The sequence below is a fragment of the Ovis aries genome, chromosome 14 (assembly GCF_016772045.2).
Source record: "Ovis aries strain OAR_USU_Benz2616 breed Rambouillet chromosome 14, ARS-UI_Ramb_v3.0, whole genome shotgun sequence".
NCBI classification, from domain to species: domain Eukaryota; kingdom Metazoa; phylum Chordata; class Mammalia; order Artiodactyla; family Bovidae; genus Ovis; species Ovis aries.
In genome coordinates this window covers 58,778,250-58,850,338 of record NC_056067.1, presented here as the reverse complement: position 1 = coordinate 58,850,338, position 72,089 = coordinate 58,778,250, and the positions used below count along the sequence as shown (strand labels likewise).

General features: G+C 42.7%; 1 protein-coding gene and 1 pseudogene across 1 annotated transcript; one reads left to right on the top strand and one right to left on the bottom strand.

Moving 5' to 3' along the window:
* Positions 1-22,826: 22,826 nt before the first annotated feature.
* Positions 22,827-61,984, bottom strand: LOC114118024 (zinc finger protein 665-like). The gene is given in 7 exon segments (XM_060398875.1): positions 22,827-26,053; positions 35,419-35,545; positions 40,740-40,822; positions 42,112-53,700; positions 55,833-60,636; positions 61,170-61,291; positions 61,932-61,984. Coding segments are annotated over 3 exon segments (2,925 nt in total). The 5' UTR covers positions 40,755-40,822; positions 42,112-53,700; positions 55,833-60,636; positions 61,170-61,291; positions 61,932-61,984; the 3' UTR covers positions 22,827-23,270.
* Positions 36,487-36,839, top strand: LOC121816402 (ATP synthase F(0) complex subunit C1, mitochondrial-like; annotated as a pseudogene).
* Positions 61,985-72,089: the final 10,105 nt, after the last annotated feature.

Genomic DNA, 72,089 nt, shown 5'->3' with positions numbered 1-72,089 from the left:
CAGGCGAGCCTTGCTAGAGGCTCCTGTCCTTGCCCTCCCTGATCCATCTAAGCCTTTCCAATTATTTGTAGATGAAAAGCGGGGGATAGGAAAAGGGGTACTAACACAGAGATGGGGACCATGGAAGCGACCTGTAGCTTACCTTTCCAAGAGACTGGACCCAGTGGCAGCCGGATGGCCACCTTGCCTCCGTATCATCGCGGCCACCGCGCTCTTAGTCCACGATGCTGATAAACTGACTTATGGACAGAGACTCTTGGTCTACACTCCTCATGCCATAGAGAGAGTTTTAAAGCAACCCCCAGGTAAATGGATTTCTAATGCCCACTTGACGCACTACCAGGCCTTGCTACTTGACACCCCACGGATTCATTTCCAAACGCCCTGCACTCTAAATCCGGCCACTCTTTTGCCCAATCCGGGGGAAAATAGCCCCCTCCATGATTGTGATGAGATACTGGCCGGGGTAACAGCAATGCGAAAGGACTTAACCGATACTCCACTGGATAACAGTGAGCTAAGATGATTCACAGATGGCAGCAATTATGTAAAAGATGGACAGAGACGGAAGGGAGCCGCAGTAGTAGATGACTCTGGACGGACGATATGGGCAGAGGCCCTTCCCCCGGATACCTCAGCACAAAAGGCAGAGTTAATTGCCCTGATTCAAGCATTAGAGAGAGCCAAAGGAAAAAGAATAACTATTTTCACTGACAGTCGCTATGCTTTTGGCACGGTACACATCCAGGGCCCGATATATCAGGAACGGGGGTTTTTGACAGCTGAAGGAAAAGAAATTAAAAACTTGCCTGAAATCCGTAGACTTTTAGAGGCTGTACAGATGCCTTGGGCTGTGTCAATAGTACACGTACCTGGACATCAGAAGGGTGACAGCCCCACGGCACAAGGGAATCGTGCCGCAGACCTGGCAGCTCGAAAAGTAGCTGATAAAGATTTCATCACCCCTGTGTTGGCGATCGGACTTCCACCTCCAAGTATGGGAACTCTGCCCCCAACCCCTGAGTATTCATCCACAGACTTTGCTTGGATCCAAAAACACACCAACCTTCAAAAAGATAAAGATGGATGGTACCGAGACTCAGACGGCTACTTGATACTCCCTGCTCAGTTGGGACAGCAACTATGTGAGCATTTGCACTTGTCTACTCATCTGGGAGAAAAGAAGACTCTGATGCTCTTTCAAACTGCGCGCCTGCGATTTCCCCGGCACCAGACGACTGTAAAGAATATAGTGCATGCTTGTAAGGCGTGTCAACAGATGAGGCCAGGAAAAGGACAACATGCAGGACTGAGGTATCGGGGAGAAGGACCAGGGCAACACTGGGAAATAGATTTCACCGAGGTTGATGGTATCGGGCCTTGGGTGCATTGCAACCACGTACGCCCAGCTGCTTCAGCAGAGCAAGAAGACGCTAAGAAAGAATGGGAAGCATCTCTGCTCCCGTCCAACCTCTTGAGGCTAAAGCTTCGAAGGCGCCAACAGGACCAGGACAACTCGGCTGGGCTCTCTTGTGGATGACCCAGTTACTCTGCTCCGGAGTTGCCAGCGTGAACCCACATCAACCCGTCAAAATCACCTGGAAGCTGCAAAATGGACTAACACGAGAGGTGCTAAACTCCACTACCGCAATACATCCATCAAACACATGGTGGCCAGACTTGTACTTTGACCTTAAGCTGATGGTAAATGTGCCTTGGGCTAGGGGTTATCTCTGAGAACAACAGTTCTGGGCATGCCCAGGTGCACCCAGGCATGACTGGAAGACCTGTAGGGGGGGCACAAGACTCTTATTGTAAAACTTGGGATTGTGTTACTTCTAATGATGGACCTCGGCGCTGGGAAGTAGGAAATCGAGATTTACTTAATTTTTCATTCGCCAAGCCCCTCCCTAGGGCCCTTGGAGATCCAACTTTTAGCTGTGAAAGTTGCAATTATGCACAAGTCAGAATAAGGTTCAATCCAGAAAAAAGCAAAAAAGAGGGGACCTGGATCTCTGGCCTATCTTGGGGACTACAGACGAGGGAATCAGGAGGGTTTGGGGTTGATGGAAAAGGGATTATAGTAGTGAGCCAGGTCTTAGAGCCAATTCTTGTACACAGTATCAGGCCCAACAAAGTAGAAAAGCTGGCTATAACCCCCCGCCTAACGACTTCCATGCCAACATCTTTGGCAGTGAGTCCTGAAGCAGAAGCGCTCGCTGAAATAGATCCCCTATGGAAGCTGATTAGGGCAGCTTATGCCACCCTGAATCAGACCCATCCTGAGGCAACTAAATCTTGTTGGTTATGTTACAACTTAATTCCCCCTTAGTACGAAGCAGTAGGCCTCAATGCCTCTTATGACTTGGCCAACAGCACCGATCCTCCTCAATGTCATTGGGGGGACCGAAAGGTGGGTCTGATGATGAAAGAGGTATGGGGAAAGGGCTTATGCATGGGCACGGTGTTACCAGCAAAGTCTCCACTTTGTGTGCATGTTGTCGAGCCTGATGATTTGCCTGTAGCTAAATGGTTAATACCTCAAATGGGGGGATGGTGGGTCTGTTCACACACGGGGCTAACTCCATGCCTGCATAGCTCAATCTTTGACCCCAAAGAAGAATTCTGTGTTATGGTGGCTGTCATGCCAAAGATTCTGTACCGACCAGAGAAAGCAATATATGATTATTGGGCCCATAAATTAACTCTAAATCCTCCAAAAAGAACTTATAAAGTTAAGAGGGAACCTCTTACCATCATAACCATAGCAACTATGTTCGGTCTTGGAATAGTTGGGGCTGGAACTGGAATAACAGCTCTGTCCCTGCAAGGCCAAGGATTTAACTCCCTGAGAGCGGCCATAGATGAAGACATTACCCGTATAGAGCAATCTATTAGTCATTTAGAATCATCTCTAACTTCTCTATCTGAAGTAGTTCTGCAAAACAGGAGGGGATTAGATCTGCTCTTTCTGCAACAAGGGGGACTCTGTGCTGCCCTAGGAGAAGAGTGCTGTTTCTATGCGGATCATACAGGAATAGTTAGAGAATCTATGGCCAAAGTGAGAGAAGGACTAGCCCAATGTAAATGAGAACGTGAGGCTCAACAGGGATGGTTTGAATCTTGGTTTCAACAATCCCCTTGGCTGACTACCTTAATCTCCACCTTGCTAGGACCCCTGCTAGTACTTTTACTAATGCTTACCTTTGGCCCATGCATTATCAATAGACTTGTAGCCTTTGTAAAGGAACGCATAAATACAGTACAGCTGTTTGTGCTTCGACAACAATATCAAACTGTGTCTCAGGACAAAGAAGAAGATGCCTCTATATGATCTAAGGACAGGGGGGAATGTTAGGGACCAAAGACGGTCTCTAGGACCTGAGTCATGTTTACCAGAAAGAGACGGGATATGCGCTCATCCTGCCTGGCCAATCATGTAACGCCAGCTACTCCTGTAACTGAGACAAAGAACTGCCTGTATATAAGCTGCCATACTCCTTTGTTCACGGCTCTTGTCAGATTCCCTTGTGTGGGATGAGACTTGGGCCCTAGCGTGCTAGGAATAAACAAACTCCCTTCTTGCGTTTGCAATACTGTGGTGGACTTGCTCTCTCGGTCGGTTCGGAGATACGGGCTCGGAGCATAACAATATACTTCTCAACTAGCTGTTGAGAACAATAAAAAGAATACCTCAAAGTTGTAAGAGGTCTAATTAGGCCATTTCCCAAGACATACATGCTAAGATAACTTTGGTACAAGATTAGCCAGGGAGAACAGGTTCCAGACAATGTCTCTATGCAAGATATACTGTTGCTGTGTAACCAGGGGTACAAGTCTTGAGATATAGGTTCCCAGGCAAGATTTGTTACAATTATAATCATTACCATAGAGCCTAAGAAAAGCGTTTCCATGAGTAAGACATTCGGCTGTCTAATCATTAGTTCTGGACCTAAAGAAAGGTCAGTTCTCCAGCAAGATACATTGTTGCACAAGGCTTAAGGAAAGCATGAGTGAGAATGTTTGCCTCCTCCTTAGAGGGCCTTGGACTGCCTGCCTAAGCATTAACTCTTTCATTTCCTCCTGCTTTTAGGAGAATACTGTTGCCAGGGAAAGGGGTGGAGAAATTGTTCTGTAACTTCTTCCCGCTGGGAAGGGGCATAGACCCTAAATTGTTGAGGCAACATATTCTCCTTATCCTCATATTGAGGGTCTCTGATCCAGGGGCCCTGAGTAATAGCTAGAGGAGGCAGCAGAAACGGCAGGAGCATGAACAATCACTTGTAACTTAAATGCCTAAGCCACTTAGATACAAAGTTCATTATATAGTTACAGATAGAAAAGCAACCAGCAAGAACCAGATGACTACAGTTATTACAGTCAGGATAATTTTGCACCAAGCAGGACTTTGTATTTGAGCTTCTATAGCATCACATTGCCCTGTACGGGTTAATATTTCAAAAGTAAGTTGGTTTTGGGGAGTACCAGCTCGAGCATTAGAATTGGCACGATCTCGGGCCACACCCTGAAGCCATATGGTCCACTGAAGATATTCTCCTGGTTTAAGATGAGCCCTTATCAAAAGTCGCCAATTAAAAAGTTACAAAATTTCCAGTGGAAGATGCCATAGCGTTTAAAAGTTCCGTAGTAAAAGGCAAATGAGGGCGTACGTAGTTACAGCTTTTTTCATTTGTTGCATGTGAGAAAAATCAATGCCTTGCTATTGAGGTATTATTTGCCCTTGGGTGTTAATATTTCTCAAAAACAGGAAAAGCAGAGAAACCATCAGCCTCAGTGATTTGAGACTGCAAAGCTGGTAACTCAGAAAGCCTCCATCGTGATGGAGAATGAGTGGATAGTTTTTTTTTTTTTTTTTTTCATAAATACGAGTGTGTGCCAAAGGCTTATCATTGTCATCAAGAAAAGTACTGTCAGCCTTAGTGTCAAAAAGAGCCTCAGAAGAATTATGTTCAGGGTTATCCTGTTCTTGAATTGAGGGGACTTTCGGTTTTGTGCCCATTGCAAGAGGAGGAAGAGGAGCACTTGGGGCAGGGCTGGTGGGAAAACTCTGAAATATTTTATGTTGTTCTAACTGAGCCTTTTGTAAAGTTTCATCATCTAATTCATATTCATGTAACAAGTGTTTTGCCTATTGTCAAATATTGGGGAGAAGTGGGGCTAGAGTTACCTTGAAATGGCAGAATCACAGCTTTATTAATAAGAGCCCAAAAGGGCCAGAAATATTCTGGAATAGTTTTTCCCCATCTTGAGGCTTGTTTAAGATTCTCTTTAATCTGGTTCCAAATTTCTAAATTGAAACTGCCCTCATCGGGGAACCAGGGATTATGTTCAACCACCGTTTGGAGATAAGCTTCTATTCGCTGACACGAAACTGAAAGTCCTTGAACTTACACAAAGTAAGAAAATGCAACATATTGGATCCCTTAAAGTTGAACGTCCCCTGACACTTATCCAGAGCAGATTCCTGTCAGGGAATCTTTAACAGGAGGATTCCTATGTGCTGTTTCTCATAAATCCTCTGTTCCTTATCAATTTCTGTTGTCAGAAACGAGTGGAACAGCACTCCGCTCCCAGGGCTGAGGTCATAAGATGCGAGAGGCTTGAATCTCCTTCAGTAAACATTCTCCTTATGACAAAACTGCTTAGTTTCGACCCTCTTTCTTAAGATATGGATTGTCTTCTGACCTTGTGCCCATTATTAATCCCTTGTTCCCTTGGTAACGGTTGCTGTATGTTTGGTTTTCTGATCTTTATCATTATCGAAAGAAATTTCTTGTACAACAGTCTATATATACTCACAGAAATATTAAAGCACCTTTGCACCATCAGAGCTTGGTTCTCCGTGCCTTTCTTTCTTTCTCTCTCTCTTTTACTCTCTTCCACTTTCTTATCATCGACTCCGGACAGCCAGGTTCTGATCCATTAAAGGACCCAAAGTGGCGTCCGAACAGGGACTCTGGTATACGTGGCATTTCGGACAGAGGGACTCAGGACCTATTGAGGTTGGTAAGTACTAAGACACGGGTCAAATGCCTGGAAAGCCCCATCTTTTCTCTACTTTATTTTACCATTTGTTTAAAGCTCAGGGACATTTGGTTTCATGCCAATGAATAGAGGCTTGCTTTCAAACAGTGGTTAAATGAAATCCTTGGTCCCCTAATATAGGTCATTTTGATTTAGAAATTTGGCACCAGGTCAAAGAAATTGTTGAATGAGTCACCAGGCAGGGAAAAAATATTCCAGTTGATTTCTGACCCCTATAGGCTCCCATTAAAGCTGTAATTCTGCCATTTCAAGGTAAATTCTAGCCCTCCCAGTACTCAACAACAGACAGAACACTTATTGCATGAATATCAAGTAGATGATAAAACTTTCCAAAAGGCCCAAATAGAACATAAAATATGTCAAATTTTTCCTACTAGCCCTGCCCAGTTGCTTCAAATGCTCCTCCTCTGCCAGCAGGCACAAATCCAGAAGTCTCTCCTTTGTAAGAACCTAATGATTCTGACAACGACTCTCCTAAGATGTTTTTTAAAGGTTCTTCAGACTGCCCTCCTGCAAGCTCCCGCTTTGAGCTTGCCCACAGGGTCAGAATTTAATTTGTTTGTCACTGAAAGAAAATGTGTGGCCTTGGGAGTTTTGACACAACCCCGAGGGCCTCACCAGCAACCTGTTGCTTATCTAAGTATAGAATTGGATGTAACTTCACGTGGGTGGCCCCACTCCCTAAGAATAATTGGGACAGCAGCTTTATTAGCACCTGAAGCTTTAAAAATAATCAATCGATGAAATCTTACTGTCCTGACTTCTCATGATGTGAATGGAATCTTAAATTCTAAGGTTAATATTTGGATGACAGACAGTAGGCTTCTTAAAATCAGTCTTTGTTGTTAGAAGGACCAGTACCTAAGCTTAAAGTGTGTGGACATTTAAATCCTGCCACTTTCCTTCCTGAGAAGGAAAATGAAACACCTGATCACAATTGTTCCCAATTTCTAACTTTAAACTACGCAGCTTGGGAGGATCTAATGGATACCCCATTACACAATCCTGACATGGAAATATTTACAGATGGCAGTTCCTTTGTTCAGGATGGAAAGCATGAAGCAGGTTACACCTTGGTGACTGCTGAACAGGTTTTAGAAGCAAAATCTCTCCCCCAGGAAACCAGTGCTCAGTTAGCGGAGTTGTGGCTCTGACCCGAGCGCTACAGTTAAGCAAAGGGCAGCGTGTAAATATCTACATGGATTCTAAGTATGCCTTTTTGACTTTACATGCTCATGCTGCAATATGGAAAGACGGTTTAAAACAGCAACAGGAGAACTTATTAACCATTTCAGAGAGATTGAGAGACTTTTAACTGCTATATATTGTCCTAAAGAAGTAGCTACTATGCATTGCAAAGGGCACAGCAGGGATGGGAGTAAAGCAGCTGAAGGTAATCAGCTGGCTGACTGTCAAGCCAGAAAAGAGGCACTTTAAGAAACCCCTTCACTACAGACACCCTTGATCTGGACAGGTCCTGTAGAACATGAAAAACCACAATATACTGAGCCAGAATTAGAAAGATATAAGAGGAACTAAGATTACAGATAAAGGATGGTTATAGTCTGAGGATGGACGACTAATAATTCCTGAAAATGCTCAATGGAAAATTCTTAAGGGTTTACAGCAGAGTTTTCATTTGGGTGCAGACAGTACTTACCAGATGGCATCTCATTTGTTTGAAGGTAAAAATGTAATGAAAACCTTAAAGAACATTATTGAAAGGTGTGAGGTTTGTTAGAAAAATAAGCCAAAGACTGAAAAGCTAGCAAAATCTGGATTACAATGAAGTGGAAAGTATCCTGGAGAGGATGGAGAACTTGATTTTACTTATATGCCAAAAGCTAATGGGTATTCTTGCTTACAAGTTTGGGTGGATACTTTTACTGGATGGATCTTTGCGTGGTTCAGCAACAAACTTTTATGCTCTTCTGAACAAAAAGTCCTTGGCACAGACTCATATTTACAAAAAATCAGCACTTACTTGTTATGCCCAAGTCGCGAAATCTCCCAGTGACCACCAGCGAGCCGATATCCGATGCAAAAGCAAGAGAGTTTTTATTACCAAGCTCCAGCTGGCAGTTCCCTGGTGGTCACTGGGAGATTTCGCGACTTGGGCATAACATTTGGGGGCTCGTCCGGGATGGGTAGCAAAGTGGCAGGGTTCAGAAAACAAGGTGTTTGAAAGTGTATCCGGGGAGCATCCAGCAGCAGGCCTGGTAATGGGTTAAGTGAGCATTAGAAATCCACTTACCAGGTGGCTGTTTGAGGATTCCCTCTATGGCATGAGGAGTGTAGACCAGGAGACGCTGTCCATAAGTCAGCTTGTCAGCATCATGGACAAGGAGAGCAGTGGCCACGATGATACGGAGACAGGGTGGCCATCCTGCAGCTACTGGATCCAGTCGTTTATAGAGAGATATGCCACAGGCCATCTCCAAGGTCCCCATTGCTGCGTCAGGACTCCCTTCCCTACTCCCTGCTTTTCATCCACAAACAGTTGAAATGGCTTAGCTGGGTCCGCAAAAGCAAGGGCTGGGGCTTCCAGTAATGCCTGTCGAAGTTCCTGAAATGCCCGCCTCATTGGCTCAGTCCAAGTCCAGTCTCTATTTTCTCTGCTTCCTTCATATAGAGGTCGGGCCTTTTCAGCAAACCCCATAATCCATAGACTGCAGTACCCAACCGTCCCTAAAATCTCCCTCACCTGCCGGGGAGTTGTTGGCTCAGGGATCTGTAGAATAGTCTCTTTCATAGCCTGAGTCAACCAGCTCTGCCCCTGTTTTATTTTATATCCCAAATAAATAACTTCCTGTCTAGCAATTTGGGCCTTCTTCGCACTTGCCTGGTTCCCCAATGTCCCCAAAGTCTGGAGGAGATCGCCTGTGGCCTTCAGGCATACCTCCTTAGTCGTAGCGGCCAGCATTAGGTCATCTACATACTGCAACAGAACAACTTCAGGGTGGCTGGTTCGATACTCACAGAGATCCTCGCCTAGAGCCTCATTGAACAACATCAGTGAGTTTTTGAATCCCTGTGGGAGGCGAGTCCAGGCCAGCTGCCCCACAGTTTGGCTGTCCTCATCAGCCCATTCAAATGCGAAGATTTCCTGGCTCTGGGGGGCCAAAGGCAAGCTGAGAAAGGCATCTTTCGTCTAAAATTGTATACCAGACATAGTCTGGTGGCAAGCTGCTCAGGAGGGTGTAAGGGTTAGGGACAGTGGGGTGAATGTCATTCACCTGTTTGTTGACTTCATGAAGATCTTGGACTGGTCTAAAGTCTGCTCTCCCGGGCTTTTTCACAGGCAACAGGGGAGTATTCCATGGGGACCGGCACTTTTTTGAGAATTCCTGCCTTTAGGAGGCGCTGAATGTGTGGCATAATTCCTTGCTGGGCCTCCTGGCTCATGGGATACTGTTTCACCCTCATAGGAATAGCATTTGCTTTTAATTCAACAACAATGGGAGGTCTTTGTTTAGCCAGTCCTGTTCCCACTATCTCTGCCCAGGCCAGAGGGTATTTCTGAATCCACTGTTGCATAGCAGGATCCACCGCTGCATAGCAGGATCCACCGCTGCAGGGGGTTTTGGTGAATACAGTCTGTATTCATCTCTCAGTGCCAGGGATAAAACATGAATTGGTTGTCCAAGCCCGTCTGTGACTGATATCCCCCCAGAGTCAAAGTGAATTTGCACACTGACTTTGGCCAATAGGTCTCTTCTTAATAAAGGGGCTGGACATTCCGGGATCACCAGAAATGAGTGGGACACCCGTTGGGCTCCCAAGTCCACTTTTCGTTTAGTAGTCCAGTTATATCTCTTTGTCCCGGTGGCTCCCTGGACCAAGCTAGTCTTTTTGGACATCGGCCCAAATTTTTGGTTGAGAACTGAGTATTGGGCTCCCGTATCCACCATGAAGCCAACCGGTTTCCCCTCCACATTAATAGTTACCCAGGACTCGGGGAGAGGTCCCGGGCCCTGACCCCCCTAATCACTATCTTCCCCTGCATATAAGATGTGGGTCCCCGAGGAATATTCTTCCTTTCTTACAGTCTTCTTCTTCAGATCTCTCTTGGGGCACTCATTTTTCCAGTGTCCCTTCTCTTTGCAGTAAGCGCATTGGTCTCTCTTTAGGGCAGGTCTAGCTGGTTTTTCCTTTCCTCCCGACCAGGTGTCTTTAGTTCTCGGGGCTTTGGGCCCCTTACTCATCCCCGCAAAAAGGATCTGAGCCAGCTCTTTCTGATTTCTCCGGTTTTCTTCAGCCCTACATTCCCCTTCCTCCTGTCTAATCCGTTCCTCATATTCTTTTTCTTCCCATCTAATCCGTTCCTCCCTCACCTCAGGGGTCTCTCTGTTATTAAACACTTTCTCAGCTGCCCTTACCATATCCTGTGTTGACAGTTCCCCCAGCCCTTCTATCTTCTGTAACTTTCTCCTGATATCTGGAGCTGCCTGGTTCACGAAAGCTAACAGAACTGCTGTGCGTGACTCATCAGCCTGGGGGTCCATGGGCGTATACTGCCTAAAGGCTTCCATTAACCTCTCTAAGAAGGCTGCTGGGCTCTCATTTGGCTCCTGTCTTATCAGATTCACCTTAGATAAATTCCTCGGTTTCCTGGCGGCTGCCCGGAGGCCGGCCATTAGAGTCTGGCGGTAGACCCGAAGACGCTCCCTACCTTCCGCACACTCAAAGTCCCAGTTCGGCCGCATGGAAGGGAACCCTTCCTCCACTAAGTGGGGCTGCATGGTCGGCCTCCCATCCACTCCGGGAACGTGTTTCTGCGCTTCCGACAGAATTCGCTCCCGTTTCTCTGTGGTGAAAAGCACCTGTAACAGCTGCTGACAATCATCCCAAGTAGGATTGTGAGTAAACAGGATAGTGTCTAAAAGATCAATAAGGCCTTGGGGCTTTTCAGAAAAAGAGGGGTTTTGAGCTTTCCAGTTATATAAGTCGCTGGTAGAGAACGGCCAATATTGATAATTCTGTTCTCCGTCAGGATTTGCTGGCCCAGCCCAGACAGGAAGCGCTCGAACAGTAGACGAAGGGGCCTCTCGGCTCCCATAGTCAGACGAGTCTCCACCCCCTCGGGTCCTTCCGCGAGTTCCCTGGGCTGGCCACCCTTCCTGCTGCGGAGCTGAGGGTTCTGAGTTCCCCCTTTGTTCTCCGGACGACACCTGAGGTACCTGCAGGAGCAAGGGTGGTGGGATATATGGGGGAGGAGAGATTTCAGTGTCTAAATCAATCAGACTAGGGTATAGAGAAGATTCCTGGAGTATCAGTTTCTTCCGGCTCTCCTATGCCTCCCGGTTTTCTTCCTTAGAGGTCTCCATGACCAGGACCTGTGGAACAGAAGCACTGAGGGGGTTGTGAATAAAGGGTTTCAGCCAGACGGGAGGGTCTTCTACTAGATTTTCCCAGACCAGGATGTAAGGAGCTTGGTCCAGATGGCCCCGAGGGTCAGGAGCCATTATCTTTTCTTTAACAGCCTGGATGACCGGCAGGCCGAAAGTTCCCTCCGGGGGCCAGCTGACCTGAAATGTCAGCCACTCAAATGAGCATAGGGTTTTTAGCTTGCTCTTCTTTACTAGCAGGGATAGATTCTGAGCCTTGGACTTAAAATCGGAAAAATGGTCAGTCATTACAGATAGCAGTGTAGAATAACTTTGACCCATGGCGGCAATATCCACGATGAACACACAAAAAGCATGGCGCCAGCACACAAAGACAAGCGACAGACAGTAGACGAACAAATATCAGCCGAAAACACTGAACTAGGTTTATCCCGGGTTGCTGTTGTCCTGTTCCCCAAAGTTACCTTCCCGAAGGACGTCCACTGCCCACCAGACTCAGGATCGGGAGAAACGTTTTCCCCCATTCCTTTACAGAATGGCTCACAGAACCAGCTGCCTTCCAGCTCGAATTCTGGGCCCCGGACTTATGCTGGCCGGGCGACTCTTTCGCCCCCTGACCTAATGCCGGCGTCCAGATATATTTCCTCCTAGTGAGGCTTCCCTTATGCCTGGAAGGTGTTGTTCTTCTCAGTCAGGGGATCCCGAACGAGCCCCCAAATGTTATGCCCAAGGTCCCAATCCCCAGAACTGAGAGAACAAGACATCCACAGCAATGCAAACACAAAAAGGAAATTTATTGCTAGCTTGAGCCAAGGCCCTTGTTCCACTCCACTGCGTTGGATGAAACTTGGGCCCTGGCTCGAGCTAGCGATAAATTCCCTTTTTGCGTTTGCATTGCTATGGATGTCTTATTCTCTCAGTTCTGGGGATTGGGACCTTGGGCATAACATTACTCACTCTCCTCCGTGACAGAGGCTCTCTGAATTACAGGCTTTGCAATCACAAGTTTCTGATGCCAATGGTTTCTCCATCTTTCCAGTTTTAAGAAATCCTGACGCTCAAGGGCACATAATACCTCAATATGAGGGTATTAATCTTTTTTTACATGCAACAAATGAAAAAGGCTGTAACTATGTATGGTCCACATTCGCCTGCTACTAAAGAGCTTCTAAATGTTGTGGCATTTTCTATTGGAAATTTTATTCCCTATGATTGGTGAACTTTAATAAAAGCTCTCCTTAAACCAGGAGAATATCTTCAATGGACAATGTGGTTTCAAGATATAGCCAGAGATCATGCTAACAAGAATACTTGAGCTGGCACTCCCCCAAACCAAATTACTTTTGAAATGTTAACTGGTGCCAGACAATTTGATACCATAGAAGCTCAAATACAATGTCCTCCCTTATTGCATGAACAATGGAAAACAGTGGTCCTTGAAGCCTGGGATAGAATTACTCCTCAAAGAGAGCCTACAGGTAGCTACACTAAAACATTACAAGGACCTAATCAACGTTATGCTGGTTTTTTTAGCTAGATTAGAAACTGCTATTTCCCGTACTGTAATCAGAGAAGAAGCCAAAAAACAGCTAGAGAAATTACTTGCTTATGAGAATGCAAATCTGGAATGTCAGAGAGCTACGGTTTCAATTCGTGAGACTGGGACTATTATTATTTGAAGACTTGTTGTAATCTAGAATCAGAAACTCAAAAGATGCAAATGCTAGCTAAGACAATGGCTGCTACCTTCTAGAAAGCGAAATGAAGATTATTTTACATGTGGAGATAAAAACCATTTAGAAAGGGACTGCCCTAAGAAGGCTAATAAAAATCTTCGAAGAATCTGCCCTCGCTGCCATAGAGGAATGCATTGGGCCAAAGACTGTAAATCTAAATTTGATATTGAAGGAAAACCTATTCCGGGAAACTCCAAACAGGGGACCCCACACACACACCACAGGTCCCCTACAATAAAAACCAGGGGCAACTTCTATCTTTTCCCTCAAACCTCAACATCTGGCAGTGTTGCGGTCGATATACCAGCCCTAAATGATTTTTCCCTTTACCCTCAAGCAGTCCCTTCTACAGTACCTACCGGACTTTTTGGACCCCTGCCCCCACAAACTTTCGGTGTTTTACTTGGCCAATCTAGTTTGACTTCTAAAGGAATTACTGTTCACCCTGGAATAACTGATTCAGATTATAAAGGAGAGATTCAAATTATGATGTCATCTCAGATTCTATGGCAATTCAAAAAGGGGGACAAAATTGCTCAATTACTTCTGTTGCCTTACATTTCTATTAACTCCTCTAATAATGTACAGACAAGCAGATTCGGCAGATCAAAAACAATCCTTATGGACATCATTGGTATCTCAATATGCCCGATCAAATATAAATATCAAAATTAATGCTTCAAGATTTTCTGGTCTCCTCGACACTGGATCTGATATTACTATTATTTCCAAACACTTATGGCCCAAAACCTGGCCTACAGAAAAAAATCTCTTGCCAAATTGCAGGAATATCTCAAACCAAGGTATAAGAAATGTATCAAAATATTCAAATCTACCCACATGAAGGACTGAAAGGCCAGCCCGCAACATTAAGACCTTATGTGTTAGATGCACCCCTTAATCTAATAGGAAGGGACTTACTTATGCAATGGCAGGCTCAGATATACATTCCACATTTTTCCTAGGGGCCACTGCTCATTTAACAAACAAAGCAATTATTAAACTAACTTGGAAGAATGATGAGCCTATTTGCACAGAACAATGGCCCCTCATGAAAGAAAAATTACAGGCTACTAAAGAACTTATAGACAGACAAGTAGAATTAAAACATATTGAGAATCTTACTCTCCTTGGAACTCTATTTTTGTTATAAAAAAGAAATCTAACAAATGACATCTCTTAACAGACCTTAGAAAAGTTAATGCATCTATGACTCCCATGGGTGCACTACAACCAGGGATCCCATCCCCTACTACTGTTCCTCAAAATTGGCACATTATTATTACTGATTTACAAGATTGCTTTTTAAATATAACTTTACACCCTTTAGACTGAGAGAGATTCACTCTCTCTCTCCCTTTTCCTAATCACATCGGGCCTCATAAAAGATTTCATTAGATTGTGTTACCTCAAGGTATACTTAACAGTCCTATTTGTCAAAATTGTGTACCCAAGGCTTTACACATCCAATGTGACAGCAAGTCCCTCATGCATATATCATTAGTAATATACTGTAACTACAAAAAGGAGAAGTGATATTTTTGACACTGAATGGCCATGATATTCATTCTTTAGACTCCAGAAAAAACTGATTAAATCTTTTTTGAAATTGCAAAACCGGTTCTTACATGTGCAGTTAGGAAAAGGTTAACTTGTTAAAATACTTTTTTGGCGCTCCAATTCTGCCTCGGAAACAAAAACAGGCCTAAGAAAAAAACCTAAAGTTAACTCTTATCATGTCCTTGGGATACACAGCCCACTCTATCTGGGACTCCAGACATAAAGAAATTGGTGGAACTCAGGGGGAAAAAAAAATACACACACACACACACACACACACACACATATACATATATCAGAAAGATATTTTAAATGTCAAGTGGAAAACTATGTCTGTCTGTCTATCTAAAATAATCTATGTCTCAATGTATGTCTTTGTTTTTGGATAATATGAAATTAATGAGCTCTATTTAAATTCAAGTTCATGTCAACTGAAAAATATTCAATATTAAATGTTTATTTAAATATAAATATAATCATTTGTTAATTAATTAAGACATGTCTTAAATCATTATATAATACTTTTATTGTGCCTAGATTTAAGGTAAACTAAGTTTGTCAACAAAAAAGTAACTCACTATATATATAAATATATAAATGAGATGAAAACTTTTAGATAAACTCTAATAAAAATAATTACATTTTCAAACTGTCTACCTAATCTCTTAGGATTGTTAACCTAAATTCATAAAATTGTACTAAACGAAATAAGAAAAGTTTATTAAATAGCTAGGTCATTTCCAAATAAAGTAAGATTTTAGAAAATAATTACTGAACACTAACTTCCTCTTACAAAAAGTTTTCCTTACAGAAAAACTAAAGAGATTTAAACTATTAATAAATATGTATTTTCTTTGCCATAATGATAAATACAAACATATAAAAAAGGTTTCTGACAAATGAAAGAATTTTATGGCAAATGGATGGAACTCATTGCTCTGAACTTTCTTCCTCTTCCTTCTTACATGTGTCAATTGACACAAATTCTTTTATATGGGCCACAGCTCTCCGACATGAAACTACACGTTATAACCCACCTGCTAGCTTACTTTGCAATAATGAGAACACCTAATTCTATAAAAACAGACAATGACCCTGCCTGTATTTCTAAGCATTTCAAACAGTTTTTACATTCATCCTCTATTATACAGATTACAGACATTTCTTATAATCCACAAACACAAGACACAGTTAAACAAACACATTACACACTGAAACTACAAATAAAAAATTAAACACGGGGGAATACACAGGAACACTTTTATCTTCCTTATCCAGAGCAGACTTTACTAGATTCCAATGCAATATATTCTTTAAGCCTATAACTATTGTTAATATAGCTTTGTTTTAAATTTTTTAAATTTACTGCAAGGAGATATCTTGACACGAGCAGAAAAAAACATTTTGAGGAATTGAAGGACTCTTCTTCTTCCTCGGCCCATTTGGTAATAAGACAGGTTAAATGGACAATGGAAATATGGGAAATTAATCTTATAGAGGGGCAGGCTTGTATTTCCCCAGATGAACTCACATGGCTTCCTCTTTGGAAGATCCGACCCAAGGGGGCCCCCGGCCTTCAATGTAAAGAAATGAGACAACAAAAACCCCAGGAGGAAGAAATTCCAATACAGGCCATGGTGGCTCTAAAGATCTCCAGAAAGCACCACCCTTGGCGGCATCAACCTTATGATTTCCCGTCTTGGGCAACAAATAAAAACCCTAATCAAGCTGAAAATCTGGTTTCTCAATATAGAGAATGCCTTGGAGTCCTGAAAATGTTTTTGTTGCCTGGTTTGCTTTGCTTGCTGGCACCTCCCCCCAACTCAAGCTGAACTAATCAATCACACTGGGCTTACATATCCAACCCCCCTTTACTTCAGGTTGTAGAATGGACGGAGAAAGGGCCAATCATATCAACCAATGACTCCATACATATGCCTTCTCCCTGGAGCCTTAAAGGGCCCTCATACCCTGAAGAAGTGAAACTAACACCTCTCTAGATTATGAAGTCCTTCATGTATGGGCCCAGAAAAATTATGCATAAACATTAGCAGACAAACTTGGGCTTTTGCCCTGCCTCCAAAAGAGGACTTTCAGATGTTGCTTAGATTATTTATCGCCCTTTCTTTGTCTGTGAACCATGTTTATACTACTGAAACTTTAGGGAAAGAGTTAGGGAAAGAACAAAGAACACTATCCAAAGTGTTTACTAATAAGAACTTTAAATATACTCTGGTTCATTGGGACAAGTGTCAGGCCAAATCAGGAAAATTAATGTTTGTGGCTAATCATACAATTGTCGAATGGGGACCCCATGATATGTGGTTATCTAACTGCTCAGATGATATTAACAGCACTGCCTGTGATTATGCTTCTCAAGTAGCATAGAAGGTTAGTAACACTATAATGCAACATTACCATGACAAAGGACTTCTTGGGTGGCTTTAGGGTGGAATGGCACCCACCTCATCCTCGAATACTCCTCGATAACCAGATTGGACTTGAACAATGGGACACCTGGAAATTTGCTGCGAGCATCAAAGAACTTAGGACTTGGACTGGACATTTCACAGGGACTAATTGTAGTCACAGAAACTATTTCTTTCGTAATAATCAATCATATTTCATACAAGCTTGTGTTCCCCTTTCTTTTGTTCTAGCTATAGGAAGTTTACAATTCAATAAGACTTTTACGTTCTGTAACTTGTATAAATTGCAACTTATATACTTGTCTTACTCTTCTGTTTCCTTAAGAAATGAATCCCTTTTGATTCTTCGATCTCGACGTAGTCTGTGGTTACCAATAAATCTCCAGCGGCCCTGGGAAGAAGGGCCCATGGCTGGACTTGCTTCCTGGTTACTTACTAAACTGCTCATCATCTAAACGATTCATTGGATGGCTGATTCTTGGCATTTGGGGATTAATAGCTATTTGCACCACTGCTGCTGTCACTGGCATTGCTTTACAAACCTCAATTCAAACACATCATTTTATCCAAAATTGGACTAAAGATGCTCATACTATGTGGGCCATTCAGGCTCAGATAGATGAGGATATTCAAGATGAAATACAGGAACTAAAATCAGTCATCAACTGTGTTGGAGATCAATTAATACATGAACAAAAACAGGTGATGCTAAAATGTGATTGGAATTCTACTCAATTTTGTTATACATGTTCAATTCAATAATAGTACCTACAACTGGGAACAAATCAAATTTCATTTATAAAACATACATGACAATGCCTCTCTGAATGTACAATTATTACAAAAAGAAATCTTTGAAACCTTTTCTAAAAATCTGCCCTCTTCCACTAATTTGCAAACTTTAGCTGAACAACTAGCTGATGAATTATCTGGGTTAGCCCCACACAGATGGTTTCAAAGCATTACACACAGCACTGGGTCTGGAACTGTAATTTTGGTGATTGTCTTGACAATTATATTTGTCGTTCACCATTGCCTTCATGCAAAATTGTTAGAACTAAACAAATTCAAATGGCCAGAACCCTTTTTACAAATAAGTGGGAATTGTCAGGGAATGTTTAACAGGAGTATTTCAACGTGCTGTTCATCAGTTTCTGTTGTCAGAAACCAGTGGAACAGCACGCCGCTCCCAGGACTGAGGTCATGGATGAGACAGGCTTGAAACGCCTTCAGTAAACGTTCTCCTTACAACAAAACTGCTTAATCTCAATCCTCTTTCTTGAGATATGGATTGTCTCCTGACCTTGTGACCATTATTAATCCCTTGTTCCCTTGGTAATGGTTGCTGTATGTTTGTTTGTATTGAAGGAAATTTCTTGTACAACAGCCTATATACACTCACAGAAAGATCATTAATGCACCTTTGCTCCATCAGAGCTTGGGTGCCTGTGTCTTTCTCTCTCTCTTTCACTTTCTTATCTTTGACACCGGACCGCCAGGTTCCAGTCCATTAAAGGACCCCAACACATTCCAACGCAATATACTCTTTAATCCTATAACTATTGTTCACTTCAGTTCAGTTCAGTCGCTCAGTCGTGTCCAACTCTTTGTGACCCCATGAATCGCAGCACACCAGGCCTCCCTGTCCAGCACCAACTCCCAGAGTTCACTCAGAGTCACGTCCATCGAGTCAGTGATGCCATCCAGCCATCTCATCCTTGGTCGTCCCCTTCTCCTCCTGCCCCCAACCCCTCCCAGCATCAAAGTCTTTTCCAATGAGTCAACTCTGCACATGAGGTGGCCAAAGTACTGGACTTTCAGCTTTAGCATCATTCCTTCCAAAGAAATCCTAGGGCTGATCTCCTTCAGAATGGACTGGTTGGATCTCCTTGCAGTCCAAGGGACTCTCAAGAGTCTTCTCCAACACCACAGTTCAAAAGCTTCAATTCTTTGGTGCTCAGCCTTCTTCACAGAACAGCTCCCACATCCATACAACACTACTGGAAAAACCATAGCCTTGACTAGACAGACCTTAGTCGGCAAAGTAATGTCTCTGCTTTTGAATATGCTATATAGCTTGGTCATAACTTTTCTTCCAAGGAGTAAGCATCTTTTAATTTCATGGCTGCAATCACCATCTGCAGTGATTTTAATACAGCTTAATTTGCTTAAAAATTTTAAACTTGCCTCAAGGGGATAATTTGACAAAGCAGAAAAACATTTTGAGGCATTCAAGGATACCTCCCTTCCTCTGACAATTGGTATCAAGATGGGTGGACTAAACAATGGACATCTGGAAAATTAATATTACAGGGAAAGGGGTATGCTTGGATTTCTCCAGATGGACCCAACGAAATCAGTTGGCTCCCTCTTCAGAAGATCCGCCCCAGGGGAACCACCGGCATTCAAGATAGAGAAGAAATGGCAAAATCCCCAGGAGGAGGAATTTCCAGTACAAGCCATGGTGACTTGAAAATTTCCAAGAAACGCTGCACTTGAGGTCATCGACTTTATGATTTCCCTACTTGGGGACAGATAAAAACCCTTACTAATCAAGGTGAAAATCTGGTTTCCCAACAGGGAATGCCTCGGAATCCTAAAAATATTTTTGTCACTATGCTTGCTTTTGCTTCCCCCGCTCAGGCTGACTTGATTAATCACACTTATTGGGCTTATATACCTAACCCCCCCCCCCTTTATTGCAGGTTGTAGAATGGACAGATATAGGACCGGTTGTATCCACTAATGACTCAGTATATATGCCTCCTCCTTGGAACTTGGAGGGGCCCTCTCATCGTGAGGATGAAGAAAGATTAATTAACATTCCTCTAGGCTATAAAATCCTTCCTTTATGCATGGGCCCAGCAGAATTATGTATTAATGTTAGTCAACAAACGTGGGCTTTCATCCTGCCTCCAAAAAAGAATTTCCACACATTGCTTAGACTGTTTACTGCCCTGTCCTTTTATGAGAACCATGTCAATACTACCAACACTCTAGGACAAGGACAAAAGTTGGAATGTAAGGGGTTTACTTATAAGGATTTTAAATATACTGTTTGTTGAGATAGATGTCAAGCTAAATCATGGAAATTCATGTTTGTGGCCAATTACACCATTGTTGATTGGGGACCCTATGGTATGTGGGTATCATACTGCTCAGATGATATTAACAGTACCATGTGTGATTATGTTACTCAAGTAACATGGAAGATTACCAACAGTTCAATGGAACACTTCCATGACAAAGGACTCCTTGGCTGGCTTGATGGTGGAATGGCACCTCCTCGCCCTCAAATTGTCCTCAACAAACAAATTGGCCCTGAACAATGGGACATCTGGAAACTTGCTACAAATACTGAAAACTTGGAACCTGGACTGGATATTTCACAGGGACCAGTCATAGTAACTATTCCTTCCATTATAATCATTCACATTTTATACAAGCTTGTGTTCCCGTTCCTTTTGTTATCGCCATAGGAAACTTACAATCAGACTTTACGTTCTGTGACTTGTATAGATTGCAAATTGTATACTTGTCTTAATTCCTCTATTTCTCTAAAAACACGAATCCCTTTTGATTCTTCGATCACGACGTACGTAGTCTGTGGTTGCCAGCAGATCTCCAACAACCCTGCAAAGAGGATCCCATTGTAAGACTTACCTCCCAGTGACTCACTAAATTACTCTGACGATCTAAGCAATTAGATGCTTGATTCTTGGCATTTTGGGGTTAACAGCCATTTGCACCACTGCCACTGTTTGCTTTACAAACTTCAATTCAAATACAAAACTTTATTCCAAATTGGACTAAAGATGCTCGTACTATATGGGTCACTCAGGTTCAGAAAGATGAAAAAGTTCAAGATAAAAACAGCCATCCAATGGGTCGGAGATCAATTAATAGATTTACAAAAACAAGTATTATTAAATTGTGTTTGGAATTCTACTTAATTTTGTATCACTCCTCTTCGGTTCAACCATAGTGCTTACAATTGGGGAAAAAAATTAAATGTCATTTGCAACATATGCATAATAATGCTTCCTTAAATGTACAATTGTTGCAAAAGGAAATCCTTGAAACCTTCTCTAAGAGTCTACCCTCTTCCAACAATTTGGGAACCTTACCTGAACAGGTAGCTGATCAATTATCTGGGCTAGACCCTCAAAGATGGTTTCAAGGCATTACACATAGTATTGGATCTGGAACTATAATGCTGATAATTATCCTGGTGATTATAATTGTAACATACCAATGCCTTTCAACTATATTTGTTCAAACAAAACAAACTCACTTGCTCAGGGCCTTTTTCACACAAGTATCTACAGTCATCCCCAATTATAAAAAAGTAAAAAGGGGGAACTGTCAGGGGACATTCAAATTTAAAGAATCCAACATGATATTTTCTTCTTTTGTGTGCTGATTCTCAAGGACTCTATTCTTTATCAGTTCCTGGAAAACAGGAATGAGCAGAGCTGCATGCAGTTCTCAGGACTGAGGTCATGAGAAAGAACATCTGCTTGGAATCCATTCAGTGACTCCCTTCAGTGACCTTTTACTTGAAGGTAATCTGTTCAGTTATGCCCCTCTTCCTCAGGATATGGAATGCTTTCTGGCCCTTTCAAGATTGTTATTTGCTTGGCTTTGTTTTTCCTCAATATTTTTACTGCCTAAAGCTGCCTTGTATAAAGATATATAAACATGTGTTTTTGCAAATAAAGCACCCTTGTTTCACTCGAGACTTGGGTCCCCTGCTTCCTTCTTCTCATCGACTCCATTCCTCAGGTCCTGGTCTACAAAGACCATGACAGCTCTGTCTTCAATTTCCACAAATAAGAGTAACTCTTCTTTAATCATACATACAACAGTTATTTTTATCCAATGGAGAACATGACCCTATTCCTATGCTTTGTTCCTAGCACACCATCAGTCCCTGGTAACTCTCCCTCTCCTCCTATGAAAAACCCAGGCCTTTTAACATCTTGCCTACTCTGTTCAAGGTCAGTTGGTAGAACATTATGTTTTATAACAGGCTGGACTATGTACAGAAGAGCTTCCTGTTCCTACTGACCATGATGAGTCATGTCCTAGTTTTAAATTATTTTCTCCCCTCCCTATTGCTAATTCACACACACTATTGAATTTTGTAATTCAGGCTGTGTGTTTTTCCAGGGAACATGGATGTGAATGAATTGTATCTAATGAAGTCGATCCCTTCATCTCATTGATTCCTTTCCAGAGACCATCGTGAAACACATGTAGCAAATGCATTTGATCAATGTCAAAGCCAAGTTCTTAGAGCTCACCACACAACAGGACAATAAACAGAGACTACTTGTTGGGAAAGGAATAGTGACTTTATTCAGAGAGCCAGGAGACCAAAAAGATGGCGGACTACTGTCCCAAAGAATCATATTTGCTGAGGTAGAATTCAGGTTTCTTTTACACAAAAAGATCTCTATAGCTTCTCTTCAAATATGGACTGACTGCAGTTGCTGAGTACCTGAACTAAAGTCATCAGAGAATACATAGAGTGAAAAAGGTAAAGGATTTGCCACAACCACTGAGTCTGGGAAGTATGGCCCCACTATGTCCCTATCTTGTGACTTTTGGGTAAGATCCTTGCCACACACGTTACATTGCTGTGTGTTTTCTCCAGGATAAATACTCTGATACTACTGGTGAGATGTGAGGATAGGGTTATTTATTTTTTAACAATTGTGAAATTGGTGAGGAATCTTTCTAGAATGAATTCATGTTCTAAAGACCTGACTAATCAATACATATATATCTGGCTTCTATCCAGTATGAATTTTCTCATAAAGCCTAAGATGTTGCCACACTCATGATATTTGTATGGTTTCTCAGTAGGATGAATTCTCTGAGCAACAGTAGGGTGTGAATTTTGAAGACTTCTACCATATACCACATTCACATGAGTTTCTCTCATGTATGGATTTTCTGATGTTTAGTGAGTGCTGAGACCTGAGAAAAGGATTTTCCACACTCGAAACATTTGAAAGGTTTCTCTATATGTATTCTCCAAACTTGCCACACTCATTACATCTGAAAGGTCTCTCTCCAGTATGAATTCTCCAGTGAAGTTGAAGATGTGGTTTTTGACCGAAGACTTATCCACACTCATCACATTTGTAAGCTTTCTCACCAGTATGAACTGTCTGATGCCTTAAAAGGGTTGACTTTTCAGGAAAGGCCTCACCACACTCATCACATTTGTAAGGTTTCTCTCCAGTATGAACTGTCTGATGCCTTAAAAGGGTTGACTTTAGATGAAAGGCCTTGCCACATTGATCACATTTGTAAGGTTTCTCTCCAGTATGAAATGTCTGATGACTTAAAAGGGTTGACTTTTCACGAAAGGCCTTGCCACACTCATCACATTTGTAAGGTTTCTGACCAGTATGAACTATCTGATGCCTTAAAAGGGTTGACTTTATACCAATGGCCATTCCAAAAACATCACATTTGTAAGGTTTCTCTCCAGTATGAACCGTCCGAAGACGAGCAAGCTTCGAATTTTGGCCGAAGACTTTGTCACATATGTCACATTTAAATAATTTCTTTCCTGTATGAATTTTCTTCTGTCTCCTGAGGTATGAGCTGTCAGTAAAGGCCTTGCCACACTCATCACGAGGTTTCTCTCCAGTATGAACTCTCTGATGACCTAAAAGGGTTGACTTTACACGAAAGGCCTTGCCACACTCATCACATTTGTAAGGTTTCTCTCCAGTATGAACTGTCTGATGCCTTAAAAGGCTTGATTTTAGACGAAAGACCTTGCCACACTCATCACATTTGTAATGTTTCTCTCCAGTATGAACTGTCTGATGACTTAAAAGGGTTGACTTTACACAAAAGGCCTTGCCACACTGATCACATTTGTAAGGTCTCTCTCCAGTATGAACTGTCTGATGATTTAAAAGGGTTACCTTTAGACGAAAGGCCTTGCCACACTGATCACATTTGTAAGGTTTCTCTCCAGTATGAACTGTCTGATGACTTAGAAGGTTTGACTTTAGACGAAAGGCCGTGCCACACTCATCACATTTGTAAGGTTTCTGTCCAGTATGAACTGTCTGATGCCTTCAACGGGTTGACTTTAGACAAAAGGCCTTGCCACACTCATCACATATATAACGTTTCTCTCCAGTATGAACTGTCTGATGACTTAAAAGGGTTGAATTTTGGCCTAAGAGTTTGTCACATATATCACATTTAAATAATTTGTTTCCTGTATGAATTTTGTTATGTTTCCTGAGGTTTGAGCTCTGAGCAAAGGCCTTGCCACAGTCAGCACATTTGTAAGGTTTCTCTCCAGTATGAACTCTCTGATGACCTAAAAGGGTTGACTTTACACGAAAGGCCTTGCCACACTCATCACATTTGTAAGGTTTCTCTCCAGTATGAACTGTCTGATGCCTTAAAAGGCTTGATTTTAGACGAAAGACCTTGCCACACTCATCACATTTGTAATGTTTCTCTCCAGTATGAACTGTCTGATGACTTAAAAGGGTTGACTTTACACAAAAGGCCTTGCCACACTCATCACATTTGTAAGGTTTCTCTCCAGTATGAACTGTCTGATGACTTAAAAGCTTTGACTTTAGACGAAAGGCTGTGCCACACTCATCACATTTGTAAGGTTTCTCTCCAGTATGAACTGTCTGATGCCTTAAAAGGATTGACTTTAGACGAAAGGCCTTGCCACACTCATCACATTTGTAAGGTTTCTCTCCAGTATGAACTGTCTGATGACTTAAAAGGGTTGACTTTACACAAAAGGCCTTGCCACACTCACCACATTTGTAAGGTTTCTCTCCAGTATGAACTCTCCGATGACCTAAAAGGGTTGACTTTACACAAAAGGCCTTGCCACACTCATCACATTTGTAAGGTTTCTCTCCAGTATGTACTGTCTGATGACTTAAAATGCTTGACTTTACACGAAAGGCCATGCCACACTCATCACATTTGTAACGTTTCTCTCCAGTATGAATTGTCAGATGACTTAAAAAAGTTACCTTTAGACGAAAGGCCTTGCCACACTCATCACATTTGTAAGGTTTCTCTCCAGTATGAATTGTCAGATGACTTAAAAAGGTTACCTTTAGACGAAAGGCCTTGCCACACTCATCACATTTGTATGGTTTCTCACCAGTATGAACTGTCTGATGACTTAAAAGGGTTGACTTTACACGAAAGGCCATGCCACACTCATCACATTTGTAAGGTTTCTCTCCAGTATGAACCCTCTGATGACGAGCAAGGTTTGAATTTTGGCTGAAGACTTTGTCACATATATCACATTTAAATAATTTCTTTCCTGTATGAATTTTCTTATGTCTCTTGAGGTGTGAGCTGTGAGTAAAGGCCTTGACACACTCATCACATTTGTAAGGTTTTTCCCTGTGTGCTTTGAGTTCTTCTCTTATTCCTGAAGGATTCATGAAATCATTTCCATATATATTAGAAACACTGGTTTGGACACAGGGAGGAATTCTTTGAACTGGTGAAAATGAGAAACTGTTGTTGACAGAACTCTTAACTTCATTATATTCAGAAATTATTCTGCCAGTTTGAAACATCTGCAGTTTATCCAGAAAGTTAAATCCAAACCTCTTTCCAAAGGGCTTGATGCCTGTATCCTTCCTATCATGCGAATCTCTTCCATCAGGCACATTTCCAAAAACGCTTATAGGTGTGCCTTTGTAATTTATTTTGTCATCACTCCCCTGACACTCAAAGTCACACATATTTTCCTGACTTTCCCAAAGATGAAAAAGTTTTATTTCACAGCTCTCAGGACTTGCCAGCATCAATGTATGGAATGTTTCTAGTTTATCACTGTTCGCTGTGGGTTGTAAATGCTTCATCACATGTGTAGGAGAGATATCTACAAGATAAAAAGAACCATAGGTATCCTGCTCACAATAACTCAAAAATAAATGTTTCATGTTGAATATATATTACATCAAAAGTAATACATCAAGTTATGAAACACCATAATGATCATCTTAAGTCTTTAGAAACACTAAAGGAATAGAATTCTTAACTTAAGAAAGCATAACATAAATTCACCGTTAAGGTAGCCTAGTTTTAAAAACCATATGCCAAACACTCACATTGGACAATCTTATGCCAACTCTCAAACAGAGTGTTTTTCTACCAGGGCCCTTAGGAACATATCAATCAACGGCTGTCTCAAATTGAAAACAAAATATTACACTATCATTGTATTCTGCAAACTTACTGCACATAAATTCTAAACAATATATTATATATTGTAACAGTAAATAATCCAAAACCAAGCTTACACACCTAATAATTAACTTTTCATAATTGGTTGTTTACAATTGAAAACAAATGAGAAAATGAAGAATACTACTAAAACAATTATTTGAAACAACATAGTTTTCTAAATCTGCTATAGAACTACATACCTAAAAAGAAAAGGCATTTTATAATGTTAACAAGTGGTATGTGTCAGCTGTATTGCAGAATACACGCTAAAAGACCATCATCTGTAAATGACACATAAATTAAGACGTAAAATATTCACCGGTTTTCTAACAGCCAATAAACAATGCAACCCCCACCTATATTGCTGTTGTTCAGTTGCTCAGTCGTGTTTGCCTCTTTGGGACACTGTGGACTGTAGCGAACCAGACTCCTCTGTCCATGGGATTTCCCAGGCTAGAATAGTGGAGTGGGTTGCCATTTCCTTCTCCATGGGATCTTCCTGACTCAGGAATCAAACCTGCATCTTCTGCATTAAAGGGTGAATTCTTTACCACTGAGCCACCAAGCAAGGCTAATCTCTAGCCATGCACTATTCTTAATTACCTAGTTTAATGGCACCAAAATATAATAAATAAAAAGTGAGTGCTTTGTGTATTTATTGACTAGGGTCAGACACAATATTGCTGAAAAATGTTGCAAGTGAAATGCATACAAAATATAATGTAGTTGAGGTTTGACAGAAAACAAAATTCGGTAAAGCCATTATCCTTCAATTAAAAAATAAATAAAATTTTAAGAAGATATAATGTAGAGCTAGAACAAATAATTTCACAATTTGTATGGAAATACAAAAAACCTCAAATAGCCAAAGCAATCTTGAGAAAGAAGAATGGAACGGGAGGAATCAACCTGCCTGACTTCAGGCTCTACTACAAAGCCACAGTCAACAAGACAGTATGGTACTGGCACAAAGACAGAAATATAGATCAATGGAACAAAACAGTAAGCCCAGAGATAAATCCACGCACCTATAGACACCTTATCTTTGACAAAAGAGGCAAGAATATACAATGGTTAAAGACACTCTCTTTAACAAGTGGTGCTGGGAAAACTGGTCACCACTTGTAAAAGAAACTAGATCACTTTCTAACACCATACACAAATATAAATTCAAAATGGATTAAAGATCTAAACAGATGACCAGAAACTATAAAACTCCTAGAGGAGCACGTAGGCAAAACACTGTCCGACATACATCACAGCAGGATCCTCTATGACCCACCTCCCAGAATTTTGGAAATAAAAGCAAAAATAAACAAATGGGACATAATTAAACTTAAAAGCTTCTGCACAACAAAGGAAACTATAAGCAAGGTGAAAAGACAGCCATCAGAATGGGAGAAAATAATAGCAAATGAAGCAACTGACCAACAACCAACCTCAAAAATATACAAGCAACTCCTGCAGCTTAATTCCAGAAAAATAAACGACCCAATCAAAAAATGGGCCGAAGAACTAAATAGACATTTCTCCAAAGAGGACATATAGATGGCTAACAAACACATGAAAAGACACTCAACATCACTCTTTATCAGAGAAATGCAAATCAAAACCACAATGAGGTACCATTTCACACCAGTCAGAATGGCTGCGATCCAAAAGTCTACAAGCAATAAATGCTGGAGAGGGTGTAGAGAAAAGGGAACCCTGTTACACTGTTGGTGGGAATGCAAACTAGTACAGCCACTATGGAGAACAGTGTGGAGATTCCTTAAAAAACTGGAAATAGAACTGCCTTATGACCCAGCAATCCCACTGCTGGGAATAAAAACCAAGCAAACCAGAATTGAAAGAGATACGTGTACCCCAGTGTTCACTGCAGCACTGTTTATAATAGCCAGGACATGGAAGCAACCTAGATGTCCGTTAGCAGATGAACAGATAAGAAGGCTGTGGTACACATACACAATGGAGTATTACTCAGCCATTAAAGGAATTCATTTGAATCAGTTCTAATGAGGTGGATGAAACTGAACCCTATTATAGAGTGAAGTAAGCCAGGAAGAAAAACACCAATACAATATACTAACGCATATACATGGAATTCAGAAAGATGGTATAACGATAACCCTATATGCGAGACAGCAAAAGAAACATAGATGTATAGAACAGGCTTTTGGACTCTGTGGGAGAGGGAAAGGGTGGGATGATTTGGGAGAATGGCATTGAGACACGTATAATATCATATATGAAATGAATCACGAGTCTAGGTTTCATGCATGATACTGGATACTTGGGGCTGGTGCACAGGGATGACCCAGGGGGATGCTACGGGGAATGGGGAGGGAGCGGGCTTCAGGATGGGGAACACGTGTATACCTGTGGTGGACACATGTTGATGTATGGCAAAACCAATACAATATTGTAAAGTAATTAACCTCCAATGAAAATAAATAAATTTATATTAAAAAAGATATAATGTAGATAAAGTCATATCCTAAAGAACATGACAGAATATAGATATTACCTTTTTTAAACAAATAAAATTTTGAGTATTTACTATAAAACATGTACTACTGATAGCACTAATTTGCTTTAAAAGGCCTGAGGTAAATTAACATGTTATTCTCTAATCAGAGCAGGAGACACACCCAATTGGCCCACAAAGTGGTAAGAGAACCAGGATATGAATCTGAACCTACTGGGACAACTGAAAAAACTTATTTGTAAACATGACCACCCAACAAACGAATAGACTAGAAAATATTTCAAAAAAATAAAAATAAAAGAAACTTAGAAGGAAAATATCAAGGAAGATATAAGACAAAAGAAGTCTGTTTAACTATTGTTCAACCATCCCATCTCAAAATGGGTTGTGAGCCATCATGGATGCACAGAGTGATTTAGGTCATGTCCTGAGAAACGTGTTCAATAAATGATCAGAGAGAATCTTTACAGTGAGAGTATGTAGAAGGTGGAGGGATGTGACAGGTAAGAACAATGTTTCCATCCATATCAAGGTACTATGTGAGGACTGGTCAGGACTAAGAAAGGGTCTGCGTAGAGCATAGGGTACACAGGTTTATGCCAGATACCAGCTTGTGACTGCATGTCTTTGTGAAAATAACTGAGAGCGCAAACTAATATACTGAACTTAAAAGAAAACAACTGGTTCAGCAAGTTTATGGGCATTATACTATGGGTATGGGACAGAAACAAGAGAGGTTTTAAAAGTGATTATGATATATAGAGAAAGCAGGATAATACCTGTTATACTATTTACAATGTAATGTATCCAACTCTGATTTTATAACTTACAATGGAATGCTTATATTCAAGAAAAGCATACACAATATTCCAGGATATTGTGTAAGAATCTTATTAGCAGAAATCAGAAGGAAAATCCAGGAAAAAGCTATCTAAACCTGAGTTCCTCTGCCAAGTATGATTAACCTCTCTATTGGACATTTACTTCGTTTCTTCTTCCACACATGGTCATCTCAAGATCAAGGAGTATCAAAGGAAAGGAGGGATTGACACTGACTCTGGAAGACCTTCCCAGTTACAAAAGCCTTTCTGAGGCATCCAACTCTTTTTTGTAGAAAAAGGCTTTATTCTCCTAGACCTTCCCTGAGTTCAAAAGAGCAGATTCAAACAGTTACTAATACATTAAAGGACATTAAAGGATCATACCACGATCAAGTGGGATTTATTGCAGGGATGCAAGATTTCTCAATATCCACAAGTTCATCACTATGATACACCACAGTAACAGTCGAAGACTAAAACCATATGATCATCAATAGACGCAGAAAAGGTTCTGACAAAATTCAAGTGCCATTTCTGATAAAAACCCTTCAGAAAGTCAGCACAGATGGACCCTACCTCAACATAATTAAGACTGTATATGTCAAACACACAGCTAACATCATACTCAGCAGGGAAAAACTGAAAGCACTCCCCTTAACAACATGAATAAGACAAGAATGTTCACTATTGCCACTTTTATTCAACATATTTTTGGAAGTCCTAGCCACAACAATCAGAAAAAATAAATAGATAAATAAAAGGAATTTAAGGTAAAAAAAATAAAGGAGAAGTAAAACTGTCACTATGATGCTACACATAGAAAATCCCGAAGATGCCACCAGATGACTACTAGACCTCATCAATGAACAGAGTAAACGTGCTGGATACAAAGTATATAGAAAACTGCTGCATTTCTATACGCTAACAAGGATATGTCAGAAAGTGAAATTAATGAAACAATCCCATTCACCATCTCAGAGAAAAGAATACAATTCTAAGGAATAAACCTACCTAAAAAGTCAAAAGAACTGTACTCATAAAACTATAAGATGCTGATGACTGATACCAAAGATGACATAAACAGATGGGACAAACATATACCATGTTCTTGGACTGAAAGAAGTAACACTGTCACAATGACCATACTATCCAAGGCAATCTACATAGTCAATGCAACCCTTCTCAAATTAACAATGACATATTTCATAAAACAAAGAAAAACTTACTTTGTACCAAAATACAAAAGACTCTGATATCTAAAATGATCTTGAGAAAGAAGAACAGAGCTGGAGGAATCATGTTCCCTGAGTGCAGACTATACTATCAACTCACAGTCAACAAAGTGAAAGTGAAGTCGCTCAGTTGTGTCCAACTCTTTGTGACCCCATCAACTGTAGACTACCAGGTTCCTCTGTCCATGGGATTTTCCAGGCAAGAATACTGAAGTGGGTTGCCATTTCCTTCTCCAGCAGATCTTCCTGACCCAGGAACTGAACCTGGGTCTTCTGCATTGTAGGCAGATGGCTTTACCATCTGAGTCACCACAGAAGTGGTATGATGATGGCACAAAACAGAAACACAGATCAGTAGAACAGGACAGAAAACCCAGAAATAAACCAATTTACTCAGAGTCAATTATTCTATAACAAAGGAGGAAAGAATATAGAATGAAGAAGTCTCTTTAATAAGTGATGCTGGGATAAATGGATAGTTACATGGAAAAGAATGAAATTACAACATTCTCTAACACCACATACAAAAATAATCTCAAATTGTGTGAAACATCTAAATGCCAGACCAGATACTATAAAATTCATAGTGGAAAACAAATGCAAAACACTGACATAAATGTCAGCAAAATTTTTTTGAATCTATCTCTTAGAGTCATGGTAATAAAAGCAAAATCAAACAAATGAGACCTAATTAAATTTAAAACCTTTTTGCAAAGCAAAGGAAACCAAAAAAGAACAAAAATTCAACTTTTGCACTAGGAGACTATATATGCAAATGATGCTATCTATAAGGGATTTATTTCCAAAATATAAAAACAGTTCATACAGCTTCATATCAAAACAAACCAACAAACAAACAACCCAGTCAAGAACTGGGCAGAAGATCAAAACAGATACTTCTCCAAAGGAGACAAACAGATGGCCAACAGTCACCTGAAAAGATGTTTGATGTCTCTACTTAGGAGAGAAATGCAAATCAAAATCACAAAAATGTATCACCTCACACTGGTCAGAATGACCACCATCAAAAAGTCTACAAACAATAAATGCTTGAGAGGGTGTGGAGAAAAGAGAACCCTTCTACAGTGTTGGAAGGAACATAAATTGGTACTGCCACTTTGGAGAATAGCATGGAGGTTCCATAAAGAACTAAAACTAGAGCTATCACATGAACCAGCAATTCCAATCCTGGGCATATATCCAGAAAGGATGAAAACTAATTCAAAATGATACATGCACCCCAATGTTTTTAGGAGCACTATTTATACCAGCCAAAACACGGCAGCAACCTAAATGTTCACTGACAGACAAAGGGATACAGAATATGTGGTGCATATATACAAGCGAATATTGTGAAGTGAAAGTAGCTCAGCCGTGTCCAACTCTTTAAGACCCCATGACCTGCAGCTGCCAGACTCCTGGTCCATGCAATTCTCCAGTCAAGAACAGTGGAATGGGTTGCCACCTCCACAGCATAAAACACAATGAAGTAATGCCTTTTATAGCAATATAGACAGACTTAGGGATTATTCTAAGTGAAATCAGACAGAGAAAGACAAATATCATAGGATATTATATGTTAAACTGAAATAAATGATACAAATGAACTTATGCACAAAATAAACTCACTGGAATATAAAACAAACTTATGGTTACCAAAGGGGATAGTACAGGATGGTGAGGGGGCAGGAAAGGGAGAGATAAATTACCAGTTTGAATATTTACAAACTAATGTATATACAAAATAGATAAAACAACAGGAACCTACGATACAGCTCAGGGAACTATATTGAGTATCTTGTAAACTGCTGTATACCTGAAACACAAAACTGTAAATTAACTATACCTAAAAAGTGGAGAAGGAAATGGCAACCCACTCCAGTATTCTTGCCTGGAGAATCCCAAGAACAGAGGAGCCTGGTGGGCTGCTGTCTATGGGGTCGCAGAGAGTCGGACACAGCTGAAGCGACTTGGCATGCATGCACTGGAGAAGGAAATGGCAACCCACGCCAGTGTTTTTGCCTGGAGAATCCCAGAAATAGAGGAGCCTGGTCGGCTGCAGTCTGTGAGGTCACACAGAGTCAGACACAATTGACGCAAAAGCAGCAGCAGCTGCATACCTAAAAAGAATGGTTAAAACAAAAACAAAAACACCTCTTGCAGAAATGTTCAAAGATGTTTCACAAGGGTGTAAAAACTACTAAATGGGGGAAGCAGTCTATGAAACAAGACATGTTGAAAAAACTGAATACCCACCAGCAAAAAACTTACTTGGAACATTATCTTACACTACAGACAAAAACCCGAAGAATTGATGCTTTTGAACTGTGGTGTTGGAGAAGACTCTTGAGAGTCCCTTGGACGGCAAGGAGATCCAACCAGTCCATTCTGAAGGAGATCAACCCTGGGATTTCTTTGGAGGAAATGATGCTGAAGCTGAAACTCCAGTACTTTGACCACCTCATGCGAAGAGTTGACTCACTGGAAAAGACTCATGCTGGGAAGGATTGGGGGCAGTAGGAGAAAGGGACGACCGAGGATGAGATGGCTGGATGGCATCACGGACTCAATGGACAGGAGTCTGAGTGAACTCCAGGAGATGGAGATGAACAGGGAGGCCTGGTGTGCTGTGATTCATGGGGTCGCAAAGAGTCGGACACGACTGACTGACTAAACTGAACTGACAGACAAAAACGAACTCAAAATGGTTCAAAGACCAAAACGTAAGTCCCAAATGTATAAAAATCCTAGAAGTAAACGTGCAGGAAATGTTTCTGGAAATTGGACCCACAAATGATTTACTAGATATAACACCAAAAGTACAGGCCACAAAATAAAACCAGATATTAATAAATTGAACTATATCAAAATTATAAACTACTCTGCATTAAAGTGCAGTGAGTTTGAAAAGACAATCAACAGTAAAAGAGAAAAGATGTGGAAATCATACATCTGATAGTAAGTGAGTACAAAGACTATATAAAGAATTTTAAGAGGGACTGATCACCAGTTCCACCATAGGGACTATTTCCCAATCAATCATCCAAAGCATTGCAAATACAAAACAGAAACACTAAGAGTAATACAGAATTTTGAACTCAATGATAAAATAAAAAAATACCTACAATGAACAGAACAACAGTGCACCCAATAGCCCCATAGATATGAGAATGTGAACTTGGACAAAGTTGTCCTGGGATAAATTCCCATATCATTTACAGAGGCTAAAATATATGGTCCTTGATACACATCAACAACACTGTCATGGTGCCCTTGACAGAGTCTCCAAAGCCAGAAAATAACCTGGAAAGACGTATCAGGCTCTCATGATACTTTCTCTCTCATCATCCTAGAACATACTGATCACTCTACTGGATAGCTTCAAGTGGTGACTTTGTACAAAGCAAGAGAATAACATTAGGAATAGTGTCTCCATCACAGTTTTCTGTTACCTACTAAATCCACCACACAGAGACTCAGAGGCTGCCAATTAAACATAGGTGGATTATCACAGCAAGGAAACCAGATAAAATTTCAGACCCTCAGGAATATATTTCAAAGAAATTGAAGAGGTAAAATGATACAAAGTAAGGAGAATGGAACATCAGGAACAGTTGACATTCCCAGACGGGGTAGAGCAGCACAAGAGTAAAACTAACACAACATGAAGGTCAGACATTACAGCATCTTGAGATGGGACCATGCGTTCAACCTACAGATGGCAAGCTAAGAGCGTACGAGATTCACGTATGCTCCCCTCGTAGGATCCAGGATCAAAAAGACGATCTCTCTACCCACTCTTACATTTTCCTAAGTAACAACCACAGAGGATCCAATCCACCAACTTGTCCCACTCCTAAATAGAAGAAAACAGTGCTTTTGAGATGCTCATTTTTCTTTATATGTTGTATTTTTGGCTACTTTTACATCACTCCCCACTGTCCAGAGCTTTTTCTCAGGCTCCAACGTGGAGATAATATTGAGATCAGAAACAGAAATTCTGGGACTTCCCTGGTGACCCAGTGGTTAAGACTCTGCATTTCCAATGCAGGAGGTGTAGGTTTGATCCTTAGTCAGGGAACTAAGATCCCACATGCAGAATGGTGCAGCCAAAAAATAGTAAACAAGCAAACAAAAACAAATAGATATTGAGTGTTATCAGAAGAAAGAAATCTAAAGTGACGTGAATTTTTTTAAACACTGAGCAAAAGTCAAAAGGTAGAAAATAGGAAATTGGGTTTTTAGGTATTTTTTTTTTAACATCTGCCAGTGAGCTCTGTACATAATTAAGCTCTGGGACAACCTTAGATACGACATGAAACAGACACAGCATCTGAAGAGGGTCAGTTTAACCTTGTGAAGCTGTGTCATGCCCCAGTCACCAGAACTCTCACATGAAAGACATCAGGGCCTCCCAAGGGGCACACAGGGAAAATGCAGATACCCAAGGGCAGCTCTGGAAGGAAGTCATCCTCACCCACAGACAGCAGGTTCCTGTAGGTCTCCAGCATCACGTCCCTGTACAAGGCCCTCTGAGCAGGATCCAGGAATTCCCACTCCTCCTGAGTGAATTTGATGGCCACATCCTCAGAGGTCAGTTGTTCCTGAAATGAAACCACATGTCATCAAAAGGGCCATGAAAAGTTCTCATTTTCATGCAAAAGAGAAAGGGCGGTAAGGGGTATGAATTGACTTGGTTGAAGTATGTGTTCTAACAGATCCATGCAGGGGTATCTGGAGAAATTATGGATCTCTAATTTTAATTTCTTACGCTTTTTCCTAAGACCTTATGAGATCCTCCAATTAACATGGATTTTTCATCATTGTTCAAAATCCATGAAATATATAAAAATAAAGCTCAACACTGTTTTGGCTATACAAAAGTGTCAGATATTATGTTCTACCCAGTGAGAGCAACTCATTATCTCGATGAGGTATAGCATGAGTGGTGTCTTCAGAAATGACAAAGTCCATGGCACTTTTAATGGAAAGGTCAAAATTTTCAGGTATGATGTTGATAACAGCAGCAAAGACCAAATGTCTCAAGGCTTCCTGTTGCTCTAAATTACTGTAGTATTACCCTAAACATTAAATAAGTACTTTACAGGCAAGAACCTGTCACCAACATAATAACTCATTAAAGAACCATGTGTTCCCACCTTACAGAAGAAAACCTGTGTCACAAACACTCTGAGAAACTTGACTCAGATCAAAAAGGTAAGAAATGTTACATGAAGCACCTGAACTCAGAAGCTTGGGCTCAGCAACTGAAGCTTAAGCATCTAACAGTGAAGTAATACAGAGAACATTACAAGTCCTTTGACAGAGGGCTCCTAAAGAAAACTTGAAAGAAGTCCAAGGTGAGCCTCCTCCCTGCCTCTCTGTCTTCTATGCAGGGGGAGCAGCTCTCAGGCCTCAGGCCTTCATCCCTTGAAAATGGACACCTGTGCCAAATTAGTCTCTACCCCTCCCTGATTGGGAGAATGTTCCCCCTGTTGAGTGATCACTGTCCACAGAGGTGGTGAAGGACCAGAGACACTGACCCATGAGAGCCACAGCAGCTTGGCAGCCCCGGGTCCCCAGCCATCTCACTTATTCTTAGCCACAGCTTCCAAACCAGTGTCATTTCACAGGACTCTGACACAGCAGCCAAGTTCCCTGGAGCTGGAGTTGCCACAGCAGGGGTGGCTGGCTATGGGGCTGGAAGTGGGACTTTGTTCGGGAGCTTCATCACTGTTATGCCAGGAACCCTTCTCTGAAACAGCAGCTCTTCCACGTGATGGGCTTGGCCCTCTCAAAGGCCATGGGGCTCTTTTGGCTGATGGTGGTCTAGCTCATCTTCTTCACGATGTGAAGGAGCTCTTTCCACCTCCCATAGTTCTTTCTCCTGTGTCTGCCCTGTATGTTCCCTTTCCTGTAACTACCCAGGCAGCCTAAGGAAAGTGGTGGGCTCAGGGTTTGACAGAAGGAGAACAAATAAATATTGTATTAATATGGAAAAAAAAAAAAGTCCAAGGTGAACAATGTGGAATGGCATGAAAGGTCATTATAGACGTGAATACAGAAACACAAGTGTTAGTAATTTACTATTTAAAACACTAACAGGATGGTTTAGAAAATTTCAAAGCAACAGATTATACTGATAACATAATTTCAACTGAAAGAAAAAGGTGATATGTAGTTTTTAAATCATGCTGTCTTTTATCTAAATCACAGACTTGCACATGCATTCATGCTTATCTATAAAAAATTAACTGACATGAGAGGATTCGTCTTTGACAGATTTTTTTGGACAATTATATACCATCCTTTTATTCACATGTGTTTCAGCATCTTTCAGATGATAAAAATGTATCCTTTGTACTCAGCTGAGTTTGTCAACAGGATTCTATACTAGGCTACCAAAAGAAAACTGGTAAAAAATTAAAAACAATTATGATTTGAACTCAATTCATAATAAAATTACCATACACAAAGATACAAATATAATTTTATCCATTTAGATTTACATAGCAAGGCATTAAGAGAAGCCAAAGACTTTCTTTGCCTTTTTTTCCATTTCCAATAAAAGAGTGATTTGAAACTAGAAGAGTCATTAGATTATGACCAAAACAAAATATCACAATACCAAGTAAAAAACTTCTTGCAGAATTAAAAATCATGGCAAAAAATAATATGGAAAAAAAATACAGTTATTAAGCAAGACTATCTCAAGAAACATCATGATAGGTAGGAAATATTCAATACATTCCTTCTGAAATTACAGTGGCATGAAAGGAGCTGTCCAGGGTGCCTGTCTTTCACCACCATATGATGCACAGGAGCAGGGGCCACTAGAACTAACAGGAGGAAAAAAAACAAGGCAAGAGACAGAGTTTGTCAGAGAGTTGAAACAGGTAGTACTCACTAACCCAAGGACATGGAAAGATGAAAAGTGAAAGGATGGAAAAAGACAGTCCATCCTAAAGAGAGCAGGGGAGACTGTTATACCAGACAAAATAAACTGAAGGAAAAAAAAGTGCAATGAGATAAATATTGTGTAATGATAAAATGGTCAATTTACCAAAAAGCTGTAACAAGTAAAAATATATATACATCTAACATTAGATATCTCAGAAAAATGAAGCAAATATTGAACAGGCATGTACAGATCACACTGCCCAAGAAAAGCAGAAAACACATGTATCTCAAGGACACAGAAAACATTCTCTATGAGAGACCACATGTTAGGCCAAAATTAACCATTTTAAGAGACTGATACCATAAAAGTATCTTCCCTAACAATGATGAAATAAACACAAGAAAAAAAGAAAATTCCTCAAATGTGAACATTAAACAACTCACTCTTACACCACAAATGGGTCTAAGAAAAAAATCACATGGAAATTTTTAAATACATGGATAATAACAAAAAGACATTACAAAATTTATAACACACAGAGAACACTGTACTAAAAGGAAAGTCTGAACTGTTACATGCTTATAGTAAAAAAAAGAACAGATCTTAAATCTGAAATACATTTAGACCTCTAGGAAGCAGAAAACAGAAAACAAACTAAACTCAAGTTTAGCAGAAGGAAACATGTAAATAAGAAAGATTAAACCAGAGATACAATAGAAAGTAGAAAAATATAAAAATCAACAAACCATCAGTTGATGTTTTGAAAAAACTGTAGAGGAAAACCCCCACTTTGATAAAGGAAATGAGAAAAAAAGATTCAAATAACTAAAAACAGATATGAAACAGGAGTGATTACAACTGAGGTCAAAAAGGTAAGGAAGTATTATGACCAATAATGCCTATAAATGACAGAATACAGGAGATACTGGCAAATTCTCAGAAACATACAAACTATTTTATTTATTAAGAAATAAAAAATTTGAGAAGTGTTGAAAGTGAAAGTGATAGCCACTCAGTTGTGTCTGACTCTTTGTGACCTCATGCACTGTAGCCCACAAGGCTCCTCTGTCCATGGAATTTCTCCAGACAAGAATACTCGACTAGAGAGCCATTCCTTTCTCCAGGGAATCTTCCCACCCAGGGAGAGAACCTGGGTCTCCCGCACTGAAGGCAGATTCTTTATGATTTGAGTCACCAGGGAAGCCCATTATAACTAGAGAGATTTAAAAAGTAGTCAGAAACCTCTAAGAAAAATATAGGACCAAATTCTACCAAACATTTACAGAAGAATTACCACTAACTAATACTGCTAATTCTATGGAGCAAGCATGATTCTAATAGTTTGCTGATTTCCCAAAGACACAAGAAAGGAAAACTAGAAACCAATATCCCTGACGAATACTGATGCAAAATTAAAATACTTGCAAACCAACTTTAACACATATTAAAAAGATCTGGAGAAACAGACACAGAGAACAGATGGAGGTGGGAGGGGAGGAAGGAGAGGGCGAGATGTATGGAGAGAGTAACATGGAAGCTTACATTACCATATATAAAGTAGAGAGCCAATGTGAATTTGCTGACTGACTCAGGGACTCAAACAGGGGCTCTCTAACAACCTACAGGGGTGGGATAGGGAGGAAGATGGGAGGGAGAGGACATATATATACCTATGGCTGATTCATGTTGGTGTTTGGCAGAAAATAACAACTTCTGTAAAGCAATTATCCTTCCATTAGAACAATTTAAATAAATAAATAAAAAGATCTGACACCATGACCAAGTGGATTTTATTCATATAAGGCAAGGAGAAGTCAACACACAAAAATCAATTAATATGACACACCACATTGACAGATTAAAGGGGGAAAAAAAAACAGGATCAACTCGATGCAGAAAAAAACCATTCGACAACAATTTGACAACCTTCCAAGATGGGACACTCAACAAACTACAAACAATAAATTATACCAACATCAACATAATAAACGCCATTATGAAAAGAGCACAGCAATGGGGAAAGAATGAAAGCTTTTCCTCTGAGATCAAGAAGAAGGCAAGGATGCACACTTTGCACTACAGTTCAACAAAGCAATGAAACCCTTAGAGCAATTAGATGAGATCTTCTTTCCCACATGACAAAGTTTCATCAGTAGAAAACATTAAGATTTAAACATGCTATATCAAAACAGATTCTTTAATAACCACACAAAGGGTCAATCAACCAATTAACACATTATCAATACTGCCATGACAATCTTTGTAGAAGCAGAATAAAACATCATGAAAGTCACAGAATTATTCAAAGAGCGAACAGCAAAACTCTTGAAGAAGGAAGATGGAGGTCTTTCTATTTCAACACCTATTACAAGGTAATCAAGGTGACGTGGTACTGGTATAAAAACAGACAAATAAACCAACTGAACACAACACAGTACTCAGAAATAATTCTTTGTGTATATGTAAGGTATATTCACAAGGATGTCAAGATACGCAAAAGGCAAAGGACAGGCTCAATTGCTCTGATTCCCAGATTTAACCAGCTATTGTGCATACAAACACTTGACTTTCACGTGCAGTTTCCTTACCCTGGTTGAGAGAGCAGACAGTGCATCCAGATAGGCCCTAAGCAATCCCTGCTGCCCAACAGCACTGAGACCCCTTCTCCAACCCGTGGGTGAGAAGCCCTGCCCAGGACGGTGCCCAGGGGAGCCTCCTCACAAGGGCCAGGTCACCGAGTCATGGGGACCGGAATCTAAGTGGAGACGACAGGGCCTGGGGGAAGGCCCTGGATGACTGTGCATGTACAGGAGTCACACAGGACACTCCAGAGTCAGATATGATTAGTGAGTCTAGTGAAGGGCATTTCAGGAAGGACAGACGAAATATGACCTTACCTGAGAGCGAGCCATGCCTCACTCATTTTCTTTCCTCTTCTTTAACTTCAGGGCTTCCCCAGGCAACACGAGTCTTCAGAGGTCTATCATGAAAGTTGAAAACATGCTGTTTAATGCTTAGAGTCAACACATCCCCTTCCTGAGCCCACACCACACACACACAGGGAAGCCCTCACCATGAGGAACAGATAGGCCCCTGTGGCCAATGTCTCAGGAGGGACTTAGGACAGTTAACTTCCGCAGAGAGACCAACACGGGACTTTCCCACACTTTCCCTCAGATCACACTCCCCTCCTGCTGAGGCCTCATGTACACAGCAGCAGGAGGCACCTCTACTGACCAGGCAATCTCCTTCAGGTCACACAGCAAGCCCTAATCCATCCCCACTCAGAATGGAGCATCCCCTCCTCAGCCCAGATCTCCCCCTCAGGACTGGAAGGACTCAAGAGTCCTGATGCTCAGTGAGGGATCCAGACTGGAATCAACTGGGGCATCTTAAACAGTCTCAAGCTGTGGACCAACACAAACTACCTGAAGGGGAATCTCTGGTCAGAGGGTACAAAACATGTGTGTCAGGAGCTGCATTAGACATTACTGACAAAATAGAGGCACGGCCCTAACTCCCTCTCCTTCTCCTGCAGGCATAGACCTGGGATGAAGGAGTTAGGTATTGTGATTCTAACTGTTTTTCCCTTTGCTCGGTTGCGTTACTGAAAAGAAGGTTAAGGTGCTTATTGTCCTTGAGTAGAGCACGAGAAGGCACAAAGCCTTCTGTAGTTGTGCCCAGAGAATAATCCATATAGTTAACCACTGACCTTTGTTCAAGGATCTTTATAAAGAGTATTCCAGGATGAGCAAGTAGGCCACAGCTTGAGGCCATGGGAAGGATTGTCATCTGAGACCTATTTGTGAGGGAAATGTTTATGGCAAAGGAAGTTTGCTGAACTTAAGAGTTTTGGAATAATTAAGAATAGTTAGAAGCTAAAAATTTAAGTAATGTGGTAGTGCTAGCATGTTTTACAATAGCTTATATAGATTAGGAATTTCAGAGATATTAATAGCTAAAGCCTTCTTAGGAGATAGTGAACTTAGGATGCTAGGGGCAAACAGGATTTAGAAAGATAAGAAATAAACTGAGGAATGTGTTATATAGCCCAGACATAAGCATGAGTTACAGTGTAATCACAAGTTAAAGTAACCAGGATTCTGAGAGAATCACTGAAGCAGAAACTCTGTTTGAAGGGCAACAATGTTTTATAGAGACAATAAATCTGGGTGAGGGGAAAATTGAAAATTCCAAACCTCTGACCTAATGGTTTTGTTAAAGTATAAAAGAGAATCTGAAGCTTACAATAAACATGCAGTCCCATACCTTGAGTCAGAGGCTGCATCATTCTCCACCGACACCGCTCATCTCTTCAGGCTGATTCCCTGGCTGCTGGAGCTGGACTCCGGCACATGTGTATGCAAAATGCGTCATCAATGAAACATGAAGCCTGGACTGAGCACCATTCAGAGGCGAAAAGCACGCCCCCCCCCCCCAAGTCTCTTTTTCTTTCCCAGCCTTACTAAGGTGTAACTCACAAAAATGGTATAAATGTACTGTGTACAAAGTGATCATGTGATAGACTCATACACTGAATAATTATCATAGTCGAGGAAGTTACACTTCCACCTATGACTACACTGTATTATTTCTCTCTGGGCGAATTTCAAGGATATAGAAACACTACCGGCAGCAGGCAGCACCTCAGATCCCCAGAACTTACTTATTTTACAACAGAAAATCTCTACTCTTTGACTACCAGTGCCCCATTTCCCCCTCCACCCACCTCCTGGTAAAGCCTCATTACTCGATGGCTCTATGAGTTTGACCAGTCTAGTTTCCACATAGTGTCTGTCCTCGTTTGTCAGGCTTATTTAACTTGGCATAATGTTCTCTAGGTTCATTCATTCTGGCATAAATGCAGGATTCTTGATTTTTATATTTATATACAGAGAAAACATAGTTCATGAATATACAGTATATAATAAATATTTCTATACCACACTTTTGTAACCTATTCTTTTGTCAAGAGACATCTGGGCTGTGTCTATGCCTTGGCTACTACAAATCCAGTCACACTCATGGGACTGTGGACATATCCCTGAAAAACTGATTGCTTTTCCTTTGGATATCTGTCAGAAATGGGTTTGACACACTGTAGGCCTCTTCTATGTTAATTTGTTAAGGAACGTCCATTTTATTTTCCAACATAGCAGAACCATTTACATTACCACCAGCAGTGCAGTTAAGATTCCGTGTTTCTGTACTGTGCTGTATGTGTGCTTATTTTTGGAGGGACAGGAGTGGATAACACAGAACCTAGCCTGGCAGCAAGACAGTTGCAGCTGCATCTTCTAGAGGACAAGCCTCCAGGCTGCAGATCACTGTGGCATCGCTGCCCTCTGATTTTATGGAGCCATCCTCCCCGACGTCACAGGACTTTATGACTCTTCTCAGGTTGGGCCCAGAGATCCCTACCTAGTAGGACCACCTTATAACAAGCATTCTGTGATCTTAACCTTAGTACTCCTGTGTTCCCAGTGGGACTCAAACAAACTTACAAACTTTCATGGTATCCAACAGAGTCTCCACAGAGCCCATAATGAGACTCTAACCCTCTTATACAAACACAAAGCATTCCAAGCCCTGATTGCTCATGCATGAGGCAAAATACAAAAGAGGACACCAAGGATCCACAGACACAAGACACCATATTTTCATTTACAGTGAGTGATCCAAGTCAAACATCGAAATCTCCAAAGACTATGAAAAAGAGGGATAACTCCAATGATGCACATGGCCCAGTGAGACCTCACCATCTTCCAAGGAAACACTCCAGATTCTCTTGGTATCTTCCCAAATGCACATGAACCTTTCTGCACTGGCAACCCCAAGTACACAATGATACCAAAGTTGATGCAAAAAAATGACCTGAGATTTTCCCTGTTACTCTACGGTGCCTGCCTGCTAAAAGAGCCAACAAAAGCCAGGGAGCGGAGTGGATGCTGGGGGCACCTGCTAGAACCAGCCCCTCAAACCCAAGGCTCCCATCCTCCTGCACCCACAGGTGCCTGCAGGCTCAGCCCAGGCCACCGTTCCAACAGTGGAAAAGACTTCTCTTGGCTGAATTCCACGTTCTTCATTGCTGCTCACGTGTGGTCACGAGTTGTCAAATCAAACCTGTGCAGGCACATGTCAGCCTCAGCACTGCTCTCCAGGGAACACGAGCTCAGGCAGTAGAACCTCAAACCACTCCATGCGGGATCTCCAACAAACCCCCTTCCAGGTGCCCCAGCCTGAATGGAGACATTCTCTTCCAACAGATCCACACACCCCTTGTCCCTGCAACTACACTTGGGATGGGCACACGCTCCATTCACTGGACTCACCCTGATGCCCCCAAGTACTGCCACAAGCCTCCTGCAGACCCCACCAGGCTCCCTCCGCTTTCCCCATTTGTCTACCTCTCCTCCCTGATGACTGGACTAAGCAAGACTAAAGCACACAGGGGTTTCCGGGCAAAGGGGATCACAAGAGGAGTGCCCACGAGCTACCACCCAAAGGACACTGCACATGCAGTGTGAAAATCAAGAGGCTGGCCCTCCTGCGAAAGTCTGCCACCACCTGGGGACATTATGGAGTCCACGTACAAAGGCATTTGAGACGAGGAATTCTCAAAGCAAGGGTCTCCAGGTTTCACTGTCTCCTGTTTTCTCCACCCACACCTACTTCGAAGATATTCTAGCTCTTGGGGGGCGCACGGGGCAGGGTCTTCTTCCTGCCCCATTAGGTTTTGGATTTCTGCTCATCCTCAGCGCAGTGAAACCACAACGCTGACACTAAGGACATGAACTCTTAGATGGCAAAGCTGCTGTCCACTATGGTGACTGATCCTGGTTGGACAGAGCTTAGATCTGGGGGCTGCAGAGGATGAAACCCAGCAGACGAAACATGGGGACATCTTAGCCCACTGCTTGAGGACACCAGTTCTGTAGGGCTTTTCAGGACTTCCTATATTTCTTGGCTCATCTTTTGAGTAATTAAGTAGTCACATGGGGTAAAGATCAATTACAGCTGAAATGTCCAGAACACGGGAAACAGCTTCATCACCTGCCCTGTTCTCTTGGTCTTCCTAGAGGATTATTCAGCCCAACCCATAGTTCTGTCATCTACAGACATTTCTAGTAACAGGTACTGCAGCCATGCTGGGAAGAAGAGGAACATATGAGCCCTAAAAAGAAGGGAACCAGGAAGGACTCAAAATAATCCATGAAGAAGGGCATTAATTTCTGCTGATGGCAAGTGATACAGAGGCAATAAACCTAGATAACATGAGAGAGACTGTTAGGAGGGGATGGGGAGACCTCTCTGAGCCTAGACTTGAAGGGTGACAAATGGCCTGAGTCATGGTGGCCTGATGGTAAGAAAAGGAACTACAATGTCAGACAGAAATGGTTTTCGTATTTTGAAACAGAGAAAAAGTAAATGAGACCAGTACAGGCTGAACCATGAGCAAAGGTTCAACTCCCAGGATGAGGCTGGGGACACTGACAGGGCCCTAAGCTTGACAGAGGGTTGTGGACAAACAGCAAGGAGTCAAGCTTTTGACCCAAAAACAAATGAAAGGCAGTGGAAGTCTGAATGTAAGGACATTAAAAAAAAAAAAAAAAAATCTCCCTTCAGATTTAGCCTCATTCATAGAAGTCATCTAATTCTGAGCCTGTGATCCTGCCTCCATCATACAGTTTTCCTTTTCCTTTTTCATTCAGGGAGGACTGGGATCTATTTACAATTCTCATTACCACCAGAAACTCCCTCCAAACCAGAACTGCCACACACAGACACATAGCCAATTCAGGGGCCAGTGTTGCTCACGCTCAGAGATTCCAGTCTAGTCTCTCATCTGCATGTTATAAGTGGGCTCCCTCAGGCCCAGAGATAAGCAGTTTATGAGAAGGTCTGAGCTGAGTGAAGAGAACTGGGTATAACTGAATAACGAAATGGGAGTCTGAAGGGCAAGTGGGCCAAGTTTGTCCTTATTGCCCATCCCATTTAAGACCAGGAACATCTGTCATGTATCTGAGCAAAAGAAACTTTTCTTTCAAGATTGGGTCAAACTGATACCAAGCAGGTAATTCTTTATTATATGATTGCAGTAAAATATTTTAAAAATACAGAATTGCAAATATATATCCACTGGTACAAAAAACATTGTAAGGGTCAGCTTGGAAATAGGATCTGAGCAACCTTTTTCATTATTAAGAGAGAGGCTCTGTTGCATTTGCACAGAAAAGACACAAAGGGACCTGAGGGAAACATCTTCATATCACTGCACAACTCACTTTTTTTCACTGATCATAGAAAATGGAGAAAACAGACCATTAGACTAACCAGTTAAACTAGGTGGTTTTTTCTTTTTTTCTTTTTGGAAAGGAAAGAATGAAGCATTTTGTTGGTTTTATCATGTTACATGTTCTTTTATTTTCCCATTTCTCAAAGAAATACCTTTAATTTCACAAGATCTAATGTCATACCTCCGTCATTCTCTGGTAAACAGCTGAGACCAGAAATATCCATTTGTGTGCGCACACATAAACACATACACACAATTCATGTCTTTGGTAAAACCACACTTGAAAATATGTCTATTTTATTACACGATGTTGAGAGGGTAACAGGCAGGAAGGCCAGGGGTCTCCAAAGGGAGGAAATAGGCTGCAAGTGTCAGACATTTTTATCTCTCTTAAGCAGCAGGAGGAAACAAACTAGCGATATTTTTTTCCTTCTCTATACAAATCTAAAAGGAGGTTTCTCTTAAAATACTGGATTGTCATAATGACACCTGGGGTCAGATTCTCAAGACAATCAGGACTGAAGGTGCCCGGGGGTCGCCACACAAGCTCCTGTCCTAATTACACCTGAGGAACCCCAGGTATTAATAACTGTGGGGGGCCAAGCCATCGATTTCCTTTTAGATACTGGGCAAAGTACTCCATGCTTACTGAAGCCCCTGGCCCACTTCCTTCCGGATCCGCTTCTGTAATGGGACTGTCTGGACGAGCCAAAGGGGATTATTTCAGTTATTCTTTATGTTGTAACTGAGATTCTGGGCTATTTTCACACGAGTTTCTGATTGTGCCAGAGTCTCCCTCACCCCTTTTGGGGAGGAATATACTGAACAAGGTCCATGCCTCTGTTTTCAAAAATATAGAGCCCTCCCTTTCTCTCCCTTTAGTTGAACAAACTGTAAATCCTAGAGTATGGGCTGATGGAAAATATGTGGATCAAGAACAAAATGCTATTCCTGTAGTTGTCAAGCTCAAAGATCCACTTATTTCCACATAAGAAGCAGTATCCATTGAAACCTGAGGTTAAGGGTTAAAACACATCATCGAAAATTTGAAGGAGCAGGGACTATTAGTTCCCTATAACAGTCCATGCAACACTATTTTGGGTATAAAGAAATCAAATGGTAAATGGAGACTAGTTCAAGATTTATGAATAATAAATGAGGCTGTAGTTCCTTTACACCTCATGGTGCCTAATCCTTATACTCTATTGTCTGAAATTGCTGAATGAGCCAAATATTTCTCAGTAATTGATTTGAAAAATGCTTTCTATTCTGTGCCTTTGGCAGAGGAAAGTCAATTTCTATTTGCCTTTGAAGACCCTATGCAGCCAGCTTCTCAGTTAACCTGGACAGTTTTGCCCCCGGGATTTCGTGACAGTCCTCACTTATTTGGACAAAGTTTGTCACGGGATCTACAAAACTTTAATAGCTCCGAAGCGGTGGTGTTACAATATGTAGATGATATTTGGCTCTGTGCTGAGACAGAGGAAGCTTGTTCAGGAGCCTCAGAAGATTTCTTTAACTTTCTGGCAGGCTGCGGTTATAAGGCGTCAAGAGAAAAGGCTCAGCTTTGTCAACAATCTGTTAGATATCTGGGCCTAATCATATCAGAAGGGACTAGGGCCATAGGCCCTGAGAAAATTAAACCCATACCAAATCATCCCCTACCTATGACTTTAAGAGAATTGAGAAGATTTCTGGGAATCACAGGCTACTGTCATATTTGGATTCCCGGTTATGGGGAACTTGCCCGGCCTTTATATAAACTTATAGCTGAAACTCAGCAGGCCCAAACAGACAAACTGCTTTGGTCTCCAGGACTCAAAAGGCTTTTAAGGTTCTTCAGACTGCCCTCCTGCAAGCTCCTGCTTTGAGTTTGCCCACAGGGTCAGGATTTAATTTGTTTGTCACTGAAAGAAAAGGTGTGGCCTTGGGAATTTTGACACAACCCCGAGGGCCTCACCAGCAACCTATTGCTCATCTAAGCAGAACATCAGATGTAATTTCACGTGGGTGGCCCCACTGCCTAAGAGTAATTGGGGCAGCAGCTTTATTAGCACCTGAAGCTTTAAAAATAATTAATCGAAGAAATCTTACTTTCCTGAATTCTCATGATGTGAATGGAATCTTAAATTCTAAGGTTAATATTTGGATGACAGACAGTAGGCTTCTTAAAATCAGTCTTTGTTGTTAGAAGGACCAGTAACTAAGCTTAAAGTGTGTGGACATTTAAATCCTGCCACTTTCCTTCCTGAGAAGGAAAATGAAACACCTGATCACGATTGTTCCCAATTTCTAACTTTAAACTATGCAGCTTGGGAGGATCTAATGGATACCCTATTAGACAATCCTGACATGGAAATATTTACAGATGGCAGTTCTTTTGTTCGGGATGGAAAGCATAAAGCAGGTTACACCACGGTGACTGCTGAGCAGGTTTCAGAAACAAAATCTCTCCCCCAGGGAACCAGTGCTCAGTTAGCAGAGCTTGTGGCTCTGACCTGAGCTCTATAGTTAAGCAAAGGGCAGCAACGAAATATCTACAAGGATTCTAAGTATGCTTATTTGACTTTACATGCTCATGCTGCAATATGGAAAGAAAGACAGTTTAAAACAGCAACAGGAGAACCTATGAAGCATTTCAGAGAGATTGAGAGACTTTTAACTGCTTTATATTGTGTAGCTGTTATGCATTGCAAAGGGCACAGCAGGGATGGGAGTAAAGCAGCTGGAGGTAATCAGCTGGCTGACTCAAGCCAGAAAAGCGGGCACTTTATGAAACCCCTTCACTGCAGACGCCTTTGATTTAGACAGGTCCTGAGAAACAGGAAAAACCATAATATACTAAGCAAGAATTAGAAAGATATGAGAAAAGAGGAACTAAGATTACAAATAAAAGATGGTTATAGTCCCAGGATGGACGATTAATACTTCCTGAAAATGCTCAATGGAAAATTCTTAAGGGTTTACACCAGAGTTTTCATTTGAGTGCAGAGAGTACTTACCAGATTGCTTCTCATTTGTTTGAAGGTAAAAATGTAATGAAAACTTTAAAGAACATTATCAAAAGTTATGAGGTTTGTCAGAAAATAACCCAAAGACTGAGAAGCTAGCAATATCTGGATTACAACGAAGTGGAAAGTATCCTGGAGAGGGCTGGGAAATTGATTTTACCCATATGCCAAAAGCTAACTGACATTCTTGCTTACAAGTTTGGGTAGATACTTTTACTGGATGGATTGAGGTGTTCCCTGTCATAGTAAGCAGGCTAAGGAGTTTATAGAGATTTCAATCCATGAAACTATCCCCAGGTTTGGGCTGCCACAGAGCCTTCAGAGTGACAATGGCTCCACATTTAAAGCTGCTGTAACTCAGGGGTTATCTAAAGCTCTAGAAATAGAGTATGATTTACACTGTTCCTGGAGACCCCAATCTTCAGGAAAGGTTGAAAAATCTAATGACATTATCAAAAGACATCTGCGCAAATTAACTAAAGAGACACAGGACAACGGGATTAAAGTCCTACCCATAGCTTTAATGAGGCCTTGAACTGCCCCCAAAAGGGAAGGACTGTCCAGCTTTGAACGTATTTATGGAAGGCCTTTCTTATGCACAGACATCATTATAGACCCTGAAGCCTTGGAATTAACTAGTTATGTAACTCAGCTCTCAGCTTTTCAACAGGCATTAACAGAACTCCGAGAGATGACTCCTGACCCGGCCTCTGAGTCAAGCAAGCCTCTATTTGAGCCAGGAATCGAGGTCCTCATAAAAACACTGAGATCTGGGGGCCCATCCCCCGAGCCCCTCTGGGAAGGCCCTTACCAGGTTATTCTTTCTTCTTCCACAGCTGTCAAAGTGCCAGGAATTGATTCGTGGGTACATCACACTTGAGTTAAGAGGTGGCACCCTGACCAAAACTAGGTGACTTCATTTTATGTCTTTACTTTCTATGCTCTGACTTTGTACCTTTCAGATGGGCCTGATAATCTATGTGAGCCTACTTCTGCTGACTCCAAAAATCCGAAGTGTGCCGTTTGATCCTCAAGACAATGACTTCCTGTCCTGGGCTCACCCCGCTGCATTCCACAATTGGTCTAACTGCTGGGTCTGTGGAGCACTCCCCTCTTCATCATGAAAGGCTTCCTGTGGCGGACATCTCCACTTCAAGAAAAAGACTTTCTCCAAGTCTGCAAATACCTTCAACAGCAATCATATGTGATGCCTCTTCTACATCTGATGGCATCTACCAACCCTAAATTGGACTGGTGCAACACTTTGTACTTTAACTATGGACATAATCTGACTTTTGATTATACATTGTCTCGGTTTAATGACTATTTCGCTACACATAAGGCAAATAGGTCTGGATCTAATGGTTTTTTACCTGACGTTTATCAAATATGGGATGAGGTTATATGGCTAACTCCTGAAAAAGGACATCTAGTATCTACTGCCCTTCTATGCTGGGAACAAACAGAGCCATCCCCAAAAGTCAGCCAACAACTTAATTACAATGATTGGAAACAACTGGGATTTTTGCTTCAGGATGTATGCAACGTAATCATTCCTGTGTTTTCCAACCCCAGTTCTGGTCCTCCCTTTGTCTGGCCAGGCATTAATTGGGACTGGATATCTCAGTCAGCTGGCTTGCTCCAAACGGGACCTATTGGATATGTGGCTCTTACTTATGGGCATGGCTTCCCCTTGGTTGGATAGGGAGATGCACCCTGGGTCTAGCCTTTACTCACGGCTTTATATTTTCAGAGCTTCCAGAAAAGCCTGCTAATTTTCCCCACCTTAAAACTCGGTGGGCAAGGTCTGTATTTCACTGGTATGATTATTTGGCTGCAGTCTTTGTTTCCTCTTTGGGAACTACAGATGATATGCTACGAGTGGATGCACTGACTAATTTTACTCAACAGGCATTACAAGATTCTCAAAAAGCTATTTCAGCTCTTAATGCTGAACAAGCACAAATTAGAAAGGTGGTTTTACAAAACAGATTGCCTTTAGATATTCTGACAGCTGTGCAAGGAGGAACTTGTGCCATTATTCATACCCAATGCTGTACATATACACCTGATATGAGCCCTAATGTTATTCACTTTACTAAACACATGAACAAGATGATTGGGGCTATGGATATTCCTGAAGCCTCAACTGCCTCATTTTGGGAGATGTTAACTAGTGCCCCATGGTGGAAAACGATCTTTCTTACAATAATTCGGATTGTTTTGTTTTTGCTGTTTGCTCCCTGCATCTGTAACTGTGTAACTGGATTTGTTTCTAGTTGCATGAAAGCTTTTAAGTTACAAATGGCTGTGTTAGGGGAAGCACACTGAAACCCCCCACCCTGGCCAGGCACCATAGTAACCATTTGCATGAGTTGTTTTACAGCAGGAGATCCTGATAAGGAATATGGAACTAATGAGCCACCACTAACCTGAAGAGTTCCAAAAAGGTCGAAAGGAGACATGGAGTGTCTGTCCACTTCCCAGAATCCCTCTCGCTAGCATCCATCTTGGCTGAGTGATGCGTGTGCCACCAGGAAAGACTCTGAATTAGAATGATTGGCCAAAGACCACCCGGAAACTAATATCATCACCATAAAATCCGAGACTGTGGGCTGCCCAGCAGAGCAGTTCTCCTGGGTTCCCTTACCCTATTGCTCTCCACCCAAGTGCCCTTCCCAATAAAATCTCTTGCTTTGTCAGCACATATGTCTCCTCGGGCAATGCATTTCCGAGTGTTAGACAAGAGCTCAGTTTCGGACCCTGTAAGTGGTCCCCCTTCCTGCAATAGTTGCTCAAACTCCTGCTACTGCTGCAGCTTCTTCCAACTACTATTTGGGGGCCCTGGATCAGACATCTTCGGTATGATGGTTAGGAGAACACGTTGCCTCACCAATTTAGGGATAATGCCCATTTTCAGCTCAGAAGCAGTTATGGAACGAGAACAATGCCCCTTTTCCCTAGGCAACATAATTCTTCTAAAAGAAAAGGGGGGACTGAGAGGGTAACAGACAGGAAGGCCAGGGGTCTCCAAATGGAGGAAATAGGCTGTAAGTGTCAGACATTTTTCTCTCTCTTAAGTGGCAGGAGGAAACAAACTAGCGATACTTTTGTCATTCTCTATACAAATGTAAAAGAAGGTTTCTTTTAACATACCTTGTTGCCATAATAACACTTGGTTTTACCTGAAGTTCACTATTCTCAAACCTTGAGTTGACCAAGGCATTTTTCTTATGGAAATGTTTGTCTTAAGCTATGTGAATGGACTATGCATTTACCCCAGACTCTGTCTTCAAGCCTGTTCTGCCTAATGGCTCAGAACCTACTTCACAAACCAGTATGTTATACTCAAGATACTGTCTCCTAATCTATGTAAACAAAACTATTTACATGGTAATCTGCCCTTCTACAAGATTCCAGTTAATCATTTTATGGCCTGGGATGAATCATCTGGTGCCAAGATTATCCCAAAATGCATCTTATGGATGAGGGGCCTGGTGCCATTCTGAGTTTTAAAACATTCCTTTCCTTCATTAACAGACTGAAGGCAATGTCACCCCACTCCAGTACTCTTGCCTGGAAAATCCCATGGACGGAGAAGCCTGCAGTCCATGGGTCTCTGAGGGTCAGACACGACTGAGTGACTTCACTTTCACTTTTCACTTTCATGCACTGGAGAAGGAAATGGCAACCCACTCCACTGTTCTTGCTTGGAGAATCCCAGGAATGGGGGAATCTGGTGGGCTGCTGTCTATGGGGTCGCGCAGTCAGACACGAATGAAGTGACTTAGCAGTAGCAGTGACTATAATGGCACCCCACTCCAGTACTCCTGCCTGGAAAATCCCATGGATGGTGGAACCTGGTAGGCTGCAGTCCATGGGGTCGCCAAGAGCCAGACACGACTGAGTGACTTCACTTTCCCTTTTCACTTTCATGCATTGGAGAAGGAAATGGCAACCCATGCCAGTATTCTTGCCTGGAGAATCCCAGGGACAGAGGAGCCTGTTGGGCTGCCATCTATGGGGTCGCACAGTGTCAGACACGACTGACATGACTTAGCAGCAGCAGCACCCCCATTCTGAATCTTCCACCTCCCTTCTCACCAGATCTCTCTAGGTTGTTCCAGAGCACTGGCTTTGGGTGCCCTGCTTCGTGCACCAAACTTGCACTGATCATTCCATTTTACATATGGTAATTTACATGTTTCAGTGCTATTCTCTCAAATCATCCCACCCTCACCTTCTCCCACTGAGTCCAAAAATCTGTTCTTTACATCTGTGTCTCCCTTTGTTGCCCTGCATGTAGGATCACTGGTACCATCTTTCTAAATTCCATATATATGCATTAATATACAGTATTTGTCTTTCTGTTTCTGACTTATTTCACTCTGTATAATAGACTCTAGGTTCATCTACCTCATTAGAACTGATAAACGAGGTGACATTTTTGCTAAGTATGGCACAAAATAGTCTAAGATGATTTACTACTTACCAAAGAAGATTTCAAATGTATGAAATAAAGGGAAGAAATCACTCAGGCAAGGAATGAATCTGAAAAAAATTTGGAAAAAAAACTGAATGATTTTTAATCTAAAAACCTGGTGTAAAAGTTTAAAAAAATGTGGAGAATAATCATTTTAGAAAAGGATGATAAGAGTAGAATACTGGAAACTAAAAAAGCTTATTTCTGAAGTTAAAAATGAGTACAGAAACTGAATGAATTAAGGCCTATTCCAAGCTACAAAAAGCACCATACATAAAGAAAGGAGAAAATGTGAATCCGTTAAAAAAAAAAAAAAAGTGTTCCTTTAAAAATGCTACCCAATAATGATACAGTGGATAAGAATCTGCCTGACAATGCAGGGGACATGGGTTCTATCCCTGGTTCAGGAAGATCCCACAAGTACAAGCAACTAAGCCTGTGCACTACTGAACCTGTGCTTTAGAACCTGGGAGCCACAACTCCTGAGCCCATGGCACAGCCCAGCCAAAAAAATTCATTAAAAAAAAAAAAAAAAAGCTACTACCTGTGACACTCTAGAGATGGTCATTTCTTGCTCCAGTCTCTTCTTCCCTGACCTCTATCTTATGATAGGACCAGGGAAGGGGGTCACTCACAACTCAGTGAATCAAGCCACTGCCCCAGGCTTAACAGGGTTTGCAAATTAAAGTCATCTTCTGCCACAACTAATAAAAAAAGACACAAGCCTCATAGACAGGAGTTTTGAAATTCTCATTCTCCTCTGTATAACTAAAAAAATCATCTGTATCCAAAAAGTGGCCACACCTGGATCGAGGTTACCCCCCGGTTCACCTATCTCCTTATTTCATCTGGGTCTGGTGTCTCTTTTTCTCCCCCTCTGCTCTCCTGCTGCTCCTGTCCTATTTCCTCCCTCACACGTGTCCTGTCCCAGGCTAATGGAATTCGTTCCCCCTCGAAATGCTCTCTCTCTCCAACCTTCCTGAGTCTTTCAAAAATCCATACCTATGTCTGCCTCTTTCTTCCCCCATTTCGGCTCCCTCTCTGCGCTCCAGATTACTCCCCTCCTCTCGCTGTGACTCTCCCTTCCTCCCCACTCTCTGGCAGGCCATGTGGCTATGCTTCCTTCCAGCCCTTTCTTCCTCTGCTCCTACCCTTCTCTGCCAGCACCAGAAAACCGGCCACCTCAGATGAACCTTTGTGGCGGGACTCCAACCGAGTGAAAACACAACTCAGGACCCTAACTCAAGAGGCCTGGACTCAAACCTGGTCAAAACCCAGTTAGGGACTCTCGACCTCCGACGTCCTCATCGCCCTTCGCCTCCCCGCTCCCATCACTGAGACAGGGCAGTTCTCCCTGTGCTGTTTTCCAGTCCCTGGAGATCTGGCTTTCTGGTTTATTAATACTTCTCTATTTTACTCACTTGGCTATTTTCAAGGCTTAACCTCTTTGACTTGACTATCCCTTTGCAAATCCCTCAGCCATTCTGTTTGCCCACTGGTTCTCCCTGATGCTTTTCTCCTCGCTTTCAGTTATTTCTCTCAGTCCTTCTGACTCTGCTTCTCCTGATCCTCCTGCCTCCTGAATTTACTGAGTGGGCGACAGAACGAGACGCCCCCGGACCTGAAGATCACCTTTTCCGACCGAGTTGAATTGGGCATGGGACACACATGGCTGGCCCAGGTCACCTACCCTATGAGGGGTGAGGGGACGGGCTGACAGGAAAGAGGGCTGCTGCAGGGCAGAAGGACCGGCCTCAGGAGACGCGAGGACGGAGGGGCTGGGAAGGAGGGGGCTCAGGAGCAGGGCCGGCTCTGCGGAATCCCGGGAATCCCGGGACTGGGGAGAGGGCGTGCGGCCTATCAGGGCTCTGCTTCCAGCGATCGAGAAGACGACACGGTGGGCGGGACTCCAACTCGCGAGAGAGGGCTTTACTTGGCGAGGCCAGAGGTCAAAAACGGTTTTAAGCAGGAAAATGTCGTCAGAGGCGAGGGTCTACGCGCACCGAGGGCCGAAACCGCCTCAGCAACACTTAAAACCCAAACGAAAAGATAACTGGGCCGCAACGGCAGCTGCAGCGTCTATCCGGGGCCGAGCACCGGGTGCCAGGGTTTTCAGGTCGCTGGCAATTCTCACACCATGAGGACGAGTGAGCGGGCGCGGAGGTGGGGGATGGAGGGGTGGCGAGCTCTGCAAACTTACTCTAGAAGGAAGCTTAGGCGCCGCTCTAGGACCTCGGCTCCGCGTTCTCCAACTTCCGGCTCCGTGGGAAAGGGCTCTTGGTTTTAGAGCCGCGGCTTCCGACCAGGGGCGGGGCGAGCACCCGCTGTGCGCACTGTTCGTGGGAGGGGCGGGGCGTGGAGGGGGCGGGGCCTGTTACCTTGACAGCATTCAGTTACCGTCTGTAACACTGCTCAGGTAAAAGCTTCAAGTTATGTCGGAAGCCAAGATACTTCCTCTTAAGTCTAACAGGGTTTATTCTCAATAAAAACTGTTTTTCACAGCATGTTGTGCTCAGATCCTGCTAGTGAGGCTGAAGCAATTCAGGGAACTGGGAACTTGGGCAGTTTTAAGAAACAAGAATGAGTCTATATTGCAAATACAAAACTCTGCCTGGGTAGAAATGGGCTATTCCCTACTCACACCCTACAAAACAGCAAACTTAGGGTCAGTACCTGGGTGTCTGAGATGGAGGACTTAAGGGATGTGATCATTTGGGTCACTAACCACAGCCTTTTAAGAGCAAGACACTTTAAATGATTATAAACTGCGTTATTGTTTCTTTTACCCAACGTGTTTTAATTATTTCCCCCTTCTAAACCCAACTCTTTAAACAGTGACATAAAGGGGTTGTATAAGCAACTCTTACAATGACAAATATCATTGTGTAAGTTTAAGCTACAGAGAAAAAATTAACTGATACGTATACTGTGAAACGATTATCACAATAAGTTTGCCTAGCATCCATAATTTCATACAGATAACCTAAAAATGATTCTCGACAGTGGATTCACCAATGATTTATCAGATACAACACCAAAATCTCATACCAACAAAATAAAAAAGGTAAATTGCACACATCCTAATTATCAAATATTGTGCAGTAATCCATCCTCAGCAGTGAAAAAACAATGTACACTATACAACAAAAAAATTGCCAAGCATATATTCAATAATAGCTTAACATTAAGAATACATAAAGAACTCGAAAAAGTACTGAATACCAATTCCACCATTGGGGTGGAGGAGCTCTCTTAACCAACCATCTCACATATTGCAAATAAAATACAAAGAGTAACATAAAATAGAAACTTAATGACAAAAATAAAAGACAATCATTTATAATGCATACAAATATAAAAAAAGGAAAGTAGCTAGGCCTTGAAAAAAAATAATGGTTCATCACTGAAGTTATCACTCCACTACATAAGCTCTGTCATTAAGTTGCTACAAAATTAAGTGTGGAGGCAGAATGATCAATAGCACCCAGGTGACAAGCATGCAGCATCAGCAACAGTTTAGTCAACAGCCTCACAAATATGAGGGTGTGAACCTGGACAGTACCCTTGTCAGGAGAAGTTCCTACACCTCTTGGCGAGGTTCAAAGGGCATGGTGATAGTACACGTGAAAAACACTATCACAGTGCCCTTTACACAGGCTTCTGTGACATCACTCAAAGCCAGAAAAAGATGTACAGGTCATAGTCTTCAGATACTTTCTCATCTCACAGAAGACGCTGACCACTATACTAAGTAGCTTCAGGTGGTAATTCTGTATGCAGCAGGAAAATATTACAACCAATAAGGGAAAGGATTCTCCTTTAAAAATTTTCTCTTACCCAGTAAACCCACACCACAGAGAGTCCAGGAGGAGCTGCCCTGTAAACACAGGCGGATTACCACAGCAAAGAACCTGGACATGACTTCAGACCCTAGAGCCACATACTTCAAAATCAATTTAAAAGGAAAAATTATACAAACTAAGGAGAAAGCGAAGTCAGAAAGAGTCTATACTCCCAGACTAGATAGACCAGTACGAGAGGGGAAAACTATGAGATGTGGGGGTCTCATAGCCTAAGATCTTGAGATGGGACTATTTGGTCCACCCAGAGATGCCAAGCTAAGAGCCTGAAAGAGTCACACGTATTCCCTTTGTTGGACTGCTGTCCTTACAGTTTTCCCAAGTGACAGGCACAGAAGACCCAATCCACCAGCCTATTCCACACACCCTGACATGTATGGCAGCAAAAGGAGAGCAGCAGAAACGACTGAGCGATCTCCAGAGGCAGACAGGGACTGAGACAGTTCATTACAGGTTCTGAGGTGCCAGATAAAAGTAAAGAGCAGCCAGTACTTTCCCATTTGCCGATTCTATCTCCCAAATATGACAACTGTGATGCAACCAGCACTGGATCAGGGGTTAGACCCTTGGGGCATCAGCTCTGATCTATATGGACTAAGAATTGAGTAGCCAATAGATCCAAGCCCACAAAGAGAGAAGAGGGGGCAAGGCAGCCCACCTCATGCTCCTCACACTCGAGAACAACCAGCTCACAGCAGCGAGATGGCGAGTGTTGTGGATACAAACCTTGCCTTTGTGTCTGATGGAGCTGCAGCACCACTGGCGGGTGAAAGAACACATGATACATGTTGAAGGACAGGCTGAGGACTCGGGAAAGGTTAAGCTTCCTCTGGGACTTTAATAAACAAACTTCTCTTTGGCCAAAGAGCTGAGAGAATCACTTCCTAGGTAGGTTGAGAAGTCCGGGGTACCCAGGAGGAGAAAGGGGTCTGGGGCTCTCAAGGATAGAAAGCAGTCTGGAATTATCAAGGAGGAGAAAAGGACAAACTTTTTTCTTTAAGCCCAGAGCTGAATGATTACACAACAAAACAACTCCACTTAAACTCTAAGCAGAGACATTACTTTGCCAACAAAGGTCCGTCTAGTCAAGGCTATGGTTTTTCCAGTGGTCATGTATGGATGTGAGAGTTGGACTGTAAAGAAGGCTGAGCGCCAAAGAATTGATGCTTTTGATCTGTGGTGTTGGAGAAGACTCTTGAGAGTCCCTTGGACGGCATGGAGATCCAACCAGTCCATTCTAAAGGAGATCAGTCCTGGGTGTTCTTTGGAAGGAACGATGCTAAAGCTGAAACTGCAATACTTTGGCCACCTCATGTGAAGAGTTGACTCATGGGAAAAGACTCTGATGCTGGGAGGGATTGGGGGCAGGAGGAGAAGGGGACGACAGAGGATGAGATGGCTGGATGGTACCACTGACTCGATGGATGTAACTCTGAGTGAACTCTGGGAGTTGCTGATGGACAGGGAGGCCTGGCATGCTGCAATTCATGGGGTCGCAAAGAGTCGGACATGACTGAGGGACTGAACTGAAGTGAACTGAACATTGTTCTCAATGGTGAAAGACTGAAAACTTTTCTTCTGGGATCGGGAAGAAGGCAAGGATGTGCACACTGCATCACTGTTCAACAAAGGACTGAAGCCCCTAACCAGAGCAATTACACAAGAAAAAGAAATCAAAACTTTCCAAAGTGAAAAATTAGAAAGTTACCGTCTTCCCTAGAGGATAAAGTCTTTTGTGTATAAACTGTAGATTCCATACAGACACAAAAAACCTCCTGCCCCATCAAATAGCAATTTTAGCAAACTTGCAAAATACAACAGTCAACGTGCAAATCAGCTGCATTTCTATACACAATGAACAATGTGAAAAGAAAATCACATAAAAATTTTACTTACTATTGTATTAAAAATGGATGAAATATTTGGGAATAATTCACCAAGGAGGTGAAACATATACACTGAAAACTACTTAAACATTTCTAAAAGAAATCCAAAATAAACAAATAAATCTAGTAGTCATGGACTGGAAATCTCAGTACTCTATATTTCCAACTTACTCAAAGTGTTCCACAGATTCAATGAATTCATAATGAAACATACAATAGATGTACGCAGAAATAGAAAAAACTTGCCAGGAATCATAAAGAATCTCAAGGGGACCAAAAATACTCTTCAATAAGTACAAAGATGAAAGACGAAGGCCACCCTTTTTAAACTTTCAAGCCATATCACAATATCATCCAGATAGTGTAGTACTGGCATAAACACGGATTTATACACCAAGGGAACAGAAGGGAATGTTCAGAAATAACCATTTGCATATATTTAAAATCTAAGAAAACCCAGTGGAAAAAAGACAGCTGCCATAACAAATGGTGAATCTATGGGTTAAACAATGAAGAGGAAACCTCACCTGGATGAAAAGTAAAAACATCTCTGTGCCAAACCACAAAATGAACACAGTGAAAAGACAAAATCTGAACAATGAAGGCAATGACAGTGAATTTCCAGCTCTCAGATTCAGATTCATGTCACAGTTTCAAACAGATGATGGAATAGCACACTCTCTATCACTGATACCTGATTTTGAACTTTGCATCCCATTTCCAATCAAGATTTTGAAGTCAGTGACTCACTCACTTAGCTTCAATTACCTTAGAACAAATTTCCCTTTTTAGGTCTACTTCCAGATTTTACCAGGTACTGTGCACGTTAATACCTGACTTCCACCCACAGCTTCTTAATCCTGATTGACAGAGAGCAGACTGCACAGCCAGAAGGACCCGAGGCAATCCCTGCTGCCCAACAGCACTGAGACCCCTTCTCAAACCTGTGGGTGTGAAGCCCTGCCCAGGATGGTGCCCTCCACACAAGGTCCAGGACACTGGGTCATGGGGAGATGGGATCTAAGTGGAGATGACAGGCCCTGAGGGAAGTTCCCTGCTGAGTGTGCATGTACCAGTGTCAGGAAGGATACTTCAGAGTCAGAGATGATTAGTAAGTCCAAAGAAGGGATTTCAGGAAGGACTGACTGAGAATCAACTGAGAATATGATTTTACGTGAGAAAGAGCCATTCCTTTCTTGCCTTTTTTCCTCCTCTTCCCAGCTTCTTCCTCAGACAATGTAAGTTTTTAGAAGTTGATCTGGCAAGTGGAAAACAGGCTGCTTCAGGCTTAGAATCAACATCCCCCGTTCGTTTGCCACAACCACAAAAACAGGAAGACCTCACTATGTGGAACAGTCCTTTGGTGTCCACTGCCTCAGGTGGGATGCTGTTTCTGCCCTCCTATTTCTTCCCTCACACCTGTCCTGCCCCCCTCGGCAACTTGTTTCTCCTCTTGCTGCTCTTCTCCCCACCCCCACCCTTCTAATTGTCCTAAACATCTATACATCTGTCTTTTTCTTTCTCCAACTCTGCTCCCTCTCTGCCTTCTAGTCACACCCTTTCTCTCCCTGTTACACTGCCACTCTGGGGCACTCCAGGTGTCTAGGCTTACTTCCTTCTCTTCTAGTCAACACCTCTCCCTGTTTCTCTCCTAGGATCACCCCTGTCAGCTCTCCTACCGCAGACGCGCGGCCCCTGTCTCCTTGTCTCCAACTCCTGGAGACCCCACGCCTTTGTCCATTTTTCTTTCACCCACCCGCTGCTTTAAGGGCTAAGTCTATTTCATTTTACCATCCTTTTACAACTGCCTCAGCCATCCTGGGCGACCCCGTGGGTTCTCTCATTGTTTTCCACTTCTGAGTTTGCCTTTCACTCTCAGTCACTGCTTCTTCTGATCCCTCTCGCCCACGTATCTACAGAAATGATGAGTAAATGAAACGCCCGCCTATCAAAAGAGCACCTTTTCCAACAAGAGGGACTCGTGACGGAAAAACACTGGGTGTCACACGTCCAGACCAGGGGTGAGGAAAAGGGACTGACCAGGAAGGGAGGCCTGCGGGGCAGCACGACCGGCCTAAGAAGACGAGGGCAGAGAGGCTGGGAGCCAGGGAGGTTTCGGGCGGGGCGGGCTCTCCAGAATCCCAGGACCGGGGAGAGGACGCGGCCTCTCCGGGAGCGGGGCTGTCCACGCGACCTCCAGGGGCCGACAGGGTGAGGCGATGGAGATGGGCGTGCCCGAATCCCCCTCGCGCCCGGGGACTTTACAAGGCACAGGCGTAGGTACTAACGGTTAAGTTTTAAGCAGGAAAATATCCCGAAAGGCGGTGTCTCTGGGGCCTAAGGCTGAAAAGCAAAAGGCAAGGACAAGCCTCAGAGCGATTTCGAACACTCGACTGGCAACCACGGCCTCTGGGTTTATTTGGGGCGGACGGCGGGGTGTTGGGATATTACTGCTGCAGAACCACCGGGACCCTGAAGCTGGGCGTGGCGAGGGCGGGTTGGACGGCTAAGCGCGCAGCACGCGTTTACACTCGGAGAAAAAAAGTCAATGACCTCCCGGCTCCCTTCTCTCGCGGCCTTCCGCTTCCGCAGGAAACTGCGCACGCGCGGATTCCTAGGCGGAGCTTCCGGGTCGGGGGCTGTGCGGATCGCAGCAGGCGAGGGGCGGGGCGAGGAGCGTCCATGTCTGCCCCAGGAGAGCTAGGCGGGGCAAGGGGCCAGGAGGTGTTTAACAGTCCTGCGATGCCCCATAAATTACAGTCTGTTTTTCTTTTTTAAATTTATTGCCTTTAACATCTAAATAGATAGTATATTCTTCTATAATTACAGTATAAAAATGCCGATGAACAAAATAAACTTTTTGTCATATGTTGAGGAAAGAACGGTGGTAGTAGTGAAAGTCGCTCAGTCGTATCCGACTCTGCGACCCCATGGTCTATACAGTCCATGGAATTCTCCAGGCCAGAACACTGGAGTGGGTAGTCTTTCCCTTCTGCGTGGGATCTTCGAAAGCCAGGGATCTAACCCAGGTCTCCCGCATTGCAGGCGGATTCCTTACCAGCTGAGCCACAAGGGAAGCCCCTGTTAGTAAGATTCATCCAGTGTTTTAGCAACAACATCTAAGCAGCCAGGGTATGGTCAGTGTTTGGGGACAGATTTAAAAATCTGCAATCCGTGCCTACCTTTGATTTCTTCTTTTAGTGCCTGTTGGCTGCTAGACAGTTCTCTTCTCCTTAAATTCTTCCAATTTGATTTGAATTTTATGCATTCCCCCCCAGCCTCCTGGAAATTTTGAGGATGTGGGTCCAGTTGAGCTATTTCAAATCCTGAAAGATCATGCTGTCAAAGTGCTGCACTCAATATGCCAGCAAATTTGGAAAACTCAGCAATGGCCACAGGCCTGGAGAAGTTCAGTTTTCATTCCAACCTCAAAGAAAGGCAATGCCACAGAATGTTCAAACTACCACACAATTGCACTCAGCTCATATGCTAGCAAAGTAATGCTAAAAGTTCTCCAAGCCAGGCTTCAACAGTATGTGACTGTGAACTTCCAGATGTTCAAGTTGGATTTAGAAAAGGCAGAGGAACCAGAAATCAAATTGCCAACATCCAATGGATCCTCAAAAAAGCAAGAGAGTTCCACAAAACATCTACTTCTGCTTTATTGATATGACAAACCCTTTGACTGTGTGGATCACAACAAACTGTGGAAAAATCTTAAAGAGATGGGAATACCAGACCACCTGACCTGCCTCCTGAGAAATCTGCATGCAGGTCAAGAGGCAACAGTTAGAACTGGACATGGAATAACAGACTGGTTCCAAATTGGGAAAGGAGTTCATCAAGGTTGCATACTATTACCCTGCTTACTTAACTTACAGAAAAGTTAAAAAGTGTGCTCTTAACATGCAGAGCACATCATGCAAAATGCTGGGCTGGATGCAAGCTTGAATCAAGGTTGCTGGAAGAAATATCAATAACCTCAGATATGCATATGACACCACTCATATGGAAAAAAGTGAAGAAGAACTAAGAAGCCTCTTGATGAAAGTGAAAGAGTGAAAAAGTTGGCTTAAAACTCAACATTCAGAAAACTAAGATCATGGCATCCCGTCCTATCACTTCATGGCAAATAGCTGGGGAAATAGTGGAAACAGTGTCAGACTTTATTCTGGGGGGCTCCAACATCACTGCTTATGATGGCTGCACAAATGAAATTAAAAGACACTTGCTCCTTGGAAGAAAAGCTATGTCCATGACCAACCTAGACAGCATATTAAAAAGCGGAGACATTACTTTACCAACAAAGGTCTGTCTAGTCAAAGCTATGGTTTTACCAGTAGTCATGTATGGATGTGAGAGCTGGAGTACCAAGAAAGCTGAGTGCCAAAGAATTGATGCTTTTGAACTGTGGTGCTGGAGAAGACTCTTGAGAGTCCCTTGGACAGCAAAGAAATCCAATCAGTCAATCCTAAATGAAATAAATCCTGACTATTCATTGGAAGTATTGATGATGAAGCTGAAACTCCAATACTTTGGCCACCTGATGCAAAGAACTGAGTCACTGGCAAAAACCCAGATGCTCAGAAAGATTGAAGGTTGGAGAAGGGGATGACAGAGGGTGAGATGGTTGGATGGCATCACCAATGCGATGGACATGAGTTTGAGTAAGTTCAGGGAGTTGGTGATGGACAGGGAATCCTGGCATGCTACAGTCCATGAGCTGGCAAAGAGACAGACATGGCTGAGCAACTAAACTGAACTGAATATGCCGTTACAAATAGGTGTGTATATTTTCCTGGGTTACCAATGAGGACTTCCCTGGGAGCTCAGAAGGTAAAGAATCTGCCAGCAATGCAGAAGACCCAGATTTGATCCCTTGGTTGGAAAGATCCCCTGGAGTAGGGAATGGCAACCCACTCCAGAACTCTTGCCTAGAGAATTTCATGGACAGAGGAGCCTGGCAGGGTACAGTCCCTGGGGTCACAAAGAGTGTTACATGACTGAGTGACTAACACTTACACTTACATGTTTTCAACCTGGATCCTGGGGCTCTTTAATCAATAGAAATAGTTATGAGACCAGAGGGGAATTTCAAGAAAGGCTTTACTGGGACTCTTGCTGCAGTAAGGAGAGACAGAAAAAGAAGTGTGCGCCCCTGCTCCTCCCAAAAAGTGGGGTGAGCTGATCCCTTTGGTTAAGGCGGGAAGGAAGCTGAGGTGATCTGCCCCACCTCGGGCCCCCTGGTGGTGCTGTGAGCAGGGATCACGGGAAGTGACCTGATTCTGCTTCTGGAGCCTCAGAAATCAAGCTTGGTTTGTGGTCCTTTTACTTATTGTTCAGAATTGCTGCCCGCTCATGAATGTGGGTATAGTTTCTTTGTTCAGTTACACTTTCTTTGTGGTCTGTTGCCTGAGAAGACGTTCTTCCAGGTGCAAGAACTGCAGGGAAAGGTCCCAGGACCCAGCCTGTCTCATACACACATCACGGTTTCATCATCCACTCGGCCGAGAACAGACATTCAGGTTCTTTCTACAATACATGGCTGTTGTGAATCATACAGTATGGGTTACGGGAGTGCAGGTTACTCCTGCAAAAATACTGATTTTTGCACAGGACTTCCCTGGTGGTTCAGTGGTGAAGAACCTGCCTAGCTCTGTGGGGGATGTGGGTTCAATCGCTGGTGGGGGAACTAAGATCCCACAGGCAGCGGAGCAACTAAGCCTGAGCACACTAGAATTTCAGTGCACTGAATCCAAAGATCCTGAAGGACGCAGGTGAAGCCAAATACATAAACAGTTTTTAAAATTTTCCTGTTCTTAGCTGCATAATTAGAAGTGAGACTGCACGATCCTATGCATGTTCTATTCTTAATCTTTGGGTAACTCTGTACTGTTTTCCATGTACCATTTGCATTGCCTTCAACAGTTTACAACCATTAACTGTACTGTGCATGGACATGGCAGACGCCCGATTTCTGTAAAGATGATGAGAGAACAGTAGAGGAATCCGCTGTGCTGGCAGCAACAAGTAGCAGATGAGTCATCTCCAGAATAAGCCTCTGTACTACAGGTTGCTGTGGAGCTGATAATCCTCGGATTCTAAGAACAAGCCTTCACTGCATCATGTGAAACTTCTGCCATCAAAGCTGAGGCCCAACCATTACCCTCTGAGGCTGAAACTTCCAAACCTGCATCTGGGCCAACACACCCCCCAGAGACCTAGTAATAATCCACCCGTCCTGCTATGCAATCCCCAGAAGATTCCAAGCCTTAACAACTCCTGTGTTAATGATGGAATAATATATACGAAGATGGCCAAACACCGACCAGACTCAAGATATCATATCAGGCACAGTGACCCCAGCAGCCCCAAACTGTCATCACCAAAATATAATACAAGATCAATGTGTAGGCTGATGCACACGCCCCAGTGCAACTTCACCATCTTCCAAGGAACACGCCAACTTCTCTTTTTTTGCATTCCACCTGAAATCTTCACTAGCAACTCAAACTAACAGAAAAATTATAGGTAAACCGCAAAGTGATCTCTGGAATTTTAATGACAGTTATTCTATGGGCCTGATTCTAGCCCTCCCTAAAGACCCCCACAGAATCCACTGTGTGGAGGGGGTGCTATGGGGCACCTCCTGGATCCCAAACTCCTTCTCTGCGACATTGTGCCCATCCTCCTGCACCCAGACCTTCCTGTGGGCTCAGCTCAGGCCTTAATTCTAACACGCTGCAGGGTAACAGTCCTCAACCCAATTCCACTGTCTTCCTTCCTCCACAGGTGTGATCTTGTGTTTCCCAATGAAACCCAGTCCTGCAAACCTCAGTCACAGCATCTGTGTCCCAGGGAAACTGAGCTAAGACACTATGGCATGCCCACCATTCCACACAGCCCACAGTTGGCCATAAGCCCACATCCAGGTCCTCCAGGTAGAACTGAGACCATCTTTGTCAACAGTTCCACACACCCCGTGATCCCACAAGTATGAATGTCTCTCTCTCTCTCTCACACACACACACATACACACACACACCCCCATTCACTGGGTTCATCCAGAGCCCTACTCTTGCTGCCACAGCCCTCCTGGAGACTCTGACAAGCTCCCCTTCACTTTCCCCCAGTTTTCTACCTCTTCATGCATGGTTGAACAAGAGGGCTAAACAGCAGAGACCAAGGGCATGAGCATCGCAACAGCGGTGCACACAGGCTGCAAATCCAAGGACGCTCGGCCCTCAGTACAGAGACCAAGGAGCCGGCCCTCCTGGGAAAGCCTGCCAGCAGCTTGGGACATCAGAAAACTTTACAGGCCCTTCAGATCTGGGTGGATTGAGCTCAGTGAAGAATTAACAAAGATAGAGAGACCCCAGTCTCACTGACCCCTGTTCTCCCCAGTGAGAGCTAACTGGAAGATATCCCCAATCTTTAAGGAGGGGGGGACTCCTTCATATCCCCTTGGATTCCAAACCTTCTGGCCACTCTAACCACAGTAAACTCAGCATCCCCTGATCTGAGCTAATAAACTGCTGGAAGGCAGAGCTGCTGTCTAAGATGGCAACCAGTCCCTGGGTGGACAGAGCTTAGAAGACCTGGGGGCTGCAGTGAGCAGTGACACAGCAGACTAAAACATGGGGACACCTCAAGACACTAGATCTATCAAGCTCATTAGGACTCCCCATATCTGTTTGCTTTTCAGTGATTAAGTGTCCACATGGGGTAAGGATCAATTAGAGTTGAAATGTTCAGGATAGATACAGGAACCATCATCACCTACCCTGTCCCCTCTGTCTCCCCTGAGAATTCTTCAGGCCAACCCACATTCCCAGTCCTCACCCCCAGAGTGAGATGCTGTGAGCACCCAGGGAGGAAGAGGAAGACGGTGCAACCTTCAGTGGAGGGAAAAGAGGAAAGACCCCAAAGAGTCAAAGGACAAAGGCATTTCTGATGAAGGTGATTAATATAGAGGCAGGAAACCTGGTTAATGTGACAGAGAATATGGGAAGGAGACGGCGAGACCTCACTGGCCTAGACCTGAAGGAACAGAAAGAGCAAGGGCCATGGTGATTAATGACGAAAGGCAGGCATAGAAAGTAAGATCCCATGATTCTTTTCATGTAGATCAGGCGCATACTATTGGTTTTATTGGGAACAAAAGAGGACATTGGGAAATATCATACAGGAACATCCTTAAACAAGGGAGTAGGTTTTAGGGGTCCAGAGTCTATAAAAGCTCCACTATGGACAGAGTGTGGAGAGAATAGCTCAAGTGCAAATTATTAGTATATAATCCCCAAATTAACTATTCTTTGATTACACCATGAAAAGAAACTCTTAATAGACTCTTTCAACCTTGGGAGCCTTTGGGGCATTACTAGGTTCTGTTATGTAGAACTGAAATCGGACAAAACTGTGTTATTTGAAGAAAAATGATTGTTGTGAATAAAGAAATGATTATACAAATGCAGGTAACTCCTTCAAAATACTGATTTTTCACAGGACATTCCTGGTGGTCACAGGAATTCCAGGTTAAGAACCTGCCTTGCAACAAAGGGGACTCAATCCTTGTTGAATCCTTGGTTGGGGATATAAGACCCGACATGCAGCAGAGCAACTAAGCCCAGGTACCGCAAACAAAGAGCAGGCATACTCCAGAGCCCCCCTGCCAGGATGAAAGGGCCTGTGTGATGCAGAAAAGATCTTGTGCTCCACAACTAAGGCCCATGGGAGTCAAATAAATAAATGTTTTAAAAAATATACTGATTCTTCTTCCTTTGGGTATATAATCAGAAGCGAGACTCTGAGATCCTATGTATGTTCTCTTTTTAATATTTGAGGAACCTCCATACTGTTTTCCATGTACTATTTACATTCCCACCAACCATTCACAAGAGTTCCTGTTTACCTGTATTGTGCAAGTATGTGGCACATGCACGTGATTTGGAAAGACATGGAGAGAACCCCGCTGCACTGGCAGCAAGAAATAGCAGCTGCATCATCTCCAGAATAAGCCTTTGTACTCCAGATTGCTATGGAGCTGATGGTCCTCACAGTCTACGAATAATCCTTCCCTGTGTCTGTGAGCTAAGTCACTTCAGTCATGTCTGACTCTTTTCGACCTTATGGACTGTAGTCCACTAGACTCCTCTGCCCATGGAGTAGGTTGCCATGCCCTCCTCCCGACTCAGGGATCAAACCCGCGTCTCTTCTGTCTCCTGCACTGGCAGGTGATTCTTTATCAACAGCACCACCTGGGGAGCCCGATCCTTCCTTACATCCTGAGATTTAATGGCCCCTCCCTAATGAAATCCCTCTGCCATCAAAGTTTAGCACCATTTTCCTTCTAGGTTGAAAGGCCCTTATGAAATTTCATCTGGTTCAACACACTCTCCACACTTTCAGTAATAATCCATCCATCGTGCTATGCAATCCCCAGAAAGATTCCAAGGTTTAACAACTCATGCATTTATGATGGAATAATACACATGAAGGTGCCCGAGCAGCAAACCGGATTCAAGACAGCTTCTTACCAGTCACGGTGACCTCAGCCAGCCCAAAAACTGTCATCTCCGAACTCTAATAATAAAAAGAAGATGTGTCTGCTGATGCACATGTCCCAGTGAGACGTCAACAACCTCCAAAGATACACTCCAAGGTCTTTTTTCCCTCCCAAATCCATCAGAAACCTTCTTCATTACAACTCAAAATAACAGAAAATACTAAAAGTAACCAACAATATCATCTCCTGGATTTTACCAACAGTTATTTTAAGGTTGCATAATGATTCTTGCCCTTCCAAAAGACATCACAAAATTCACTCCATGGAGTTGATGCTGTGGGGAACCTTCTGGATCCCACCTCCAGGACTAATGCACCCATCCCTCCCTGTGGGCTCAGCTCAGGCCTTGATTCTAACACACTGCAGGGTAACAGTCCTCTTCCCAATTTCAGGTCCTTCCTTCCTCCACAGGTGTGATCATGACTTTCCCAATCAACCAACACACACAACCTCAGTCACAGCATCTGTGTCCCAGGGAAACTGAGCTAAGACACTGTGGCATGCCCACCCTTCCAGGCAACCCACAATTAGCCATGAGCCCACATCCAGGTCCTCCAGTCAAAACTGAGACCATCCTTGTCAACAGTTCCACACAACGTGATCCCACAACTGTTGCAGGGAAGAGCCAATTCTGATTCCAAGTTGGAACGGTTTCTTTGCCTTGCTTCTCACTGCTGTGGTTATTGTAATCCTCCATAATGGCTGGCCTCAGAGGACCCTACCTCTTAGCCTGACTGTTAAACTAAAGTGCCTTTGTTGAGCTCACAGGGAGATGCTCTGATCTCACAACCTGTGAATGACTGCAGGAAAGAAGAGATGAACACAGAAGGCTGGCTGTCCCTGAGATGTACTGCAAGACTGATAGCCCTTTATTGGTGGCCCTTTTTACCTTACTTCCCCATGGCCTCTCCCTCTCGATCCTCCCTTCTGACTTTATTTCCTCACTGCTTCTTTCTCTGGTTTCATAAAAGAATCTGGCATCCAGAGACCAACAAGATGGCTATCTTGAGATATTAGTTAGCCATCTTCTTGGTCAGCTGGTTTTCAAAATGAAGTCCCATTGTTTGCCTTAAGAAGTTGTCTCTCCAAAGCACTGGCCTCTCTCACAGGCAGCAGAGCGAGCTTGAACTGGGTCACACCACTGTGCTTGCAACACACGCATACACCATTCATAGGGCTCATCCAGAGGCCGAAACCTGCCTCCTCTCACAACTCTCCTAGACCCCCGATAGCTTCCTCTCCACTTTCCCACATTTTTTCACCACTTTTCTGTGCTCTGTTGAGCAACATGGCTAAACAGTAGAGACCACTGGGCCTGGGCAACACACAGAAAAACACAAGCCGCAAATGCAAGGGCACTGGGCACTCAGTATGGAGGCCAAGAAACTGGCCCTCCTGGGAAAACATGCCAGGAACTGGGGATATCACAAAGTTTTAAAGGTCCTTGAGGTTTGGCTTGATTGAGTTCAGTGAAAAAGTCACAGAGAAAGGCCCCAATTTGCCTGTTGTCCCTGACTGACCTAATTGGAAGATACTCCAGCTCTTTAAGGAAGGGGGGTGGGGGGCTCCTTCATAGCCCCTTAGATTCCAAAGCTTCTGGCCACTCTAACCACAGTAAAATCAGTATCCCCCACTCTGAGTAGATAAACCGCTGAAAGCAATGCATTTCTCCACTACAGACATTATGAAGTCTCCTATTAACAGGCTTACCAATCCTCACAGGCTTCCATTCTTAAGATCTTATTATCCAATCAGCCCACATGTTGCACACCAAGACCTGAGCCTATTAATAACCCTGACTCTACATCCCACACAGCTGTGTACAGCACTCCTGTCACTGGCTTCACAATTCTAGGACAACCTCCCTTCTCTGATTAATTTTGATTAATGAAGACAACCCACTCCTACTCAACTCTATCAAAGGTCTGTTCGTTAGAAGCATTTTCAACCAATGTTTAATCTCTGACAATATTCCATCAACAACATTCCCATAAATAACCAGGCTTAATTACTTGAAGCTAATTGCTCCCTGTCCACCTGCCCCACATAATCATCTTAGGTTTAGTGTAGCACTGACAGTCAACCTTGATGCACAAAATCTAAAACTATCCCTCAAATGTCTTCAGATTCTCCGATCTCGTAAGATATTTTCCCACTGTTATACACCACTTTCCACTGCACTTGTCAGCAGTCCATAATTCAGCATTATCCACACTTGGTCTCACTGACTGGAAAACTACCAACCAAAACTCACTTCTTTAATTCAAATGAAACTTTAGTATCAGACCAAAGAGGCTTCCCAGATGGCTCAGTGGTACCAGTCCTCCTGCCAATAGAGACGCAAGAGATGGGGGTTTTATCCCTGAGTCAGAAGATCCCCAGGATTAGGAAATGGCAACCCACTCCAGTATTCTTGCCTGGGAAATCCCATGGACACAGGAGCCTGGTGGGCTACACTCCATGGGGTCTCAAAGAGTCGGAAATGTCTGAGCATAGAGACCATTTAATATTTTTCTTTGATTCTAGAGCTCATACCAGTCAGCAGCATTACTGAAAATAATCTAAAGTGAAGAGTGTCTGTAGTCAATTTATTACCCTGTCATATAAACCAGAAAAGGACAGTAATACGCCTCCCTAACACTAGAAAAGGAACTCCAGCTCCACCACCAGTTGCAAAGATAAAATTCTAAGCTAGCTCCTGAACAAGTGTTTTGGTATATTTACAAAATTATCAAGTGCCATGTCTCAATGATAATCACTTTCCCCCTATAAATTACTATATATTTCGTGCACGATATATGTTACCTCAGGATTTTACACTGAAAGGAAATTAGACCACTGGCCTCTCAAAGTAACAACTGAATTTACTTGTGGAGGAAAGGCTGGGGGATTAGGAAGGTCCGAAGTGACCCGCGACCACAGATATGGAGTAGAGGGGACCCTATGCGCGGAGCTTAACAAGACGGAAAAGCAAAAGACAGTACCTCACTATTCCCGGGGAGCCCGCACCTACCAAGTCTCGGCTTCAGGAACTGCTGTAAACTCAGGTCCTTCGAGTGGAGACACCAGAGACTCCTAAGCACTAGGTTCCAGAGGGAAGGGACAACGAGGGGCGGAGCCTAGGACACACGCCTGTATCTGGACGT